The sequence below is a fragment of the Podarcis filfolensis genome, assembly GCF_964270895.1.
Source record: "Podarcis filfolensis genome assembly, chromosome: 13".
NCBI classification, from domain to species: Eukaryota; Metazoa; Chordata; class Lepidosauria; order Squamata; family Lacertidae; genus Podarcis; species Podarcis filfolensis.
Genome location: NC_139615.1, coordinates 28298717 through 28355361, shown reverse-complemented (window position 1 = coordinate 28355361; position 56645 = coordinate 28298717). Strand labels below are relative to the sequence as shown.

Below are 56645 nucleotides of genomic sequence, written 5' to 3'. Positions count from 1 at the left end.
GCCACTGATTTCAGGGTCCGAGTATATACAAGAGGGAAGTGATTCTTCAGGTAACCTGTTTTCAAACTCTTTAGTACACTGGAGACCGAGATCAACACTCTGAATCAGGAGTGGAAGCCAACGCAGATGCTAATGGCCTAATATGATCAAATCACCCAGAGCCCATTAAATAGTCTTGCTATTCTGGACAAACAGCAGCTTTCAAAGGCAGCCTGACAAGTAACACATTGCAGTCAAGTGACCACAGTATGGATAATCCAAGCAGGGCTGTATCCAGCAGGTACAATTCATCAGCGACTCCAATATATCCCGTAGTTAATGGTGAACACCTAAAGCACTGATTAGCTGCCCTTTAACCTCCTTGTCCTACTCACAGGAAGGGTAATAAACGATAAGGCAGCATCTCTCCCTTCTTCCAAATCTCCACGCATGCCTTTGAGTAGGCTGCAGAATCTCATGTAAATTATTGAGTTGGGAGCAAATAATTGGGCGACGGGAATTTATTCTGGATTAAGGCAGAGCAGGAGGGCTTGACCTCTCATGAACAACGCAGCGCACACCAGCAGCAGCTGTAAACCAAGGTAGGTCTTGAAAGACCTACATTGGCTCCCAGTACGTTTCCGAGCACAATTCAAAGTGTTGGTGCTGACCTTTAAAGCCCTAAACGACCTCGGTCCAGTATACCTGAAGGAGCGTCTCCACCCCCATCATTCTGCCCGGACGCTGAGGTCCAGCGCCGAGGGCCTTCTGGCGGTTCCCTCATTGCGAGAAGCAAAGCTACAGGGAACCAGGCAGAGGGCCTTCTCGGTAGTGGCACCCGCCCTGTGGAACGCCCTTCCAGCAGATGTCAAAGCGATAAACAACTACCTGACATTCAGAAGACATCTTAAGGCAGCCCTGTTCAGGGAAGTTTTTAACGTGTGATATTTTATTGTATTTTTGGTTTTTATGGAAGCCGCCCAGAGTGGCTGGGGAGGCCCAGCCAGATGGGCGGGGTATAAATAATAAATTATTATTATTATTATTATTATTATTATTATTATTATTATTGGAGGAATTCAGAGCAACCTCATTTCTGTCCGCTACCTTCCGACAAGGGGGACACGGAGTCGCTCCAAACTTTACACTTGGATTGCCGAGGCTACGGCCAGAGGCATGTCTGAGCCCCGGATTTCTTTTTCGCCGCTTCATTACCGGGAAGACGGGCCTGAGAAGACCAACGGCCCGCTCATTAGAAACTGCTGATGAGGCTGTTCTTGAGGCTGTGTGGGAACCGGCTGAGAGATCAAAGCAAGCTGATGTGATTCAGAACCCAATTAAGGGCTTTGGATGCGGGGAGTGGGGGGGGGGGGGAGAGGAGAGAGAGAGAGAAAGAGAGAGAGAGAGATGAAGATCCCACTTGCTACCTTGTTCCCAGAAAACAAGCAGAAAGTGGACAGAAGCAAAACCAACCCGTCCAGGGTTTGTGGGGAAGACCTGCTTAGGTTTCCACTGCAATTAATTTTCCAGGGAGATTTCTGTCTCTTGATGTGGGCAGACACGCTGCAACAGAGTTGGGAGTTTCAATGTTTTCCATGAAAGCTTAATCATGCAAATGCCTTGAGAGTAAAGAGCCAAGCACAAAAAAAAATTCAGATTCTCCTCTAAGTGACATTTTCCTTTTCCCATATTTATTTGCCTATTTAATTTATATAGCTGCTCCATAGCAGAAGTACTTAGGAAGCCAGTGCGGTATAGTGGCGAGTGTCAGACTAGGACCTGGGAGATCAGGGTTCAAATCCCCACTCAAGTCATGAAGCTCACTGGGTGAGCTTGGGCCAGTCACTGCCTCTTAGCTTAACCTACCTCACAGGGTCATTGTAGGGATTAACTGAGGAGGGTATGTCTGTGTGAACCATGCACTCTTTGGAGAAAAAGGTGGGATATAAATGCAGGGAATAAGCTCCCCTGCTTACCTGCTTAAAAATGCTTAAGAGGCTAGCCAGATGGAGATGTCAGTCGCCAACCTGGCAACCAGAGGCGGTCACAGTTGGACCTGCACCAGTTGCAAAATGAGCCTGGCTAATTTCAAACACTGGCCATGTGTTAAAGTATCTTGCAGAAAAACACCCCCCCCTGCCCCATAGCAAAAACATTTGAACATGTCCTGAGAAGTCATTAGAAAATTAAGTCTCTCCCAGAAAGTGGGCCTTCACTGTACCTATGTGCTCCTCTCCCCTAGCTAACACTCCCTGCTAACATTTATTCAAGTCTGTGGGGGCGCTTTTCATATATCTTTTTCCTATCCACTCCCAACCCCATAGACTGAAAACATGAATTCCAGATGGAGAAAACATCACGTTGTTTATCTGCCGACTCTCCCCACCCCGCTTTCTTTTCACTCAAAATACATACAGCCCTGGGGTGGAGAATAGATGCCCATGCTGTACGAAGCACTGTCTCGCTTTCAAGGTCCTGGTAGCTAGCAAAATATGATTTAAAATGCAGCTGCCCATCTGCTCTCAATCCTTCCCAAAGCCTGCTTTCTATTAGCCGTGAATGCTCTAGGCCTTTAACTCTTTGAAAGCTGGCTTGCCGTGGTGCACAGTCTTGCTTTACTAACAATGTTAGGAGCCCAAAGTCTCGGTGTGGTTCTCTAGGCCCTATGGAGGACAGCACAGCTATTAAAACTGGAGGGGGAAGAAAAATGGGAATCTCGCAGGTTAGCAATACTGAACTTTGGTGGTGATGGGCCTGAGCAGTTTATTCCAGAGGGTATTGCAAAGGGTTAACCACCTAAGGGTTAGACTAGGAGACAGAGCCACAAAATCCCACTCGCCCCCCCCTTTTATTACTGGGCTGGTTTCTCTTAACACTGTCACGGATTTTTAACACCCGATGCCATTGTGGTTTACAGGAGCCAGCCATCAGGGCTGCAGATGGGTCAAGTCAACCCACTCTGCTGTGTTTGAACAAGCAAGTTGCCAAAGCCACTCTGACTTGCCAAAAATTTACAAAAAATGCATGTAGTACGTCCCCCGGCTTCTGCCACTCAGCTGTAAGCAAAGTTCCGCAAACTAGGGTACCAGGCAGCATGGAAACTTAGGGGACAATATGGATAAAATTGGAGGTCCTTCGCAGTTCAACCATACCTGGGCTAACTAGAATATTTGCAAAGAGGTGAATGCTCCTAATATTTTGTCACACACACACAAAGTCAGACAGAACCAACTGCAACAGATGCTGAATGCAATCACAAATCTGAAAGAAGACAAGGGCAGCATACGGAATGCGTAAAAGCACTACTTGCAAGTACATTGTGACGTGACATTCAAGGCGACACATGACAAGAGCCTAGTGAGCACTAAACCACAATCCGCAGGGCTCGTTGCATTTCTAGATGAATGCCAATGTCGAATTACCACCCCCAAACGTGCATCCTTGTGTATAGGAAATCTCGAGCGGTTGCTGCTTGAAGATACTTGAAACATGATTGCAGCCCTGCTCTAATGGACAAGAGATTAACACTGGGTGCTCCCTCACTTAGGAAGCCGCCACTGGGGAAAGCGACGCACTACACGACACTAAGGATGCAACTTAGGGATCCTATGCAAGGGAATCTGTGCCACCTCATTGCCTTAAAGGAACCAACAGACAAAGTTGTGAATCTGAGCCCCAACTAAACAAAATGCACACACCACACATCAAAACTATAATCAGGACTGTTTTAATCTATTAAAACTTTAAAAAGCAATGGGAATATACTCCATCTGTTTTTTTTAAAAAACAAACATCTGGCTGTAAATAGGCATTTCAGTACATCTCAAATACTATAAACTCATGGGGTGGGGTGGGAAAGAGATGTTCTGAAATTTCCCTCACCAGGGCTGCAAGCCACTCAAAGAGGGAGGGGCGCAGTGTGGAAACCCAAGGCAGCATTTCATGTTAACTATAAGAATTTTGAGTTCCACACAAAGGCATCAAACTAAGCAGCCGGCAGTTCGCAGAAGTGGCTCAGAAACGAAACAGACCAGCTCTTTGCCCCAGGCCGCAACCAGTTCCAGCTCTAAGGCTGCATCCACAGTTCATAAACGTTAAGACGCTTGGAGACTTCAGGTTTGTGTGCCTCGCTCTCTCTCGCTAAGCCCCACTGCAGCTCCTGAGATGCTAAGCCTCAGCATGACTGACATCTGCTTCGCGGAAACAGCCTTGACTTCAAAGGAGCCTGCGAGAGAAGCTGCTGCCTCCTTATTTCCTCCTGTGACGTTAATGGTTTTTGTTTCTGGCAAATGGGCTCTCTTGCTGACAGCCTTCATCCTCTTTCATCTTGGGTGCTTAAGACAGGCAGACGCCCCAGGAGTGACACAAGCAGCCCCAGTATGTGTGCAGGTGGAGGGCAGGCGGGCGGGGGGGGGGGGAGATGTTAACACCGTTGGCGTGTGTTTCTCCCTCCGGGATTCATAAAAAGAAAACGGGAAGTGTAGGAAAGGGGAGATACCTAGGCGAAGGGTGGAAGTCCAGCTCCTAAAAATTAACTGAGTCAGCTCCATTCCACCCATTGCTTAGGATACCTTGCAGTTTAAAAAACACCCACTGGAAAAATAGACAGGGCATCTTTATAACACTGATGCTGCTGGGGCCGGGGGTGGGGTGGGGGGAGGAGTAGGGATAATCATAATCATCCACCCACTGATACGCCTCATGAAATGTTTCCGGCAAGAAGTTACGGTCCATTAGTTAGGAACATTCTGTGCAAGAAAGGAGGTGAGAGCAAGAACTCTTAAATCCCCTCGGCCAAGATGCTTCCAACCAAAACTCCATCCTTGAGGGCATGTTCCACGTCCTTCTCTTCTATCTTCAGGAAGACCTGGGAAGAAAAGGATTTGTCAGGCTGGAAGCTGGGAGTCAGCATCCATCGTTGCAAAAAAGCACGGGCTCTACAGGAGGCCACTCCTTGTAGGACGCTGGAAATCACTAGGCCTCCGTAATGGGAAGATGGGGAGAGAGAATACAGGCGCATCTGCTATACACAATGCCATCCAAACAGCTCCGCTTCCACCCAGTGCCCAAAGCCCGCATTGCAACAAGCAGCTATATCGTATGGTGACTCTTGCAGAATTTCACAACCTGTCATGGGATTTCCCCCCTGCCAATTCCCAAGGTTGCAGAATCAAAGGATTTGAAGGGACACCAGAGGGACCATCTAGTCTAACCCCTGCAAGGCAAGAATCTCAACACACAGTCTGCCATCCAATCTGAAAGCATACCAGGCCCTGCTTAGCTTTGCAAATGTGCTAGCAGTTTTATTGCTGCGCTACTAGATGGAAGGTTGGACATTTGCGGGCAGAGGGAGGAGGCCCAAAACCATCAGGTACAATGGGTGTCTTGTATCTTTATACTTCCTCCATCCAGCACTTGCTTTCTTCCTCAAGCTGCAGAACAAACCAATTTTGGCCATCAAACAAAATTCAACCATCACGGCTTCTTCTCTTGACAGCTCCTTGCTCCACAGAAGGATTCCCATTGTTTGCATAGATAAAATGCCATCCTGAGGCAGGTATTCCCCACCTTTTCGAAACTTACTTAGCTCAGGGCTAAGGTCTTGGGGGAACAGGATAGCAGGGGGACCTCCATTATCTCTGTGCAGCAGAGCCAATGGTGCCATGGCGGCCCAAAAGTGCCCTGTGATGCTCCTGAGACATTTCACAGCTGCACTGGTGGTGGCGGCAGATCTTACACAGGCAGATCAACTGATGTCAGGGACTGGTTGGACACAGAGGAGTGGTGGGAGGAACCCATCTGGGGAACCCCCAAGGGAAGAGAACTCAGAGCCCAGGGAGTGATGGTGGGACGATGCTGAGTGGTCAGAGGGAAGAGGAGGTTTCAGGTGAAGAGGCAACAGGTCTTAGTGAGCTGGGAGAGTTGGTAGCAGAAAGCAGTCCAGAATCAGAGGCAGAAGCTGAAGCTGGAGAGGAGGGAGGCCAAGAGGCAGAGGTGGGTCAGGCCTGTGAAGAGGCATGGGTGTCTCTCCCACTTGCTGCAACAAGCTCCCCCCCCCATTGGCCTTCCAGAACCAGGAGAGGCATGAAGTGGGGAGTCACTGACTGCTTGGGAAAAACTGTGGAGAAGAGGAGACACTGCTGGCTGTGGGGAGGCAGAGACCTTTAGTCTTGGCATCTGCTTCATGGGGGCAGCTGTAGTGATCATTAGGCCTGACACTCCTGTGCAGATCCTGTCTTGCTAATAAAGTTATCTCCAGCTTATTCGGTGCAAATTTCTGCTGGCTCGCTCCTGTCAACTGACCTGGCAAGGAACCTCTGGGTTTTGCACTTCTGCTCCCCTTTGGGCACACCTATCTGCAAGAATGCTGACATTTAATTCTCCATTATTTCTACACTTCTCCCTCCTATAAAAGGGTGCAGCCTCTTTCATCAGACTGACAGGAGGGGCTGTGCACTGTGGCTCTCCCACAGAGCTAAAACAAAGGAGAACAAGAAAGATGCGGCAGCTCTCCCACCAACACAGCTAAGGCAGGCCGAGGAGGGAGACAGATGAATCTAAGGAAGCCAGCAGTGAATTTTCAGGCATCAAAGCAGCCTGGCACCCAAAGTTTTCCATAGGAGGCTGGGACCATGAACCACTGGGGCAAATCATCACTGCTCAGCGTTATTTCTTCCACTATACTGGAGTGGTGGAATCAACATGTCTCCAAGTGACTGCGCTGAGGACCAATGAAATAAGGAAACGCTGCACACTGAGTCCTTAGGGAGAGAGTATATTCTTAATCTAAATCGGTGTTTCCGAAACTTGGGTCTCCATCTGTTTTTGGACTACAGTTCCTATCATCCCTGACCACTGGTCTTGCTAGCTAGGGATGATGGGAATTGTAGTCCAAAAACAAGCTGGAGACCCAGGTTTGGGAAACACTGATCTAAATAAATGTAAAACCACTTTAAAAGGCAGGGGGCTAATTCCAATGCTATGCATTTCCACGGCAAAGCACACACCCCTTTCTCAAAGGTTTATTGTAATTTGCTGAGGGACACAAAAAAATTTCGGATCTCAGCACACAGTTTAGTTCTGATGTTTACTAGCAAACTACCCCATCAAATATATTCAGCAGCCCCATATGGAGTGGGACTATTGAGTTCATCTACCATAGTACGGTCCTTTCTGAGTGGTGGCGGCTCTCTCCTTGCATTGGGGTTCTTTTGGTTAGAGATGCTGAGATTGAACATGGGTCCTTCAGCATGCAGAGCACATGTCCCACCACCAGATTATGGCCCCTTCTGAGAGGTGAAGGGGACCTTGGATACTGCCCCCCCCCCCCCGCTGGAGTCCAGGCCATAGCAAAAGTAGGTCTGCATAGTACCTTAGTCAGACGCGCTTCTTTAGTCTTCTTCAAGCCCACAATGCCTCTGGATTCCAGGAGAGCCGAAAGCGACAGGCATTCTGATTGGCCAACAGCTCCTACTTTCTGCTTGCGGCAAACCTTGCTGTAGGCCTCATGCAGCTAGGAGGAAATGCCATTGAAAGAACACAGCGTTTTTGAGTAGAGGAAACAGAAAAGTGTGCATAATGTAACTTGCTCTCTCTATGGCTCCCTCCAAGTGCCCCGGGGCTAGCTACATCCTTCTTTGTGGCTTCTAACTGAATAATAGGTCTCCGGTTCATGTCCCGCACAGCCCAGCCAAAGTTGCTGGCAAAGCAACACGCAAGTGCTGCTCCACACCTCTGGCATATGAGCACTGCTACTACAACCCACACTTCCAGAGCAAGTGGGGGGGGCGGCAGACCATAGAGCTGGAAGGGACCCCCGAGGACCATCTAGTCCAACCCCCTGCAGTGCAGGAATATGCAGCTGTCCCGTACAAGTATCAAACCTGCAACCATGGTGTTATCAGCACCATGCTCTAACCGAGTGAGCTATCCAGACTGACTTGATGGTGGAGAGACACAAAACCCTTCCACCCCACAGTAGTTTAGGATGGGTAGAATAATACTCAAAGACAAGACAGAGGTTTTTAGGGTGTGATGCATGTAGCCTATGCTGCACCAAAAACTACTAAAAGACATTCCAAGCTGTCATCTTCCACTCTGTTCAAACATAAAACTTACTTCTGTAAGCAAACAGTTCTCATTAGCTCCCATGGCCTTAAAAAACAAACAAAAAAAAACAAGGACGGGAAACGTAAGAGGAGAGGAAGAGAGAGGCAGATGGAGCCAATTCCCTTGAAGGTTTTTTTGGGGACTCTAGTTCTTTGTGTACTGCACGTCCCGCATAAACAGCCAAACATTTTTAAGTGGGTCCATGGTAGGACTCAGAGAAACTACTTGTGCACTTCTTCCTTTGTGCTCCCGAGGACTCTGGTTTTAAGAGACAAACTCTTGTGCTGCAAAGCAAAGCCCCCTGCCAAGTAAGAGTGACATAATACACTAGCAGTGGCAATTTGAAGAGGTTGGGGGGGCAGAGAGAATCTGAACACTCACCTTTCCCAGAGTCACCTCTTTGGTTTTCTGTTGCCTGGTTAAGAGCAGCAAAGAACAGACCAAGATTTTCTGCTGCAAGGGAAAGGTATTGGCATCGTCACGGCCTGCACCTAAGGCCAAACGGTCACCGTACACATCAGAAATCACCCGGGATACGTGGGCCAGTCCCACCCGCTGGGGTACTGCTGCGTCTGTGGCTGGCTTAGAAGAGGATTTGCCTGAGGACGGGAGAAGTCAGAAAGAAGACAGTGAGCAGCTGAATGGAGACTAAGGCAGTGCAGGTAGAGCTCAATAAGAGGATCCTGGCATGGGTTGTATCTTCAAAAGGCAAAGCTTCATTCCCATATGATTATTGCACAGTGGTACCTCGGGTTACATACGCTTCAGGTTACAGACTCCACTAACCCAGAAATATTACCTCGGGTTAAGAACTTTGCTTCAGGATGAGAACAGAAATCGTGCTGCGGCAGCGCGACGGCGGCAGCAGGAGGCCCCATTAGCTAAAGTGGTGCTTCAGGTTAAGAACAGTTTCAGGTTAAGAACAGACCTCCGGAACAAATTAAGTACTTAACCCAAGGCACCACTGTAATGAATACATTCTTCTTGTGTTTATATGCTGCCTTTGGGCCAGAGCTCAAAGTGACATAGCTAGAGTTCCCAGGCAGTCTCATACTCAGGAAATGACCAGACCCAGACCAATTTGCCTAGCACAGATTTAAAACAGTCTCTCTGCTCTCCATCCTGCCTATTCTGAAGCAGAAGTAACAGATGTCCACACCATTTATACATTACAGCAAATGAGAAAAAGATGAGGCAAGGTGGACCCAAAGCTATTGCAACACTACACATTCAGAGTACAATGTCCCTAAGCTGCTCACATTTTCAGTTCATTTTGGGAGATGCTTTGAAAACCAAAATCACTTGTTTTCCTGCTCCCTGGACGTAGTAGTAGCTTCACACCTGCATTTGCACTGCTCAAGTTACACTTAAAGCCAGTGCAGGAAAGACAAGGAGCAGGTGTTCGCCTCCCTCTGCAGGGCTGACTGCTGGAAGGGAGAATATTTTCCCCGTACCAGCCAGCTGCACGTTCCTCTCTGTCTCCCTTCACCGCTGCCCCCCACATCCCTCAGCAAGGCCTGAGCAAGTCCCTGGGAAGAAATGCTACCAACTAGGGTCAGGAAAGCATTTAATGAAACATGACAGCACTGCACAGCAGCCTAGGACCTGCTCAGGGGGAAGAGTGGGGAGGAAAGCTACTTACAGGCAGACAGCAGTTTAAGCACAGTTTGACTCTTCACATCTGACTCCACAATTTCAATGGCCCTCCTAAGGACAAGAGTAACATTTCAGACAAAGGCGTTAGTTCCTTGCTAATGCTTTTTCTCAATCCCCAACACAGGGCTACTCCAGATTTTCTCATTAAGTTGTCCACTGAAAGACCAGTTCCATTGGGCTATCCATCCTTCAACTCTCATCTAGTCCCCTGGAATCGATGGATGGAACTTGCAACATAGGAACGGACTGCTTATAGACACAGGTTTGTTTGGACAAATATATTGATATTTGGAACGAGGTTATACAGAATATAGTTGGTACAATATTGAATATATATGATATAGCACTTTTTTCCACTTTATTTTGTACAGCTGAAAAAACCCCACTTTTAAATATTATTAATAATAGTAATAGTAACGATGATAGCAATAGTCATCATCGTCTCCCATGTGGCAGCAGATATTCCAGCAGGCTGCAACAGCGGGAGGCATGGAAAGCAGGGCCCATTCCAGGGGCAGCTTAAGCTGTGGTCCTCCAGAGGTTGCTGAACACTATACCACCCATCATCCCTGACCACTGGCCTGGCTGGCAAGGGTTGCTGTGAGTTTGAGTTCCATGACAGGTGGAGCATATGCCAAGCCAACCTCCCCTGGCCCATTCCAGCAGCTCCGTTAGGCTCCTCCCATTTCCATTCTGGTGGCTCATTTGTAAGAAACTAGCATTTTAAGGACTGGCGTTTGAGTTTCCTTATTTTGTCCTGCTTCCCCATCCCTTTACAGCTATGGAGGTAGGGAGCAAATGGTTCGATTAAGCTTATCTTCAAAAGCAGTTGCTCAAAAAGATTGAGAGAGAGAAGAAGAGACTGTGCCTGGATGTAACCGGTTATGGGTCCTGACCCATCAATGAAAATCAACAGTCCAGAAGGACTGTGTTTCTAGGCTTTTGTCTGTTGTCATAACAAGGTACCTAACCAGCCTGAAATTTTATCATACCATGTGGCTGTTCTGTCTTTCTCACCCCAACCCTGCTCTCAAAGCAGTGTTGAAAAGTCACAAGAGGGAAAACTATGCAAGCAACCCCCCCACCCCACATGGGAGACCTGGAGTGGCACATGCATGGCCCATTAATGGGAGCTCATTACAATCTTGCCTCTTAATGAGACTAACGCTCTATTTGTTGTAGTGGAAGCGATGCTGGAGGCAGTTCTCAACCCGAAGCCCCAGTGCCAAGCACTGTCTAATTTGGGCACCCCACGGGTGGTGCAGAGCACGGCTAAATCTCTGTTTAAGTTGACAAATACCCAAATCAGACTAAGCTAAAACAAAACTTAGCCAAAACTAAACATGTTTGGACATATACCCTAACTAGGGTTGCCATATTCCCAACATTTTTTTTAAGGTCAAAGTTGCTGAACTTTTTTGGGACATCTTTTTGTTGATTTTTTTTTTAAGTGTGCCCGCTTTGCCATAAGTCAAAGGGAAGGGGAGCAAAGGCGATGATACAGACAAATTAAACTATTCGAGTTTTCATTTATTTTAGGGAAAGAGAATATATTTAATGCTCCCATTAAATTCAATGGGCTCTTAACTTTGGCTAAATGCTCCCCTGGATTCTGTTGTTTGATGTTTAATGAATTCATGTATTTTTCCTACTGGTTTTCAGTATTTTACAAAATTATTCAGGGGCAAATTTTATTTTGAATTTTTAAAAAGAAATGTAATTTATTTTAGGAAGTTTGTACATCCAAACTACTATGTGTTGATAGTTATGACCTATGGCCAAGTCAAAATGAAATTAAAATCTGTCAGAGACAAAGCTTTTATGAGAACTCCATCAATGCAAACAACATACCAAATTATAAATGCGTGGAAGGATAATCTGCCTCTTACAAGAATGCAAAGGTGGGGATCTAACAGGCCTAGCTGGAGGGTGTTGGGAGAAAAGCATAATAAACAACAACTTATACCTTGCCCATCTAACTGGGTTGCCCCAGCCACTCTGGGTGGCTTCCAACAGAATATAAAAAACGTAACGAAACATCAGACTTTAAAAACTTCCTGATACAGGGCTACCTTCAGATGTCTTCAGAAAGCTGTATAATTGTTTATCTCCTTGACATCTGATAGGAAGGCATTCCACAGGGTGGGTGCCATTACCGAAAAGACCCTTGGAGCGGGACCTCAGTGACCAGGCTGAACGATGGGGGAGGAGACACTCCCTCAGGTACACAGGACTGAGGCCGTTTAGAGCTTTAAAGGTCAGCAGCACTTTGAATTGTGCTTGGAAATGTACTGGGAGTCATGTACTTCTTTTAGGACTGGTGTTATATGGCCCTGGCAGCCGCTCCCAGTCACTGGTCTGCCAGCCGCGTTCTGGATTAGTTGTAGTTGTCAACAAATGGAAAGAAAGGGGAGCACCATAAAGTGAAACACACACACAGGCAGCCACAAAGCCCCAACCGTGCTCAGGATATAGAAATATTCTATCTTCTGAGCATGGTTCAGGCAAGCAGTGGCATCCCCTTATGTTCCTTGGTTGGTAGTTCTCTCTCTCTCTCTCTCTCTCTCTCTCTCTCTCTCTCTCTCTCACACACACACACACACACACACACACACACACCTACACCTCTGTTTGCTCTGTTGTAGATGCTAAAGAAACTGTTACTTGCAAAATTGACAGGTCCATTTTGATATGACAGAGAGAGCAAGAGCAAGTGGCATATAATGGCTGCCAACTGCGGTCCTGGCCACGATGGTATGTGGTCCCCGACCCTTTTCTTCCAAGAAAATTTGGCACTTGGGGAGGAGGGCTACAACCCAAGAATGGGGAGTCCACTTCCAATTCTTCTATTTCTTAACCGTGGCTTGTAAGTTTCAAGTTGCAAACTTGACGCTTCCTGCACCGGACATCATATATGTTGGGCCCAAGAAAGACGGCCGCGGTTTCCTCCCAAATGGGCTGATGAGCCAACCTCTGAGGTCTGGCAGGGAGGTTCCTACCATGCTCTTGTTTCCTTTCCAAACCTATGAGCAGCTAAACCCTATTTCACACATGAGAGAGAAAGATCTGTGCCAACATCCCTGAAAAGTAACAGCCGTGCCCTTCCTTCTGCCAAGGAGTCACGTCTATCATCAGCCTGTGCTGAAGTACATGTTTTTACCCCCCCCCCAAAAAAATGTTGAGTCAAACAGAGGAAGAGGTGGCCACCAAGCAAATGCCTGGGCAAGGTCAAGGAAGGCAGGAAGCAACTCCCGTAAAGCCAACTTGCAAGGGAAAAGGAAGTACTTCTAAGCACCATAAAGATGTCTGCTTGAGAACTGTTAATGAGAGCCTTTTGCAATCCAAATGTAATTAACCAATCTATAATCGCAGCAGGGAGGACCAATTCCTCTCACCCTTCATAGGTAATGGGCTGTGAACGTTTCCAGACATTAACACAGTCAGGAACAGGAAGCACCCTCCCCTCTCACCACAAAGGCATGAGGGCTCTCCCCCGCTCTCTCTCTCCCTCCACCTCCCAGGCAGGGGGACCAAACAGCATAATGAAGCTTTAAATCACATCCCACATGCGCTGTAATTAGCTCGGGTTTTTAAGAGTGCTATATATTCTTCACCTGCAGATGTCCAGAGCTTTGCGTGCATCCCCAGAGACGGCAGAGACTTTCCGAGCACAGAACTGGATGGCGGCGTGGTCCAGCACCTGCTCCCCTGACACCTAAAGGACAGGGAGAAGAAAACAGGAGTTGCAAGAGAAATCTTGGAAGTTCTGCTGCGTGACATTTTCCTGGATTCAGTAAAAAAAATACCAAAAGGGTTTTGGGGGCATGTGTAAAGGCAGCTCCTTTGTAACAGCCCAAGAACTCTTGTTTTGTCCAACTCACAGTCCTTAATCCCCCCCCCGACTTCCGACCTTATTTGTTGCCACCAGGAAGTGGCATAGATACGTGGAGAGCAAAGGGCTTAGCAAGCAACAAGGCAGGCTAGGACTGATTTATCAGTAAATACAATGTCAGTATGCTGCTGCCAAGGGGGCTGCGTGGAGCTCCTGGATGTGCATGTATTGCACCAAAACTGAGGGAATTTAATTGACTGGCGATCTGCTACCAGGCCACGTTCAAGGTCATCATCCATCAGTTGGTTTCAGATGTCTTGTAAATACATTGTCCCTTTTTGCCCAAGCTTTCCCTGATCCACAGGTTTGGACCCTCTTATTACTGAATTGCCATTTTTATCTTTAAAAAAAACAACAAAAAACAAAACCACACACACCAGTTTCACTCTTTTATATGCTGTAACTCTGTTTGTGGCACAGCAGCACCTCATTTTCCCCAGATTACTAGCATTCTGTGCCTTCCTTCACTTTACAAAGTAGCCACTGCTCCTCGATCTCGTAAGAGGGAGAAAGTGGGCTGGTTCTCAAACGCAGGGAACCTGGAAAGCACCCCTGGGCACAGGAGAGGTATATATTTTGCATGTTAAGATAATAACAAATTTAGCAAGGTTCCAAAGCAGAAGTGATTGTGCCTTCTGCAGGTCATTTAGGTGTATTTTGTATTCTCATTTTGTATTTTTCTGTTGCAAACCGCCCTGGGATCTTTGGATGAAAGGCAGAATACAAATTTTACAACAATAACAACGGCAACAACAGGACAGGAATTTTGGAACTCAGCTTCTGAGATCTTACCTGCTTAAGGCGTTCCTGGAGGATGGAGGCAAGCTGGTCTTTGTTGTACGGGGGGAAGTTTAGGAGCTGTGGCCTGCACTTGGGACGGGCTTGCAGGCGGGGCAGGATGCGGTCTGTGAGGTCCAGAGCATTGGCTATCCCTACCAATGAGAAGAGATACTTAGAGGCCTTGGAGACACCCAATTGCTATCCTTCTATACCTTTCTATCCTTCTTACCCCATAGCTTCCCACTCATATAGCTTGCCTCAGAAATGAAGGGACCACACTCTTAAAATAGGAGACCACACAACAAAAACAAGAATTCACATACAGCTAGAAGTGTTCTCCTAGAATGATGACCTTGCACCTGCTGTCTGAAATACAGCTGGTCAGTGGAAGGCTGGTGGGTCCTGCATTTTGTACAGGGAACTCGCCCAGGTGGCTTTCCTGTCTCCCTTTGGATGTTTTATTTCTGTCAAAGGATGCACTGAACCAATTTAGGAATAACTCATTCCTCCACCAAAGGGAGTGAGGTGGGCAGTGGTGTACAATCCTACTGGAGCAAGTGCCTGATCTGGTTTGGAGAGGCCTTCAGGCCAAATGTCCTCAGCAGGTCCACATGCTCCTCACTGTTGTTCCTCCTCCCTCTGCCTTCACTGGCCTTGTTGCCTTCACCATGCCATATTCATGTAGCAAAGATGGGCCCAGTCTGCATAATATCCTTGCCTCCAACTAGTGGGTTCAGACAGGTGACTAGGAAGGTGGTAGCTTGCTCCTGCTTTCCAGACACTTGTGTCTTCTGGGCCACAGAGAGAGGACAGGTGTACAAGCGGTGAATGGGAAGGACAGCGGCAGGAGCGAGGGCACTGTGGCTGGCAGTGTGTGGGTGCTTGAAGATTTCCAACTGTGCCACCCATCCCACAATGCCAGTCCTGAAGTCATGCTCTCCTCCCCTGAAACATAGGATTGGGTGTCATTAACTCACCAATGAGAACGAGCCGCGAGTTGGGGAGGGAAGGCCACTCAAACATCGTGTACAGCACATCCTGCCCTTTGCTGTCCAGCTGATCCATCTCATCTAACACAACCAAACTGTGAAGATGAAAGACATGAGCATGTGAACACCACCCCAGCAATGTGCTGCAGTAAGAACATCCTTTCTGCCACTGTCGCAGAATTCAAACACCCATCAAATGCAGATAGCCCCATGGCATCCTTGGCACAGGACTGAAACTGCACCTCTCCTGCCAGAAACCCTATGCTATTTAGGCAGGGTAGAATAAAACATTTCAAATTATAATCACTAGCTTCTTTTAAAAAAAGAAAAAGTAGTAAATGTTTCTAGCCCTGCAGAAGACTGATCTCTCAAATTATTAGGTCCAGAATTAAATTTACCATTATCCAAAAGACTAAGTGTCCCAGCCCCCCAGTCTGTTATCAAAATACGGGCTTTTAGATTGACACTGCTAAACTCTCTCTGACAGCAAGGTTTACGGCTCAGCCACATATACTGCACCAAATGCACAGCAAAGAGAAAGTGCCCAGTATAATAGGCTTTAGATATTATAGCTGTTGAAGTACTAGAATGACCTTTCAGACTAAACCCATATTTCTCGAAACCTCATTAAGAGACTTTTATGAAAAGTTTATAGCACAAAATGTGCCTTGCCACTCAAAACACAACAGTGATGTGAGGATGCCTGTCCAATAGAGGTTATGGCTATCCTATGACAGACCTGCTCAAAACTGGCTAGTTTTAAGAATGACCACCCTCCCACCACAAAGGGCTTGTACTTACACCATGGGTGCACTTTCTGATGTCAACCGTTTCACTAGCCTTCTGATCACGTCACCCCTGGCTGCTTTGTCTGCTCCAGCCTGGCCCAATTGTCCAGCCATTGCTGGGAACACAGCCTGGGAGCTTCTCAGGGCCATGCAGTTTAGGACCACGGTCTGACACGCAGCGAGCTCCGTCTGCCAGGGAGACAAAGGAGTGTTTTAGAGTAGATCAAACTTTGCAATAGAGTACAAGTAGTGCAACAAAAAGACAGCAATTCCACAGACCATCACTGAGCAGAAGTACCTGCAAGGAAACTGTGGAGGACAGGAAATTACAGGAGGCAACTTTTTTGTGCCTGGGGACCAATAATCCAGCATGAGGGATGATCAAATATACTCTCTTAGGCAAAACTGCTAAGCTGCCCTCATCAGGCACAAATTATAAGCATACCACCCTGGAAAGGCAGGTCCTTAAAATCCATAGAATAGCCATGTGTTCACATATATCTTGTAGGGGCAACATATTTTCAATTCAGGCAGCACACCAAAGCATGGTCTGTGTCAACCATAGCTTAAAACTCTCATCAGTTTGAGCATCCAAATGTTCAGCTAAGCTACGCTTTAGAATTGTTTGTCTGCTTTCATTTCCCCACTTCTTCAGCACTTCCTAAGTTCACTCCTACTTTTGGAAACAAAGCAATGGTTGTCTCTATGGTTTGTCAATTCAGATACCACATCAAACTTTATTTAGCACAAAACCAAGGTTCCTATACCCATCTTAAACCAGGAATATGATTTGCTGGCCAAATACAAACCACAGTAAAGCTTCCTTAACCTTGTTTTGGGATATTAAAAGTGTAAGATATACAGGCAAAAAGTATTTTATGGGAATTGGAGAGTGACTGCAGGAAAAGGTTCTCACTGGGCTCTGAATTCACATAGTTCTCCCACACCTAATGGCATATGGGAGAATTCTGAAAGAAGAGTAGACCCAAAACTGTACCATATAATGTTAAATGCCATTTGTCAGAGCTGGGCAATGGTTCTTTCAGCATTATGTTTCATAGCAAAAGCCTGAAAGAGGACCAGCGTCCAAATTCAAATCCAGCAGTTTTACCTTTAAGTCAATCAGGGCCCTGTTGAGGCAGGCAGTTTTCCCAGTGCCTGGAGCTCCAGAGATATAAAGGCTTCCTGGGATCTCCCTAGAGACATGCTCTCTCAGGAATCTATGCAGAACACCTGTCTCTTTCTCCCTTGCATGCAGCTGGTCCGGAACAGCCGTGTGCAGGAGACTCTTTGCCTGCTGGTAACAGGTGCCTGTATAAACAAAATGAAGACAGGTTTAGAACAAATAAAACAACTCAATATACCTAACAAAAACTATACAAATACTAATTGTACAATTCTCTTCTAACAGACACAACAGTAGACAAAAAAAAAAAAGCACTGGATTTAGGGAGAGGTCTATTACAATAAATGAAAGATTACTCTTACTGTCTCTTTTTAAAAGTTCCTTTTATTGAGCTGTTCTATCATTGCAACTAGCTGCAGTTGAAAGCAGATTGCTAGACTAAATAGACCCTTGCCTATTCAAACAAGTCTTCTACTGCTCTGTTTTATACTACTGATGTATTGCCTTGCTTTTTTTAACACTGCCTGTAGTTGTTACGATTGTCGACATAAGAATCAAATAAGCATGTTCAAGAAGGGACGCCATTCTAACATTAACGTTGTCAATAAAACTTACTTGCAATATTCTGACCAGCAATAAATGACTAAAGATGAAAGGCAGTATGTCAAGCCCCTCTGTGATCACAGCTAAACCACAAATTTCAATGGTTTTTATTCCTTGGCTTCCCTCAAAGCATCCTAGGAACTGTAATTTTATGAGGTTGCTGAGAATGGTGAGAAATATTCCAACCCCTTCCATGGAACCACAGCGGCTCTTGCCTGCGGGTAATGTAACAATTGAAAAAGTCTGAAAACCATTTTGAATTTATGACACAGCCATGCCTTAAGTTTTCTCATTTTGTGGGAATAACAGTGAACTAGCCTTGGATTCTGAGGTCTTAAGAGACTGAATTCTTTATAAACCCATTTTTTAAAATCCGAGCAACCGCAGAAGATGTAGTACCCAGTTCTTCCACCATACACAATGCTATTACATACCTTCTTGCTTAAAGAGACGAGTACACACCAGTTCTTTCCTTGGGTGGCGATGCTGTGGTGAAGTGTTAGGGGTTTCTTGACCACCACGAAAGGGAGAGGGAACCAAATTGCTTCCCTTAGTTGGAGATTTGGGGGTTGAACGCTTGCTGAAGAGTAAAGCCCGGCCCTTGGGAGAAGTGGGTGGGAAGCTATTCTCTTTTTTACCCTGCTTACTTGGGGAGCAAGGCAGCAACTGGGTGACATTGCAGAGATTGTCATCTCCTATGGGAAACAAAGACACACCATGCCAAGTTTAGAAGAAAGCAAGAGCAGAAGAAAGTGAATGTGAAATACAGACAAGAACCCATATGTAAAAGACAAGTTTGTCTGCCCTCTATTTTACCAGAGTTCATGTCTGCCATACAACATGATGTCTTTTGTTATTTCATTTAAAGTTTCAGAGCTCTTATTATCATAGGCATCATTTAGGAAAAACACAAGCACAGGGCCTGTCAAATGCCTCCTTATTCAGAGAAGTGTTGCTGCGCTCTGCCTGCTCCTTCCCTCTGGACCCTTTGCAATGTACACTTACTGCATCAACCCTGCTTGTTCCGACTTGCTACTGCAAAAACTCCAAATGCTGGGTTTAGAATAAAAATAACCACTTCAATCTTTGTAGATAAGCCTGTCAGTAGGAATACTATTGAGCAGAGCAATTATTTCAAGCACAGATTCTTCAGCAGTACACAAACAGGCCTGCCCATGAATTACTTTTAATCTTTCAAGTTAGCCTTCATGGGAAATAGACCAGATGCTTTGCAAGAAAAAAATAGCCCCAATTCCACTCACTAACTCCAGGTAGGGCCCGTCCAAAACCCTGCAGCCACTACCAGTCAGTGTTGACAATACTGAGATACATGGCCTGAAGCTGTATAAGGCAGCTTTTCCTGTGTTCTTAACTCTGGTGTTCAATCTAAGAAAATCTTGGCATCACTTAGCAAAGTCCCAATTAATAATAATAATAATATTTTATTTATACCCCGCCCTCCCTGGCCAGGGCCGGGCTCAGGGCGACTAACACCAAATATAAATTACAGTAAAACGTAATAGGAAAACAACAACAACAGTTAATTAAAATACGGCTTAAAACACAGCTGGTTAAGTGCCAAGCAGAATGCTGAGCAGGCTTTCTATATAAGAATGTGTTAGGATATTTTGGTTTGATGAAGAGAAAGGCAACTCACCAAGCCGTTTACGGGGGCTGAGAGGCAAGACCTGCTTCTGGGGTGAAAGTGACAGTGGGCTTGTGTTCAGTTTTGAAGCCTCCTCATTCTCTAGAGGTTTGTGACATCTCCTAATCGATTTCCGCTTTGGGAATTTGATGGTGCTCTGGCTTTCAGACTGAGATCTGGTACAAGGCATGATGGACACTGGAGACCAAAGAGAGCAAATGAAACACATTTAAGTTAAGTGTGCATGTGTGTGTGCACGCACATACACACACACTTTTAAATTTCACAAATAGTCTCTAACAGTTACAACTATCCTGTCCCCCAGCGATGCCTTTCCTCCCGCTAGGTGTACAACAAAATAAAGACCTGATTGGAACACAGTATTTTCCCCTCCTTATTCACCAAAAACAGCTTAAGTCTTACATTTGGGCTTAAGGGGCTAGGCTTCCATACAGGTCTATGAACCCACACCTCTCTTTTTAGCAAGTTATTCACTATCCCCAGATGCCCTTGCCCCTAATGATTAATCATGCTCACCTCTGCACAAGCTCTTTATTTCCCATCCTTTGTTCACAACATGCCCCTCTCACCCATTCCTATACCTTGAAGATAAGCTCAAGGTTAAACATTGACGACTGTCAAGGTGATAAACCTACCCACCACCTAACATAAAAATTGTTGGCTGAAATAATTCCAAACCCAAATTCCTGCTGGATTCTCACTCTCTGTTCCAGGAGCAGAGGCGTACTGCGTTAAAAATACTCACCCCAACCTGTCTCGTTTTACTCATTTTGTGGCATCACTGTTGTTTTCTTTTCTTTTTATAGTGATAATTGAAAACAACAACCCCAAGACTTATTTTGCTTTATCTGTTTTAAGTACTGTAGCCTATGTTTTTAAATGGTTATTAATACTGCTACCTAAGCAATTAGAATCTGTACTTTTTTTTTATTATGTGTGAGCCACCTAGTGCTTTATGCCCCCAAATGGTGGCCTGTTAATAATTTTTGAAATATTATTAGTGCCCCTAATGGATTCCCTAAAAATAAAAATCCACAATGGATTAGACCAAAGATCCATCTAGCCTGGAACTCTGCTTCCAGTGACAGCCAGGTAGAAGCTTCTGGACATCATGCAAGCAGTATATAATGCCATTCCTTGTTTGTTTCTGACTTCTGGCATACAAAGATGTTGAACATGGAAGTTCTGTCTGACAGAACAAAAACACAAAACCTAGCAACACAGAACTTTATCCAATTTAGTAGAACTTTCTTATTGCTTTCCAACACAACTCTGGGGACACCCCTCCCCCAAAGGATACCAAGCAGAGTTTTACAGGCTTCCAAGAAATGCTGAGGCTAGAATTACGAAATGGCTACTGGGGGAGAGCTCCACAATGGGGTGAGGGCGGCTACCAAATGGATAGGCTTATACACCACACATTTGTTCTAACTGTTTTAAGCAACCAGTTCTGGAACAAAGTTAGAAGGTGGCAAATAAGAAAAGCCCTTAGTATCCATTCCTTAAAAGGGCCTGGCAGTAAATTATGATGCCAGAGTTGCCTGCTTTTCTCTACACTCGCCTGCCTTCCTTCCAGAATTAGGAAGGCCAGGGGAGGGGGGAGGTTTCCACTTGCTGATTTCAAAGATAAGACTCTGTGTGTGTGTGTGTGTGTGTGTGTGTGTGTGTGTGTGTGTGACGAAGAAAAAAAATGCACTTTCAAACCCCAACCCCGCCATTAAAAAAAACTCTTCAGTAACTTTCGGCCAGTCTCCAAGAGCCACACTGAAGGGCGAGGTGGCCCATGAGATATGTAATCAGATCTCCCAACTTTTTATTACGGTCGGGTGGGGGGGGACAGAGGGCTTTGAGTTTGAATGGGAGTGGATTCAGGGGTGGATTCAGTTTTAATATCCCCACTCGCGCTTTACCGCTCTAAATGACTCTTCCCCAAAGCGGAAAGTGAGCCAGGTGGGTCTCACGCCCCTCAGAAGCACATTGAGCGGATCCTGCTCCTTGGCGAGCGTGTCCTTAGGGCCAAAGCGCCAAAAAAAAGCCTTTGCAGCGGGATGTCTCACAGACGAGACCCCCTTTTTTCCTGCCCGTTCCCTTCTAACAAATTTCTTAATTCATTGATAACAGCAGCAATAACAGCTTCGCCTCCCCTCAGCCCCCCACGAAGCCCCTCTCTACTCCAAGCGCCTCCTTACAGCCAGAGCCTCTTTCGCGCGCCAACATGCGCACCTACCGTCAACCCGAACCTGCGGAGCCAAAGGGGCGCGAAGCTTCTTCCCGCAACCAACCCGCTTGACTAAATGAAGCGACTCCGCCTGCCCGCGCGTGGCCAACCAGCCCCGGTCCGCCCATTGGTTCCCCGGAGCGCGCGCGCCGGACCCGCCGAGCCAATCGCCGCTCTCCGCGCCAAACCTGAAACCTTCCGTCTGCCCAACTACATCCCGCCGCAACCGCGCTGGGCGTTCCAGCCAATCGCCTTCTTTCCCGCATCGCTCGGGCTCCTCCTATAAGGTTATGTGGTGTTGTTTTTCCCCCCTCCCTTCCTCCTTCCAAGGGGCGAAGCAGCGCACAGGGGACCCAGCTTCCGGTTTGATTTTGGAACGTTGATCTCGCGCTCTGGGCGGGGCTTCCATAGCGGCTTCTTCTGATAAAGCCTTTTCTCTCCCCCGTTCTTTCCCCCATCAGTGGACTACAATCCCCAGAAAGCATTGCTGCAAAATCGAAGCGAGATATTGGGAGGAGCACGCTGGGATATGTAGTCCGGAAAATGCGTGAGCGGCGTTTTTTGGTTTTTTGCAGGCTGGGAATGCAGACGAACACTTCCGAGGCTTTCCGTGGCTGCGGCTTTCTTGAATTCCACGGCTTATGGAAGAGCAAAGGAAATAATACTTTTAAAGATAGACTACTAAGCCCTCTTCTGTGGTCGGTGAGGCACATGAAAGGTTTTCTCCAAATGAGGGATAGGAATACATTTCTGTGCGCTGCATAGCACTGACTAAAATACAGTACACTAAAGGTGGGGTAACAGTTGCTTTGTATTTCAATTGCAATAGCATAATTGAGGGCCAGCTAAGAAGCGGAGCAGAAGGAATTAAGACAGGCACCGTCACCCTGGTTCCATCTCCTTACTGAGCTGCTTCAAATCCCTTCTCCCCTCACAGTAGCCCGTTAAAACCAACTGAACAGTCAGGAAAGCAGCTTGGTGAATGAGCCCTAAACAATCTTGCACCGCAGTTTCAATCTGGACTTACTCCTTTCCTCTTAAATAGCTTTTATAGAAACTTTTATAGAAAGAAAGGTGCAGTCCAGATCTTGCAGAGGCACACCTGGGATCCCTTGTGCCCTTAGCAAGGAGTTGTATCGGCAACCCACCCCACAAAAATACCACTATAGCCACATTAGAATTTACTACATTTTATGTGACCCAAGTACACAAAGCTTCCGGAGTGAGGTCAAGAAGGGTGAAAAGTTTGCACAACTTTGGGCCATGGTGTGAGGATGGGAAGCATCTCCTGTGTTTGATCTCCACCACGATAGAGCTGTTGTGTTGCAACACACATAAACATAATAAATTCCAGAGTCTGATAGATCATTTTTACGCCCTCAGCATGGCCGGTTTCACCAACTCCTAGGTACGCTTTTGAGGCCTTGGGGTATTTCTGTTCAGAGTCTCACACTTCAAGCAGGTGTGTGTGTGTGTGTGTGTGTGTGTGTGTGTGTGTGAGAGAGAGAGAGAGAGAGAGAGAGAGAGAGAGAGAGAACGGAACTAGAATGAGGTGTACCGTGTAAGAAATACATGTATTTTTGTTATTTATATCTGCCTTTTCCTCCAGGGAGCTCAAGGTGGTATATAAGGTTCTCATCTCTATTTTATCCTCACAGCAACCCTGTGAGGTAGGATAGCCTGAGAGACTAGGTCACTGAGTGGGAATCAGAACCCTGGCCTGTGGGAGAAAAGGCCTAGGTGGCAGGGAATGGGAAGCAAATGTGTTTGTTTCCCTTCCTTTGCTTCTTTCAAGGCACCCATATCTAACATACTGCTTGGAAATTCTGAAGGGTTTTAGTCAGATATTTGTGAAATTTCAAGTAGCCTTGAGTCCACACAACAGAGAAAGATATCAATATAAAAACACATAAAGCTTCATTGTGCTTACCCATGCTCTACACGTTCAATTGGCAATATGCATCTTGAAGGCAGAGAACAAATTATGCAAACCACTGTTTGTATTTGATTAATTTATTAGATCATGGACACAGACTCAATTCTGCATCAGCAGACGCAGTTACAATTTTAGTAAAGACAGCACCACTTACTGTGGGTCAGGTACAGTGTCTTGCAAAGTATTGAAATAGTAAAAGAGAAGGAGGCACTATCAAACATAGTAGGTTGGGAGCAAGAGTAAAATCCCTCCACCCTCTCTTCAACCGGCCTCTCAAGAGGCTTCAGCAGATACTACCTTCATGTGTTAAACCCTCATCTCTACGGAAATGACGAGGACTAGTCATTTCCCCATTAAAAACAAGGATAGGATTACTGTATGATGAATGATATGGATTTAGGAGGGAGAGGAGCTGGCCTCAAAAACAAACATGCTCTGCAGAGTGGGCAGGATACTGTGCTGTACTGGAAGTCTCAGGGTATGTCTTGTAGCACAGTTATTCACTAACCCTTCTCACAAGCCCTCTACCAGCAATTTTGTGAAACAGGGGCATACAGCTGCTGCTGCTGCTAACTCAAATCTTAAACAACTGCCCTCTGCAAATAAGCCTTAGAGGAAACTGGCAGGAATTGCTCTTTGGAGCTCCCATTAGGAAATAAATTCAGGAAGAGGGATGCTTAGTATAAAAACTGATCACGTACTCCATTCATACGAGAATACCGAAACCGTCTGTGCTTATTGTGATAGCTCACAGTTCATGGAATTTAAGACTCTCTCAAAGCATTCTGACCATTTTAACGGCAAAAAAACAAACACCAAACCGAAGGTTTTAAAAAACACCAAGGGTTTCTCCAAATGCCACATCAAGAACATCTTAAGAGTTCTCACAGTTGCTTATCTTGTAATGGGATAAGCAAATTGTGTAAGAATGTTATAACCCTCACAGAGAAAGATGCCTCACATGATTCTGCTTACAGCAAACGACTCAAGAATCCTGGGATTCTTCACTTGCAGGCAGTCTAGATGAAGCTTTTCGAAACCTTTACAAAAGCAAAGCAAAGGTCATGGGGCAAATGAAAGGGCAGCTTTATCTTAAAGGCAAAGGGTAGACTTGAAACAAAGTAACAGTGCAAGAGACCAAAATTCTAGTTCTTGAAACCACAAGAAGTGGCTCTCAGTAGTGTTTCTTCACTTAACAGTAATGATACTGTTAAACCAAAGCTTAACATAGGATACAGAGTGCATATAAGCTTGCAAGAGACGAAAGATTGACCAATATCCCACACACACAAACCCCCAATGGGAGCCACCTGAGGATAAGGCACAGCGAGTGAAACTCTGAAAACTTGCTATTCAACAATGGGCGTGTTGCACCCTCCACAACAGCCTCTGCCCTGGCACACTCATGCACTTTCACACTTCAGTTACAATGGAAGACTAGTAAGAGAAGGGCTGGGTGTGCACACAAGAACTGAGCCAAGATAACTCAAATCCTATACCAAGAAATGTGGAATTCTACAACCTATTATACAAATTTAGCCAATTTGCATGATTCTGTTTCTGCCCCATTTTCTATTTCTAATGCTGCTAGTCATGCGTTAGTGTCAATGAACCACACAGAACAATGAAGGCTTCTCTTTCCCTTGACCACCAGTAAGCTTATCCAGCTGTTCCACTGGTTAATATTCCACTAGGCACTGCACACACGTTTTCAAGCACCTCTTGTTGGCTACAAAGGACTAGAACCATTTTTGACTCCCCAAAAATGGTCCAGGTCCATTTTCAGAAAACAGAGTTCTGCACCAGGACATGTGAGCATCTCCTGCACTTCCATGGAATAATGGCACACACAGTACTACTGATTCAGAGCTGTAGGCAGCCAGTCCTCTGAATTTGCATCTCCAATATCGTGCAGTTATTCTTGGCAGCATGTGCGTCTTTCACAGCTTCACAACATAGAGGCTCCTGCATGTCTGCATTGTGCTGCTATGTTCTATCAACCCAGCATCCAAATCTGTAAGGCAACCGTTTCAGGAAACCAGGCAGATGAGGCCCAAAAGCTGCAACCTGCATTACACTCTTAAGATTGGTCTTGTCCATATTTTCCATATTAAGCCATAGTTAAAATTACGGTTTAAATTACGGTTTAAACCTTGATTACCAATCATTGGTGGTTTGGAGTAAAATAAATCAAGGTTGTGGGTTTCGACATAATGGTAAGCCATAGCAACACCAGGAGTGCAGGAGCAAACGACCCGCAACTTCAGCAGTGCCTAGTAGCACACTGCATGTTCACATTAAACCACAGTTTATTTTAACTATGGTTTAATATGATGTGCAAATCAGGCCACTATGCATTTTCTTGCAGCTAATCCTGGAAAAAAAACACTTATCAATAGGGACAGCTGTGGAAATGAAATCAAAACTGGTATCTTGATCACCATTCCTGAATCTTTGTTCAGAGAAGGAAATATTTGGAACAATAAAAACTTATCCTGGACTGTTCTTCAAGATGTATACAGAAAGACACATGCTTCAGTCCTCTTTCTGAAAACAAAAACAAACAAACAAAAACCCATGCCAGAAGATGACCAGGCTGAGCATGGTTTTTAACATACATAAACTTTTTCTAGAAGGAATTGTATTCAAATATGAGATTCCTTCATCTGCAGCCTGAAATGATACAGCCCAGGGGAAAGAAACTTCATTGCTTGATTTTGCTAAAAACAAAACTAACTGCTAAGGGTCTCCAGGCATAAAGTATGTCTGCCACCTTCAGCAAAACTCAAATACCTTTTGGCAGAGTCAATGATTTGGGAGAGCAAATTTGAGGTTTTCATCTTGGTAGTGGGTGATGCGAGTTTCACATTTGTGGTTTTTAAAATGCTATATAAACCTGGTCTGAGGTTTTAGGACAGGATGAAATAGGAAAATGTCTCTCTGTGTGCCAGTTTCCCCTTGTACAAACACGCCTGGTCAATAAGGAAATGCAAAGCCCCCCCGTCCCGCCCCCCCCAGGCAATAAAAACAGATCTAACATGGGGAAAAAGGAAGGAGGAAGAAAGCAGTGCTTTGGCCCAGAATGTGCAAGTATAACACAGGTGCCTCATTTAAGAAGTTTTAATTCCACTGCCATTTTGAACTTAGGAACCCCCTTCACAGTTGCTTCACAAAGGGTTTATCTACGGGAAGCTAACATTATAGGGAACATAATCTTTAATAAAAATTAAACACACACATCAAAAATGCACAGTGCATTTAACTTCTCTTCCCAACAAGCTCTGCTGGGTAAGACTTAATTTTCCTCCAGAAGAAAAAAGGAATTCCTCCAACCAAGCATTAGCCCTCAACATGAGGGACTGCCTGGTCATTAACATAAAAGTGGATGAATTTCCATCATCGTTAAAAAAAAAAAAAAAAAAAAGATTAAGTAGAAGGTGAGGGAGCTTTTGTAGTGTATGGCCAGCAAGCCTACCTTGATCCTATATTACAAACTTTTTACAACATACAAAATAGATCAATATTTATGATTATAACACGTATTTCCCAACCCGCAAGTTATTCAAGAGTAAATATACACAATAATTATAACAAATCTGGTACCAATCACATGACAGAAGTACTGTGTAAGGCAAAAAAAAAAAAAAATCAACAAACCAGCTAGCTAGCTAGGTCTGATGTTATAACCATCTGCATCCAGTAAAAACAAGAGCAGGGGCCAAGAAGATGACAGGAGTTCTGCTTCAGTTTCAGGATCAATAGTGTTCAGCACAGAACGGGGTGCATCTACTTCTGGGAAGCAGTGTAGCAGTGATTTCAGAGCAGGCCACCACGCATGGATACAAAGCCACACCAAGAAGAACATGTGCAATCTACAGCTGGAGTGTATTTCTTGCTTACTGGTAAAAAGGCAAATGAGAATGCCACTGCTCTGACCTCAAGCCCCAAAACAAGCACTATGAGATCTCCCTCCAAGGGCAGGCCGGGTTTTCCGTGCTACAACCAAGACACCTAGATTGCACAGGTGACACTTCCACAGGGGGAGCAGCAAGCACCCCAACCGTCACGTGCACAGATGGCAACTCTCCTCCTCCTCCTCGTGTGCAAGAAGCACCGAGAACATGATCATCTGTGTACAAAATATATTGCATGAAGGGGGCTCTCCAGTCACCCCCAACCTTAGCAGCTACTTTGCTGGAATGGATTATTAACCGCCACAACGATAAACTCCAAGTTAGGAGTGATCAATTTACCGTTTAAGCATTTGCACCCACCGGCTGGGGGCTGCTGCTTGGAATAGGACTCATAACCAGAGCTGAAAGCTTCCCTATCTGACTTCCTTCCGGTGCCTCAGGGTGGGCAGGCAGCCGGGACCCACTCAACCCTCAGCACAATGATAAGCCACCAAAACACGCCTGCTGCCAGAGGGCATTAACACATAGGACCACTCCTTCTCAAAGCTACCCACGGCTGGAGGAGACAAGATGGGGCTGTGACTTCATTCGTGGAAACAGTAGGAAGTGATCTTTCTGAAGAGGCAAGACAGTCAATGTCACAGTCTGAACAACTACAACTACAACTTGGGGCCTAAAGTGCACTCTGCCCTGCATGGCCGCGACATTTGCGCCCATGGCAATGCCACACATGTGGCAGTAGCGACTGACAAGATTATAATCGGCATGATTAGGAGTCACAGGGATTTGTACTGGAATGTTAGCAGCCGACACTCAAGGGAAAGATGACAGCTTCAGATCTGCAAGACAAGGAGCGCTGCAGCGATGGAGTGTAAATGTGCACCCTGAATTTCACTTGTGCTACCATGGATGCTGCTACATTTGTATAGCTTTCCCCATTTAGAATTCGCTCCAAGCGATGCTGTTTATACTAATTTTCTCCCCTCCTCTCTTCAAGTTAACCACAATTTTAACGTGTTAGTATGTAGTGTCTGCATTCGAAAACAGAATAGCTATTTCAGTCCTTCTAATGCTCACCTCTTAAAAAGAAAAAACCCAGAATTCCCCACTTCGCAGGCATTTCTCCGCCCTACGCTAGGCAAAGATCAGTTGCTTCAACCTAGGCCAGAGATCCAAAACAGTCCTGTTTGGCTTGCGTTTCTGGAAAATATTCACTGGACCCTTGATCTTGAGCAGTTGTTGTTTATGAACTGGGGTGGCTCTTCCCTCCATGACACAAATGGCAGGGGAAATGAGAAACCCACACAGATCTGCAGAAAAGGGTTCTCACCCAGCTGTGCCAAGAGACGTCCTTTTAAGTCCAGGTGTGAAATGCATAGATGGAAGTGAGTAATGGTAAGTTTGTCCGGGTTCTTGAAACAGTTTGGGGTTTGGGGGAATCAACAGCAGGAATGTATTTTTTCATGCAGGTTTCTGAGGGATGGGAAGGGAAGGGAAAATCTGAGAACACAGGTCCATTTTTTTGGTGCTGTGGAACCATGCCCAGCTGCTGTTTTTCACCTTGGGATGGGAGGCAGAGGAGGGGCCCCACGAGTAGCTGAAAAAGAAATAGACTGTTAATGCCACAGATGCATCACCATAGGAAGTTAGGCTCTACAAAGATGCTGATCACAAAGCAAAAGAGATATTTATCATTATTAATATTAGTAGTAAGTATACCACCCTTCATCCAAAGATCCCAGGATGGTTTACAACATAAAATAAGAACAAGGATAGTTCACAATAGAAAATCAGACACAAAATACAAAACAAAACAAAATCAATAACCTCCCAATAATCAATACGAAGTTTCCACATTGCTACCACTATCCCTAGGTAGTAATTTTGCCAGGGCGAATGAGGTGCAGATCTCATTAGACCCACCAGGCCTCCCTGTTTGGCCCAGGAGGCTATTTTTGCCAAGCTGCATCCACCTGCCCTACACCTGACATCAAGTGCAGGGCTCAGCTGAAGGGGCTTTGCAGGCACTACTGATCAGCTGGGACTGCAAAGCCCCGTACCAAGTGCTCAGCAAGGCCAGGCTATCAGCTGACAGTCAAGTGTTTTGAAATCCCTTGTAAAGTGCCATGCAAGACCTGTTGGGTGAAAAAAGGATGACCTTGCACCACTGTGACACCAGGTGACTTACAGGTGGATGGATCTGTCCATCTATAAAACCTGGTCCACATGGGATGGGGGAAGATAATAATTTGCTGCACTAGCCAAATTCAGTTCCCCACCATTGCAAGATGCAGATTTGAGTTTAGCAAAAAAAACAAAAACAAAAAAACAAAAACAAAAACTGAATCATATTGAATCATAGAACTGTAGAGTTGGAAGGGACCCCAAAGGACATCTAGTCCAACCCCCTGCAGTGAAGGAATCCTGCCCACAGCCATCCCTGGGTGGGCTCAAACCACCAACCTTCTGATTAACAGCCAGACATGCTAACCCGTTGTGCCACTTCAAACTTGCACATCGTTCTCATGTTTTCCAGGTAGCTAGGCTTCTGCATCTTGTTCAGCCCATTCCAGCAAATCCTTTGCCATGAAGAGCAGTGAGTCATCACGTTCCCACCCCCAGGGCTCCCCAGTCGGTCTGCTTCTGCAGCTGCTCCTGTAACTACCTCCTGCATTCCCTCTTCTTCACAAAAGCACAATGAACTTGGACAAGTCTAAATCAGAACCAGTGTTAAATTTATGCAAGACTGCACAGTTTGCATAATTTGAAGGCCCAGAAACAGAATGAAGGAATTGTTGATGTTTTTAAATAAAACCATCTCATTCGTAATGCTGGCAAGCCATATTCTCAGTCCCACGGAATTAAATTGCTTATCACAACTTGCCAAATTTTCAAGCATGGAGCTGAAAATAGTTTGCTTTATGAACTATCAGCCAGATACCTGGGAGACCAATAAGCAGATGTGAGCCAAATCAGTGCTCACCTCTATTCGTTTTGCTGGGATAAATCTTCTGGAAGTGCTTGAACTCTTCTGGGGCTGGGAAATCTTCCACTGGATGAAAGGAGTATTTAGATTCAAAGTCATCTGCAGAAAAGGAGGAAAATAAGGCCTGAAAACCATTTCTGGTCTGAAGGATTCCCACTGCCCGACTTTTCGCATCCATAAAACCCTGAGGCTGGAATGATGGCTAAAATGGCAAAACATGAAGCAGCCCCACCCTGAAAGTAAGGCTAGGGGCCGCTCTCTCCAGGTGCCCAATTTTGGTCACCATTATATGCAGATGACAGACTGAGGGCAGAATCCACCAGGAAATCAGAGTCACCTGGTAATAAGAGCTTTGTGTAGAGTGTCAGAATGGGCATGAGTCAGCATTTCAACATTCCTATAGATATACCTATCTATATATATAGTTTGTGTCACTGCTTCTCCAAGTAGCTGTTTGGGCATTCTGTACAAAATGAAATGTACCTAAAATAACTGGTACAGACTATAAATAAAAGCATCCAGTGGATATATAATTCAAAGCATCAGATGCTTAACAAGCTGTCAACACCAAAAGGGAGAGAGCGACTCCATCTGTACACATGCTAAGCCAAACCCAACGAAGGGTAATAAAGGAGTTCCCAGAGAACTTTGCATCTCCTTTTCCAGGTTGCTAGAAGTGAAGCCACAGTTTGGCTTAGCTTCAGACATTTGGTCTATTTTGCTTCAGACCAACCATGAGATGTTAGCAATGTTTGTTCTGCGGCTGGACACGCTGAGTTTGTCTGGAGCAAGAAAAGCCATGAACCCGAATTTAGACATAGCATTAGGGGAAACCATGGCTTAGCTCACAGCAGTGCAGCATCAGCAGGATGAAAGGAGGAGCAAAACTGCAGCAATCTCCTCTCTGGGAACCCACAGGGTCACTCATTCATGCCAAGCCATAGTATGACTTGGCAGCCTATGCTAACACGTCTATGCCAGTGTCTTTCGTTTTAGAGCTGCTTCCTAAGCTTGCATGAATGAAGTTTCATCCCCAACACACACGCTTCTTCCTGGCTGATCACAGTATTTTTTACAGCCACCGATACCAGCCAATCCAGCAGAAGTATCGTAATTCTGGGCAGGTTGGTTTTCCTTTGAATCCAGCGCATGTCTCAAAGCCAACTTAAATGCACCTGACACCTATAATTTAAGGTAACAGCAGGTTCTTTCTACTCACCTCCTAAGAAAGACCTGACAGTGGAAATAGAGTCCCGGTGTCCATTTCTCATGGGTGGGGGAGGGGGAGGAGGTCCAACTGGCGTCCTGGTGGGTGGGGGTGGGGGTTTCCCACGGCTCGTAGGGTCTGACGTCCCGTGCATTCTGTAGGGTGGGGGAGGCGGAGGCGCATCTCTACCGCCATTTCGGATCATGGGTGGTGGCGGTGGAGGGGCTGAAATGGAAATTTGCCAGGTCAGGATTTCATGAGCTAGCTTAGTAGCCAAAAAAGGAAAAAGCAGAGTTCCCTAGGTAGCCAAGCAAACAGCCCTAGGCCTTTCATCAACATCATTGACTCTGCAGGCCCTTGACAGCCTTGTCTTTTCCTTGCGCCTGCTATATAGGGTTCCGAGTTTCTTTTCCTGACCTCCCAACTCTGTTAAGGAATTTTCTTACTTACTGAAGAGGCTAATTCACCTATGTGACTCGCATGGCGAGTTGTAGGCTACCAAGCCCTTGGCAAGCATTGTGCGCAGGCTGAAGTGACTGATCACGATGTACCTGCACCAACTATCCTCTCTGCTTCTTTTTGGGGGGGTTGCAGCTGCATGGGGAGTCATGATCTGAGCACAAAATAGGCTGATCAGATAATTGTGCTCCACAGTAACAAACACCCCACACTAAACAGGTTGGCTTATTTGTAGGGCAAGAATGTAATACCTGCTTTTTGTTGTCGCTGTTCCGAAAAGCACACACGTCTACTAATTAATGACCAGCTTTTTAATAACTATGAAGCTGTGGGGTGCTTTTTAGCAAATCAGCTGTTAGGAGGGCAAGACATACTCTTCTGCACAACATAGAAAACTAAATTTGATCCCACATGTCTTGGTAGCAAAGACTCTCCCCGTGAAACTTGAATTTATATTCCAGTCTTCCAAGCACCACTAACATGCTATGGTGGCAGTACCCTTTGTGCATGATGCCTGGGATGGGGATGGGAAAGCTGGTCCTTTGGGTGCTGAGTTGGACTCAAAACTCCCATAAGCCGTAGCCAGCATGGCCTACGGTCAAAAATTGGCCACAACTTAAAACGACGGAAACTGTACATCCACACCATCATCCTTGTCTTTGTACAGCTCTTTCAAGCCTTCAAATGTTTCACCTGCAGATTTAGGAGGAGTGACAACTCTTCGCTGGCATCCATCTACCTTGGGAGACAATGGAAGAAGAGTATGCCTTTGGGAACAACTGAGAACTGTGAATTTGTGGCTTGGCCAGGTGACACCTAGCAAGTTTGTGGCAAAGGTATGGTTCAAACGGAAAACTTCCTAAATCACAGCTCACTCGTAGCTGCTATGCTACAGAGCATGAAACCAGGCCATTCCTAACCTTCTTAAACCCACCGCATACACATCCTGGCACCAAGATTGGAGACTACGGACAAAGTGGCATTTTTTCCCCCTTGAGAGATTAATGAGAGGCTGTCAACGCCAAGACCACTTCCAGTTTTTCACAAACAAGGGCTAGGAGATGCTCTTACCTGCGCCCCGGCTTGGAGGGTCACGGGCAGGAGGTGGGGGCCGACCGCTCTGTAAAGAAGGGGAGGCTGAAGGGGGCGGGGGAGGAGCCATACCCCTCCCAGGCCCTGGTGTCTTTCGATGCAAGGAATTGTGTCTCTGCGGAAGCTCGGGAGCGGACTCGTTGGTGGGGCTGGCGGGGCCGTTGGGTACACCGGGGGGTTGGCGGTAAGGTGGAGGAGGGGGTGCCAGAGACTGGCCCTGACTGCTTGGTCCCGTTCGGATATTCACTGGGGAAGGGGGCGGCTTGATAGGGGGAGGAGCCGGCGGTCCATCCCGAGTCCCTGGGTGCCGCTGTCCTGGCGTTGGTGGCAAGGGCTTTTCGCGGTTGTAGGAAGGTGCTTTGCTGCTGTGCATGGGAGGAGGGGCAGGGGGTGCGTTGGCTCGGCGTCCCGGGGGCGGAGGCGGCGGAGCCGATGAGCTGTGTTTCATGCCGGTGCTGCTGGCGGTATTTGGCCGCGAGAGATCTGGCAAGGAAGGTCTCTGCATGCGCGGAAGTTCCGGAGGGGAAGCCCGGCTGTTGTCAGCGTCATCTTGGGGCCAGCTGCTGGTTGCAGACACCGGGGGCCGCGGAGCCGCTGATCTGGACCCAGGGACCTGGAGGCACTGCTTCCCAGAGGGACTTTCTGAAACCAAGGAAAGCCAGCACAGAGTTCCTTATTAGAGAAGCGAAATAGATCAACATCTCCTTCCAATATAAAGCAACTCCTTTTGGCAAAAACCACCATCCAATTAAGTGGAAACTGACAACGTTTGTCCTTGTACTGAGACCACAGCCAGTGATATACTGTTCATGCAGAGCCTATATTCTAAATGACTGGGAGGTTTTCAGATGTCTGGACACAAATGTTTCCCACAGCAGAAGGGATGAACGACGCAAGTCAAATTTTAATTGCTGGACATAGAAAGGACATCAGGGGAAAGAAAAGGGCGACTTCTTGATTGCCAATGTAATCCTGGCAGGCAGCTAAAGCTTTGGACAATTCACTCATTTAGGGGTGCAAAATTCTGTTATTCCGTCCATTAACTTCCTACATCTACAGCTTCCTGAACAAGGGTCCTCTGATTCCCTTGCCTGTTCAACCCACTTGGCCTTCCCGGCATCAACAGCACACCACCCCTCATCTCCAGGCACTGTGAGAGTCCTCACTTGCAGCACTTTAGCCATGGCCAACCCCACGTCCACATGCAGCTCCTTCTGAGCCCACTGCCTCCTACTTTCCAGTGCAACTTTTCCTCACTGGATTCTCAGCTTTCAAGCTCCTTGTTGCCCCTTAACTTCTCTCTCTTCTCCCCCATGTTTCAGCAGCCCGACTGGTTTCAACTACAAGTCAGGTGTTAAGTGTTGATGGTCCCTTGCTGTGGAATGCTCTTCCAGCAGATTCGGCAGGACTCCTTGCTGGTAATTTTCTATCATCTCTCCCAGACCCTACTCACTTGCTTATACTTTTCTCCATTGAGTCAGTCTATATATATGAGAATGACAGCAACTGAATGACAGTGTTCAACCCCAAGGGATTTTCACAGCAGCCAACAACTTAAATAATCAAGTCAAACAATGATCGATATTAAAATTCAGAACAGAAACTTATCAGAGGTAATGTAAACACACACGTCTCTTTGGGGAAGGCATTCCATAGACAGGGTGCGCTTCACCCCTACCCTCAAAAACCCACTCTTGGCCACCACCAGCTTCACCTTAGATGGCCAGAGTATCCAAAGGGGGACCTCAGAAGAAGATCTAGAGGTCCAAGTAAGTTCACGTAGAAGCAAGCAGTCTTGTAATACACCAGTAATACACACAGGCAGATAGGCGGGGGAGGAGACATGGTTTCCACCCTCCCTGACTAGTTTCTACCTTCCAAGCCTGACTAGTCTCAGGTCCACAGGCATTAAGTGCCACTACAAGCCGACATAAATTTTCCTGATCGTTTCAATAAGGAATGGACTTGCTCTCAAAACCAAGTTGCAATCACTCTTCTTCAGGAGCTAGGGTAGTTGATTACTCAAACACAAGGTTCAATGTCTGGTATTTCACAAATCATGATTTAAACCACTTTTATTCAGTCTAGTCCAGTCCACATTCTGTGGTCCTCACCTGAACTGTCCTTTACTCCCACAGGTCGAAGCTTGGGGACACCACCCTGGAAGAGGCCACCCTTTGGTGGCAGAGGGGATGCGCCGGAGTTGTAGCCGCCACCGCCCTTGGATTCTGGAAGGAAAAGGCCCCTGGATTATTTATTTAGTTTCTAAAGACATTTCTTTAAATACCACCTCAGGAACATAGGGAACTACCTTATTCTGAGACAGACCGTAGATCCAAGCCACTCAGTTCTGTCTATGCCGCTGGGCAGTGCTTTTCTCCAGGGTTTCAGGCAGGAATTTCCCCCAGCTCTAACTGGAGGTGCCAGGGATTGACCCTGGGGCTTTCTAATTACAGTGGAACCTCCACTTACCACCATAATTCGTTCTGGTGGCCCGTCCTTTAGGCAAAACGGGTCGCTGGTACCGTTGTGTGCATGTGCAGATGGCAGCAGCTGCTTCTGCGCGTGTGCAAACAGCGGAAGCCATTTCTCCGCGTGCACGAATTGCAGCAAACCCGGTATTTACTTCTGGGTTTGCCGCGGTCGCGACTTGGATCGGGCCCAAGTAGAGGCAGTCGTAAGTAGAGGTTCTACTGTACACGAGAGATGCTCTAAAGAGATGCTCTGCTCTGCTCTGCTCTGCTCTACACTGAGCTATGGCTCTTTTCTTCTGGGCTTTACATAGGCAGCCTCCACCATATTCTTTTACTCAAGATGCTGCTTCTCAGCATGTGGGCAAAGAAAAGACCCAGTGGTATTGGAGTCATCTCCTCCTGAAGTGGCAGTATGAAAGCAGAGAAGGTAGTAACTTTACTGCTCAAGATCACATGGGTGTCAGACAGCGGCTGCTGCTTAAAGAGCTAAGCACAAATACATCGTAGGCTGTGCATTTACCTTCACACCAGGATTTAGAGACACCTGTTTCCGAGGATTTAAGTGTGCAGCTGCCAGTTTTATTTTACTGCTAACTGCAACACTTTATTTCAAGCATTTGCACCACTGGGACCTGTGCAGTTTAGGAGGAAGTTTGCTGCCTTCCTTCAGAGAACAAAGAGAGCATATTTTGCAACTACAAACACAGACAGGAGAGTGCTACTTGTGAGCTTCCCAGAGGCATCTGACTGGCCACGGTGGGAATGTTGGATTAGCTAGACCTTTGGTTTGATCCAGCAAGGCTCTTACTCTGGCATACAGAGGGGGACTGTGCAAAAACTCACGCTGCCAAACAAGGAGGCTCCTATGCTTTACGCTGTCAGAGGGAATGATAGCCTCAGTCACAAAACAAAGGGACTGACTGCTGCAGAGCCTTTCCCCCAACAGATCAAGGGAGAGAGCTATTGACAGCTCAGTCCGTAGAGCCTGAGACTCCATCTCAGGTTCGTGGGTTTGAGTCCCACATGGGGCAAAAGAGTTCTGCATTGCAGGGGGTTGGACTAGATGACTCTCGTGATCATTTCCAATTATATGATTCCACGAAGGTATGCAATCCAGACCACCAAGTTCCACAAGCTATGAGTGAGTTCAACACAGAAGGTACCCGCTAAGAAGTGACCCGAGTAGCGCAGTCAGTAATTGCTACTCCTGCGAGGTTCTGCTCAGGAGTAAAGTGGGGGAATGGGGTGGCAGGTTGAGAATGACTCACGGCGTATGCCAGCAAATGCCTCCAGGTAATTCAAGCGAGTGAGCCCAGCCACATGCTGCAGTGCAAGGGGAAGAAGAGTCCTCCCCTTCCGGCCCTTCTGTCTTTCCCCAACTCCTCATACAGCACAAAGCCAGATCAAGCACACAGCGTATCAAACAGACAAACGTAAGCAAAAGCCTCACCCCAAGGGCAATTTTATGGGCCACAGCCCTCTCCCTCCCTACCTGCCTCACCTGATGCCTCTTGTCATAGAGATTCTAAGCCATTTCCTCCCATACCTGCTACTGAATTCTTTTAAGAGTGAATGCTCAACAGAAGGGCTGAGCACCACCTGGAAATTTTTTGGGGGGCGGGAGAGGAGGCCACCGTGAGCTTTCCCAATTAGATAGCAAAGAACTTATTGCAATTGCCCCAGACCCCATGCTTACTCTCAATGATGGGTGCACTCCGGTCATTGACTTGGGTCACCTTTTTCAACTTGGCCCCTTTACAGATGTCTTGCAGCAAGGCTCCCCTCCCTCGCTGCTCATCCCTGCTCAGTTTTGGAGGGTCTGTGTTAGCCTGAAAGGAGAAGATCGGCAACCAGGTTAAGTGGAGAAAGGTAAGCACAGGAGTAGTTCTTGGGTGCCCCTGTGAATGCTTTTCAGTAGGGCTCTTTGCATGTGGACAGCAAGGGCAGGAAGACTACCTACCTGATTGAAAGTTGGGGGCGGGGGTGGTCCAGGGGGAGGGGGAGGAGGTATTGGCATCGTTGCCCCACTCCTTGCCGACTCAGCGTAAAAAGAACTTTTGGTCACTCATAAACCTGCAATGACAGGGGTGAAAGAGAGAACTGTTACAAAGGAGAAACAACAGCAAATGAAATAGCAGGAGGCAGTGATGGAACCTGGTGGGCATTGCTGCAGTTTCATACCCACTTCACTAGCTGTCATGAGACAATGCCATTGAGGTTAAGTATTTTCATGCAAGCTGACTGTAAGGCAGTTAAGAAAATCAACACAACAGAAGCAGGAGCACCACTACATAATAAGTAACACACCAAGAACAGAACGAAAATGCTTTAAAAACGAGGGAAAACGAAGGTAGCTGCAAGCCAGCTTTGAAGCTGCAGACCCAGGAGACACATGTGCAATATAGACCATATTCAAGACAACATAGGGGCACACCTGGAGGACAACATGTAAATCAAAATTATCTGCCTTAACTGAAAAAGTGAAATGCAATTTAAAAATAAAAATGACAACTCAAGTATTCCACACATCCCCACGGATTATCAACAGAGATTATTATTATCATTATTTATTGAATTTATATACCGCCCTATTAGCGTTGTGAGATAAGAATATTCTCCGGAGAATTTTCTCCACAAACTGCTAATTCTAATGTAAGAACTAGTTTTACAACCCACATTTAAAAAATCTAGTAAAGAATAAGTCAAGCTGTGATATTGCCAGTGTAAGTAGTGTAAGTTAGTGGCAGGCTTAATGATTAACGTGAGTCATTCACGTTGAATTTTCAATTTCAAGTTTGGTGCAAAAATATCAAAGAATGTGAATTCAATGCATTGCCCCACTGAATAAAAGTATCTGTAAAGTTTTTGGTTGCCATCTAAACAAGTTTACCCATGAATAAACATGCATATTAACTAATTATATCATTTTCAATGCATTAAAATGAATGTTCTCCTATTTTAAATGAAAATTCTCTAATATTCTCATTAATCGAGAATATTCTCGAGAACTTAACATCACTACGCCCTATACCCAGAGATCTCAGGGCAGTTCACAAGATAAGATTAAGGAAGGGCCTTTTTATATTGTGCTATCATTTAACAATGCTGGCATTCTGAGCTGCTCTCTACCATCTTTTGCATAAGCCACGGAACTAGCCAACAAAATGGAAGGATAAAGGAAAAGAGTGGCAGGTAGAAGTCAAGTGTGCTCATACCTCTGTACTATATACAGCATTTTAGCTATGGTACCCAGATTTCTAGTTTTCTCGTTTGTTTATTTGTTTATTTATTTTAAAACCCTTTCTCATACGGAGGTACCATACTTTTTCGTGTATAAGACTATTTTTTTCTTGAAAAATCATACTAAAAAATTGGGGACGTCCTATACATGGATAGTGAATAGGGTGGACATTTGATTGGTTGCTGCGTCTATTAGTGGCTATTGTGCGTGTGATTGGTTGCTGCATCGATGGGTGGTGTTGATTGGCTGACACTGTGGCAATTGGGCGGGCAATCAGCAACTTCTGCTGGCGAGGGGAACAGACGGGAGGTGGATGCTGTGACACGTGCGGGTGAGCAATTTATGGCAACCCCCCCCCCCGAAAAAAGCTCAACAACCCTGTGTAATCTCCCCCCATTTTCTGAAATTTGAGTCCCCAAAAATATGGGGCGTCTTATCCATGGGGGCATCTTATAGACGGAAAACTACAGTAAACAGCCTCCTAAGAAGTGACACTCTGAACATAGGTATACCACAAATTTAATCAGGTTTGAAAGAAACTCATTTAACTGCCACGGTTCCCAACCAAGGAACCACCCAGACAACTATAGTCTTGTGAAGAGACCGAAGATCTCTTAACAACATACTCAACACTCTCCCAAATCGACCGTTCCAACAGTTCTCCGAAGGAAGCCGTGACAATTTAAGTGATATAAAACTAGTTTCGATTTGTAGAGCAGATTGACTCATAATGAAAACCGCCCCCTGGTGAATATATTTCATGAACACAACTATAATAAGTGAGCCTGGAAAATTCCCAGGATCAAAAGCACTTGAAGTCTGGTGAGGGAGGGTGGGGATCAAAGAATTTGACATGTTCATATCCCATAACTGGGAATAAGAATGTGCAAGGATGCTTCTGACACTTCTAAGTGCAGGCCAACCTATACCCTGGGAAAGTGAACAGGAGTTCAGTTTTAATACAGCACCGCGTTAGCTGGCAGTGCTATAGCAGGCTCTGCATAACCTGATTGACAGGCAGAAACATCCGCCACCACGTCACCACAGAAACACTTTGGACGAAGCAGATACAGGAAGAAGGGGTGTGATTCACCCTAGATACACAATGCCGATACCTGTCAGAAGCACAAGCCCAATGACATCAAATTACCAGTCGGAACTATTACAGACAAGCCAGTCTAATGCTAGTGGAATGCACCCGGTTTCAGCACCTGCCCATCCAAGGAAGGGAGTTGCAGCAGCTCGAGGCAAAGCAGAAGAATGGAGTTCTGAGGAAGTCCAACCAAGGAGGAGCTGCCAAGAAAGCTCACTCCCCTGAAACCCTCATGCAAGGCAACCCATAATAGTACTTAAGAGACCGGATACCTTTGCCAAACTCCAGCTCTGCCAGAGGAGGTGTGAAGCTTTTTAAAATGCTGGCTAAAAAGCAAGTCCAAAACTGAATGAAAAAAGCTTGTGAGACCGCAACTCCAGGCATCTCCACCACCACCCTAAGAGCAGGCGAAAGTGGGCATTTCCCAGCCGAAAGGCACGATCCACCAAGAAGGTTTCCCATACGTGAAATTAAAAGAAGCTGCAAGAACATACATCTATTCTGGATATGCTCTAGGGCACCTGCAGTTTCCAATGCTGAAAAAAACTTAGTTTTTAAAGAAATGCTTCTGACCTTCGTGGTTACAGAGATGTGAAAGAGGATGCTTGCATCAGCTATTTCCCCTAAAATATAGATTCCCAAAGTGGTGCCCTTCAGGTGTTGCTGGACGACAACTCTCAACATCACTGATCACTGGCCATGCTGGCAGAGGTTGATAGGAGCTGCAGTCCACTAACACATCTGGAGGGACCCAACTTGCCTATCTCTGGTCTCAAATATCCAGGGAACAGAAAATATTAGGTACCTCCAATTTCAACTTTCATGAGAGGCGCGCAAGCTATGTGGCAGGAAGGAGCATTTCCTCCCAAATAATCATTTTGCTGTCCTTTCCCTAAGTACGGCAATGACAAACACAGAACTGTAGAGCAGCCTTTCTCAACCTGTGGGTCCCCAGATGATGGGAGTTGTAGTCCAATAACACCTGGGAACCCACAGGTTGAGAACCGCTGCTGTAGAGGAACAGAGAATTAAATGCACTAGAGGGGAAAGCACAATGCAACATAGCACCTCGCGGCAAGCAATCCAAGTTTGCAAAGATGGTCTCACAGGCTACCCTTAAACAGCTCTTGCAAATAAAGTCATTAAAATCACCAGCCTACTGGATGTTTTGCCCGCCTGTTTGCCTCCACACAACCTTGGCTAGTCACTTGTGGTCCCCCCCAAAAAGAAGGGGGGGGAGGAAGAAGTGTTTCATTCAGGTTTTCCTACTTGGTCTTCTAAGGAAGATTCCTGCTCGCTACAATCTGTCTAGTGGTTACCTGCCAACCTTCCTTAAACTGTGACAGGCTGTCTAGAAGTCATCACTGGAAATCTCAGCTCTGCCTGGTAAGACAGCGGCAGTTGACAAGAGATGGCACAGCCAAGCATCCCAAACTCTGGCAAAGTGACTGAGCCTTCGAAGAGATCAACCTGGAGAAGTGCTGCCACCATGTTTCACACCATTAATGAAATGGAAACACTCTCCCTATTGTTAGGTAAATGCTTCTTGTTTTTTGGACTAGTGATATTTTGTTTGACCTGTAAGTCGGTCTCCCTTAAAGCTGGCTGGACGATACTCAACAAGAATATACACGCTTCTATTCCACTGCTTATTTTCCTTCTTCCCGTCCCCACTTGTTTGCAAATCGGGCGCCTCTACCTTTTATTGTTTAGAACAGGCTAGATATTAGAACTGCAACCCGATTAAACAAATGTCAATTCATTGTCAGACGTCTTTGCCCCAACCAGCTGTTGTTGAAAGTATTTCATGCTACCAGCATCTATGCATCCTCTGCCGCGTTACTTGTGGTCAACGTCTACAAGTTTACGGGTGCCCAAAGGGCAGGCAGTCTAACCTAACCTGCAGCTGTCCTCAGAGAACTTCTTTTCTCTGCCTGGAATATCAGATCCCCTTATTTACTCAGATCTCCAATTTAGGAATAAAAATGCTAAATACTAACATATTCAGTATGAAAGCAATCAAATCAGAGAAATGTACACCCAAGGCTAGATATTTGCCACCACTCAGTCATGCCTTTTTTTAAAAAAAAAAAAAAAGTTCATAGCATTGTACAATGGAAGTACTAAAAGATCCTCACAACTACTTGAAAGGGAATAAAATTGGATGGAAAATAAAACTTACCTAAAATAGGAGCTTTCAATCAAGAAGTCACAGAACACAATTTAGTTTGTTTCATCTACTGAAGCTCTGCCTCTCCGATTCCATTCCTGTTCCGACTCTCATCCCAGTGTGCAGTCACACTTGGGTTTACAAGCATGCAAAGACGCAATGCCCATGATGTGACTACAATGTTATGGGGGCGGTGTGATGGTTTCAAAGCATGGTCACCTGAGGAGGATGGGAAGTGACTGGTCCAAAGGCAGCAAGCACTCAATTAATCACACAGTCTCTGGGAATGCATGTGCTGCAAGACATGTAAGCTGGCAAAGTTAGCCGAAGCTATGCCTAGCATGAAAAACCCTTGATTGACTGATGGGAGTTTGTCCCATTGGTTCACTTGCTGTATATAGTAGAACACTTACTTTTTTTCTAAGCAAAACACTGAATCAAGCACCTGTGGAGCAACTTGCCTGAGTCTCCTCTGCTTTTTGCTCGTGAAAATTTGGTGATTAAACTGTGCACATGATTACTGGGGTGGAGGGGAAGGATCTGAATTTAGAGGGGAAGGATTTAGAATTTACAAAAAGCACCAAGTGAAGTCGCGTATATTTGATACACCATTGAAAAGCTATACAAACACTCCATTCTGCCCCTTTTGTGACATTTTCATGTCACTTCCGCGTTTGGCGTGATGCGCATGTGCGCAATTGCACACATAATGAACATGCGTAAATGCCTGTATCACAATGTGATGGTCAGCCTTGAAGGTGCCAAAGATGACCCCCAAGGTACTATGTCACCATGTTGAAGCTTACTAGTGACTTGTGCTGGAATTTTTATTTTTTATTTTAATTTTGCTGTAGCACTGCTACTGTGGGAATAGAAGTGATTTAATCATAACAGATGCCCTGGCTCATTAACTTCCCAGAAACACAGTGAGCCAGATATAATCACCCTCATTATTGCAAAAACAAGATGCTGTTTTCTCTCTGCCCAGCATTTACGATATTGACAATTACTTTCCTAACAATGGTCGCCTTTTGCGTGCCTCATATGCCCTAAACGGAACCAAGCAAACATGTTTACTCCCACAATGCAACTTTCTGTGAATGGCAGCAGCGAGAGAGTGATAAATGCAGCAAAACTGTACAGTATTGGTGAAACGCCTCCTCTCTCTTCTAGCTATTAATAGCTAGTAGCAACATGGGGACAGTGATCTCTCAGACATGGGGAGCAGGCTTTAACCCAGGGGTCGGCAAGGTTTACCTCGCCTGGGCTGGTTCACTCCAGCAGAGATCCCTCCGTGGGCTGGATCATGTGGGGCCACAATTTTCGCCGTCTGCGTAGACACGATTTTCGGCGTCTGAGCATGCGCAGACGCAATTTCCGGCACCGCAGAAGTGAGTCCCCACGCCACGCTAGTTTAGTGCAGTGCATGGGGACTTGCCGAGCGGGCGGCTCGGTTCAGGGGCGACTCAGGAGCTGGTTAAACGACCCCCGTGGGGCGCTTGTTTGCCCATGGGCCTTAGGTTGCCTACCCCTGCTTTGACCTCTTCCTAGAGCTCACTATTTACCCAAGCACTCCCTATTCTCCAAACTGCTAACACCTGTTAACAATGCTAACTGTGGTCTAAAAGCACAGGGTGAGACTTCCCATAAAGGCACCCGGCTAAGGGACTGGGCCAGCAGATTATGCCTTTCCTATACTTTACCAAGTTCAGCCAAGAGCATCCTCTGAATGTCACTTAAAACAACACATTTGGACAGCAATGACATGCCAAGAGCCAGTCCACTGACAGTCCTCAATTACAGAACTTCCCCCCTCAGGAGCTGGTGTTGCATGGGGACTAAGGGACTGAACTATGTGCCATGATGTCCCCAAACAAAATTCTACATCTACCATGAGCTCACCAAGTCCTTTCTCTCTGCCTCAGTCACCAGGCTGCAAAATGGCAACAGCAACAGAAATTTTGCTTTAACCCCAGCTGCATACCCTCTCGTAGCCTATATTTGAAGTGACTTATGAAATCCAAGTATAAGCATGGAACTGTTACAAATATATTCTACTGTGTCATTTGTGAAACTCATCTCTGTATTCCACAAAGAGACAATAGCTTTGATGGAAGCACCAGTCATAAAACTTACAATATTCAGAAGTTTGGGTAACCAAGAACCTAAAGAAACTATTTCTGGCCAACTTCACCCTGATGGCAGAAAAAAATTAAAAGTGATTTTAGAAGGTGGATCTCCTTTAATCTTTCCATACTGGGAAAAATTGCTTCCATTAAAAAAAAATGTCTTGTCTGCCTAAGTTATTATCTCTTTTCAATTTTTCAGCCCAAATTTGGCCATTGAAATATCAGGATCTAAAAAGGCTTGGGTGAATAAATCCAATCTGTATGAAACAGGCAAAACAGGTGGTTGGGAAACACCAAAAATTAACCTGTATTATGAAGCCAATGAGTTAAGGCAGGCTACATCCCTAATAACTAGCGATACATGGAAGGCATGGGTTCAAATGGAAGAAACACACAATATGGAAATTTCAAGAGATGCTATTCTTTCAATGGGCATGCAAATACAGGATGAAAATGCCCCCCCCCCTTTTAATAAGATCAGGCTTCAGTATTGTTATGGCTGGGGTAGGGGAAAGGTTTATATCATTTAAATGAATTTTACTTGAAACTCTGAGCCACTTGGAGGAAGGGTGTTGCAGGAGAAACTTGGAACCCTGGGATGTAATTGGCTGGTGTTGAAACAAACCACCTCTTTTATATCACAACAAGAAATAAAGGCTCAAGCTGCCCTCACTCTCAAAGATTTTGAACAGCTTGTACTTTCAAGTGTTGTTTGTTAACATGAGAGGATGGACATCTAAACGATACAGAACATTTGTGTCTCGTGACCTAAAAGAGTGTTGGGAAAGTGACCTAGGAGATGCCGCAAATGACTCCGATTGCAGGGGGAATTTGCAATAATTCTGTAAGGGCTGAAAGAGCTATGCTCAAAATAGTATGGGGGGGGGCATTATACCACCGTAAGATTACCTCATATAGTAAAAACATCTTCTGCAAAATGTTGGCAATGTGGTCAGCATAATGGAATGTATTTCTACCTTTGATGAGAATGTCCTCAGGGGAATTTACCAAACTGCTGCTCCACACCAGGTACAAACACAGGTACCCTAGAGAGGAAGACTACATCCTTATGAATCACATGCCACTCCTGAGCCCTCCAGTCTGTCCAGCTTGTCTATCCATGCCTTGGTAATTCATGCCAGGATCAAGTGCTAGATAGAAGCAGGCATGCCCTGGGCTCTGCTCCTGGTCAGGGAACAGGAGCCACTGGAGATTTCATATGCCCCCATCTCCTGGACCAAGCTGATCCCATATATAAACTCCATTGCTTTCTTTTTTTCTTCTGTTCCTTTTTCCTTTAACGTTGAGAAGCTTTGGCCTGGGTCTTATCTTTTTGTCATCTGTACATTGCTTAGAAAATGTTATGTTCTTTATTAGCTGCTGCTGCTCATAATAATAATAATAATAATACAGTTGTATCTTGGAAGTCGAACAGCCTAGTTGTCGAACGTTTTGGCTCCCAAACGATCAAAACCCGGAAGTGACAGTTCTGCTTTGCGAACGTTCTTTTGGAAGCTGAACGTCTGACGGGGCCTCAGTGGTTTCCGATTGGCTGCAGGAACTTCCTGCAGCCAATCAGAAGCCGCGCTTTAGTTTCCGAACTTTTTGGAAGTCGAACGGACTTCCGGAACAGATTCCGTTCAACTTCCAAGGTACGGCTGTAATGATGGGATTTAGCAGCAACATCTGTTGATAGGGTAACTCAAGGGGGTGGGGGAGGTAGTGGAAAGCGGGCAACTTTTATGTCTCTGATCTCCCTTTCCCTGGAATGGCTTGTCTGCCCCCCACTGCCATATCTGCTCCTGCCGTATCTCAAATATTTGAACAGGGTACACATCCCTCCTCCCCAGGTACCAATCCTGTAGTCCAGGCACATGCTAACCATTCTTTGAAGAACACTGCAGCTACAACAAGGCCAGAAAACAGTGGTGGTAATGTAATTAGGGCATATGCAAACCAGTAAAAGGAGCAGCATTAATAAGGTGAAGTACAATTATCAAAATCAACACACATTATAGTACTTTAACATATCACTGACCTTCTCCCCCAAAGCCTGTATTGTGGAGAGTGTTAAGAATGCTATCTGAATGGACAGTTGAGGCAAATTTCTTACAACTGCATAATAAGAGCAGCGAAAACACTTAGAAGACATGAATAGGTCATAGCAGTCTTCCTATTAACCTCCTGCCCAGGGCGAGTAACTGACTGCATCCTTACCTGAAACTGCCTTGTAACATCTAGGGACAAGTGTGGGGGCCATCTGGCATTTCTTAAAAACACACCATTTTACTTTATTTTTTGGAAGGCTGACCTACAGACCTGGAATGCTAGAAACATGTGGGAGATGGGCCTTCCAAGCCGGAAGACAAAACCAGCCCATGATGGAAGTGCTGTAGGAGACAAACTAAGGTGGCAGGGCCCAAGAGAAAGCTCTCACATTGATCTGAACACGCCAAGTAGGGCACCGCCGTGGCTTAAATTGAATCAGCTTGCGACACAAAGGGATGATTGGATTGGCAACATTGCCACGGGCTGGGAGAGGCGCCGCATGAACAGACACGGCTTCTCAAGCATGGCCTGAGAAAGGTTAAATGGGGACTTTGGGATGCAGGTGCCAAAACCCACAGCATCTTGCAAGGAACACCCTAAACCAAATATTGAGGGGAAAGGGGGAACACTTCAAGGAAGTAGCACTTGCTTCCTCCACCCACTCCAAATTTAGTGCTATTTGTTGCCTAGTCTCCTTTTACACAAAATGTTAGGGCAGCAACAAAACGGAGCAAACAAGCTGGCTCGCTCACTTCTAATATTTTTGCTCATTCACACCGTTTCCGTATTTTACATTAAGACTCTTTCCAAGATCTACAAAGAATCTGCAGAATAGGACAGACTTTTCAAACATTAGTTATACACGGCATTTCCCACACTACCTTTGGCAGGAATATAAACGGTGCTAGATACTTCTGCATGGATTACGATGTGCACAGACTTTCTGCTTAAGCATTCTTTATACGCAGGAATGTATTCCTCACAAGGCTGCTTGTGTTCAGTCAAGCAAGGCCTTCCTCCATTTGGTTTTCTGAAGAAGAAGATGCTATCGCTTCTTCTCTATCGTGGACCCTGAAAAGGGGCAGAGCAGACCTATCTTTTTATACTCTGACAACATTTAAATAACTGTTCCAAGGTACAAGGACATGTTCTTCAAACAACAATCCATGCTCCCGCTTCCCTCCTTTATTCATTCAGTAGAATGGACAGCAGTATCTTGTGTGCGGTGTATGGGCGTGCGTCACATTTTTTATGCTCTCCTAAGGGAAAAGATCCCTGAAAATATAAAAACAGAATAGCAAGCAAAGAGCTAGGCTAAAAAATTTGCTTGTTTTCTATTTCCAGGGAGTGGGTGTTGTTTCACACAGGGGGAAGCATTAAAAAAAATGTTATCCCCACCAGCATTCTGAAGTGGAAAAGTTCACCTTACTCTGCCACATTTGTTGACCCAATCTCAGAAAGCGCACTTTGCAGACTGTATATTTCAGAACGTAAGGAGAGGAGAAAAGGTTGAATACTCGGTCATAAAAGCTCCGCACCTGTGAAAAGCCAGCACACGAAGGAGAAGGTGTCCAACCTTAACTGTGAAGGTACATACTTTTTGATGTCAGAGAATAAACATACAGTCCCTAGCAGCATTCCCAAGTCCTAGGAGGAGTATACAGTGGGGTTTTTTTCCTGAAATGAGCAGGAATTAAGCTACATTAGCAGTTGTTAAACTGAAATCATTCAAGTAATGACTCCTTCTCCCACAATTACAGGGAAGAAATGCAATCAGTCAATGCTCTTCATACTCATTATTATAAGAACTAAATCTATCCTTAAAATAAAGGATGCAAGCCAAATGTACACACTTCAGTGGATCAATTTACTCAATTTATTCTGATGTCATCAGTATATAGTCAAACACAGGGGAAAATGCAACATCCACTTCATAATCCTCAAGAAGGAGATTGATTAAAACTTGAGAAAGCGCCAAAGGAATCAAAATGCTCTAAATAACATTAACCTATCAAGCCACACAATTTACTTGAGAAGAGCACTTATACGGCCTTGTGGCCCATCCTTCCGCCTTAAACCTGACATACCATAGGTGTGTGGTGACCTTGAATCACTCTTTCACAACCTGTGAATTCATTTCCCTCACACACAGCTACTCAGTGATCCAAACCCATCAACATAATCCCAGACTAGACTGTTACATAGACTGCCCTCAGTCTCAGGCATTAGCCCAAAATTACCATCGCTCTTAAGGATTTTGTCTACCAATATGAGGCAGAACTATGATTACAACCCCACAAAAAACCCTTTGACACTTTTTGTCTGATACCAAAAATTCATAGGCCAGGGGTTGCGAAAATCAGCGCTATAAAGGAGGGTAACATTCGGAAATTCCTAAGAAGAATCATAACGACCACCATACATACTGAATCATGACATGCCTAGATGGCCATGTGAATGGATTTCAGGCAATCATGATCATTCCACACAGAACAGCTCATCCCACCATGGAACTGTTGTGCTTAATCCTCATGCACAGCCACCATTACCGGTACATTCGTGGATAAATGAGCATACACATCACTACACTATGCAAACTTGTTACAGTTGACATACAACAGTGCTTCCTGAAAAGTTACCATCCGCCTCACCTAATATGCCTCAATATATTAATGACTTATTTCTAATTTAGATTCATGGTAAGGAGCTGCTCAAGAGGTTTCATCAGGATTTTCACCTTCTCCAGCTCCACCGTTTACTTGAGCTTTACCTAACAGCAACATATTATTTTCTAGGCACCACAGCTATTTTAAAAGAAAGCCACCTAGAAATCACCTTACACTCTAAGCCGACTGTTCCCTATGCATACCTTTACATAAATGACTATTATCCACAATGCAAAAAGCCCCTTCTATATCCAATGATGCAGGCTCCAGCGCATGAAACATTATGTAGTAAGAGATGGAAAGTACCACAGGAGTCTTATTTGAGGGCTAGTTTTTTGTTGGTATAATCAGTGCTAGTTCTGGCTCAATGTAGTAGTTAGCAAGCTTTCTACATCTCTGTAAATCACTTCCACACTGCCCTGTCTGCCACCATTCCCCCAAGAAACCTTGCACATTGCAGAGGATTGAAAGCTGTTCAAGGCAGATCCTCAGTCCACGATAGCGCTTCCCAGGCTTGTTGGACTTCATTATAGGAGAGCGCCTGGAACACACCCAATGCTCACCTGCAGATGTTTATTAAGGGATAATCAGCAGTGGTTGGTAAGCTGCCTTTTGGGGAAGCCTGTCTGCTAGTCTTGATTTACTCTTTGAGGAATCTCTGCTATAAGCTTCCAAGGAAACCCAGGGCTCCCCAGAACATAATTTGAAAGTCACTGGTTTAGTGAGAATATTGTTTCGTTGGTTTCACTTGATTTCGTGTCAAGTACCATTATCCGCCCTGAGCCATTACAAGGGGGAAGGTGTACAGCAAGCTGTACAATTTGAAGAGGTGGATTGGTGTAATATTTTACAGGTACCTCATGCAAAGCTAACATCCCTCAGGCATTCATAAGTTACAGTTCTGCTGTATGCACACTTAATACAGCAAACAACACAAGCTTATTTAATGCAGTACTTTGGGGTGGATAATTCCACAGAAACAGCTATATTTTTTTGCAGAATTTCCCCCCCTAAAAATGAACTATTTTATAAATCCAATTAGTAACGTTTTGAATGGATACAGTGAGTTGTATTGAACTAAGTTCTGGGTGAGATTAGCGCCAGTAAAATTAATGAACCAGTCACATACATTAACTTCAATGGGTCTACTCTGAGCAGCACTAGCACTGAATATCATCCAATACCAGTCAAAATGGTATTTAATAAACTTTTTCTCCAGGAAGCACATTTATATGCCTATATAATTTAGCTATCTCCAAGAACATCATCAATATTCCCATATTGCATATAGCGGAAACAGAGACTTATACAGGGGACATGGATGGCGCTGGGGTCTAAACCACTGAGCCTCTTGGGCTTGCTGATCAGAAGGTTGGCAGTTTGAATTCACACAACAGAGTGAGCTCCCGTTGCTCTGTCCCAGCTTTTGCCAACCTACCTAGCAGTTCAAAAGCACGTCAGTGCAAGTAGATAAATAGGTACCGCTGCGACAGGAAGGTAAACAGTGTTTCCGTGTGCTCTGGTTTCTGTCACAGTGTTCCGTTGCACCAGAAGTGGTTTAGTCATGCTGGCTACATGACCCGGAAAGCTGTCTGTGGACAAACGCCGGCTCCCTCAGCATGAAAGCAAGATGAGCACCACAACCCCATAGTCACCTTTGACTGGACTTCACCATCCAGGTGTCCTTTACCTTTACCTTTTATCATAGGGGAAACAGAGACTGTGAGTGGCATGCCAAAAGTCAGGGGTCCTTAAAACCAGGGTGGGGAAACCTTTGGCCTTCCAGATGTTGCTGCACTACAACTCCCATCATCCCTGGTCGCTGGCCATACTATAAGGTGAACAGCATCTAGAAGGCCACAAATTTATTGACCCCTGCTTTAAAAATTACTGGAGTCAATCTGCTTTTCCATAAGTGGCTTCTGCATCAATGAGGTAATGTTGAAATGACCCTATCCAATGGATCCTTCCCACAGTATTTCTTATTATTATTATCCTGCCTTTTCCCCAGGTACCTTACATATAAAACAGAATAAAACATAGAAAATAGGGACATTAAAAGTAATTAAACACTTACAGAATTGAAACACAACAAAAAGATATATTTGAAAATATAGCTAACAAGAAGAAGAAGAGGAAGAAAACAAAACATCACAGCACGAGCGTTTTTTTCCAGTCAGTTCCTAAAGACCTGTTGGAATAATTGGCCTCCCTTCTCAATGTTGTATCAATTACACTGGACAGAACCCCACAATCAAGTTTAATCACCTTGAGGCCTATCTCTTGCTCCACTCTTCTGCCTACTATAATCAGAAACAAGGAGGACTAGCATCTCTATACAACTGCAGATTTTGGAAGATGGGAAATGGAAGGGCCAAGGACAAGACTACAGGCAGAGAAAGCAGCATGTAGTTACTGCTCAGAAAAGAAACACATACATCATTCCAGAACTGGCACCAATATTTATTTTATTTATTGGATTTACATCCCAGGACAGCTGACGCAGTAATGGCAAAACATTTTTAAAATCTAAAAGCAGTTTAAAAACATTCTTTAAAAGTTAAAAACATTCACAATCGGTGATCAGGGTTGTCAGCAACAGTTTCCTTCTGTCATCAAATGCTTTGGTAAACAGAATTTTTTAAAAATTTATCGTGAACATCAATAATGAGAGAGAACACACCTCACTAAGGAGGGCATTCCAGGGTCTGAAAAGGCCCTGTCACCAGTCAGGCCAGCACAAGAACAAAGAGCAATACTCTGGCAGGCAGGTGCTAGAATCAAACCCAAAATTGGGACCAAACTAGATTATCCAGGTGGGCAGAACAGGGAACATGGAGTCTTCCTGATGCTTTTCATAGCTACAGCTCCCATCCTCCCCAACTACAGACCATGTTGACTGGGGCTAATGGGAATTAGAGAGTCCAACAACGTCTAGAAAGCACTGGATTCCCCATCTCTGCAGTAGAGCCTTCTCATGTTTAGAGGGTATCCTGTACCAAAAGTAATCCCTAACAGATAACTGTGCAATCTGTCTTGTTTTATAAAACTTCAAAGAAGGTTCCACACATTTTGGAATGACAGTTACCCATCACAGGCATGCAAATAGCAACACATTTAAGAGGGCAAGACATGCAAACCAGGAGTGCCATGCAATGTTGACCGCAACATGAACAAGTTACATTGCAGTCTTAAAATGCACAATGCTTTGCAAAGCCAAGGACCATATCCAATTTAGAATACAGTGGTACCTCGGGTTACAGACGCTTCAGGTTACAGACTCCGCTAACCCAGAATTAGTACCTCGGGTTAAGAACTTTGCTTCAGGATGAGAACAAAAATCGTGCAGCAGCGGCGCGGCAGCAGCGGGAGGCCCCATTAGCTAAAGTGGTGCTTCAGGTTAAGAAAGGACCTCCAGAACAAATTAAGTACTTAACCCGAGGTACCACTGTATAGGGAAGCTGAAAAATTATAAATTGCCCAAATCCATCATTTTACTCCAGCAGGCCGTCATAGAACCGAAGCAGAACAGATCCCCAGTGAGCAAGGACTGCAATGAAGGAGGAATCTAATGGAAAGAGAAAGCTCTATGGGGAAAAGGTATATGCAAACAAAAACTGAGCATTGAGAAAGATGTATGCCAGCACGCTGTCTTAATACATAATCCCACCCCACTTAACTTGCAGGTATTTCTGCACTCTCCACTTCCAAGTATGTTGAGAGTTTTGAGAACCACACATTTAGCGAACAAATACTACAGTTAGACAAGCACTGATAACATTCTAAGAAAAGCAACTGAGGAAGGGAACTCCACCTGCAGAAAGGTGAGTGCACAGTTCCTTGAACTAAAGTTATTCACTGACAACACATACCTCCGAAGGAGGAACGAAAAGGAGACCACACCCAGCATATGCCCAAAAGGCCATTTACAGCAAAGGGAAAGACAACATATAATCCGGAAGAGGCCATGGTTTGGAAGAGAGCAAAAAGGAATAGAGGACTTTGGGAATTAAGCAGATGCAGTTTGCCTGTAAGCATGTCAGATTCCAAGCGCATTCAGCTCATATTCAGAGGACATACTAAAACTCCCTCAATCTTTGTGTGCATCTAAGTTTCGAGTACCTCATTTGGAGCTTAAGAACAAAATATTATGGGTGACACTCCAAAGAAACTCATATCCCTCCTCGTCACCAGTTCTTGTTGTGTCTGACCCTCAACATCCAGCAACTTAGAAGAATAAGGAAGAAAAAGGGCAGTTTCCTCAGTGCCACACCCTCAATCACCCTCTGAATAACCTAGCCCCCTTCCACAGATACTTCTCCATGCCACCATTTCAGCAGCAAAGTATATCATGTATAGCCCTCACAAAATTCACAGCAGCTTATGTAAACCTCCCTCCCTCCTGACAGTTTGTCACCTGCTCCTATTTTATTTACCCTCAATGTATCACCCAGATACATAAACCACCACATATTTATCTGCTTCACCTGTTCAGCTTAGGTCTAAATCCTCAATCACCCGCAGACAAAAACCTCTGGCGCTGCAACACACCCCTTCCCCGGAAAGCACCTGCTCAACACCAACTACAATATTTCAAACCGGGCTAACCAAGCCCCGCAATGCTCTTGACCCACCTCTCCCATAAATTCTCGCATGCGTAACCCTCCCAATATCCTCAGCCTGTACACACACCAAGGGTCTCTCCCCCCGCCCGAACTCCTCTTTAGCAACCCCTGGCTTGAAATAACCCCAGTACCTAAAGCGGCGACACTGGGGGAAAATAAAATTTAAATACAATTTACCAATCTCTCCTCCTCCTCTTCCTCCTTCCAGGCCCCTTTCTTTATACTAAATTTCTCCTGGTCAACGAATCAAAGTATCCTCTCACCTTTGCTCACCCCAGAAACCCTTCTTCTTCCCCCTCACCTCCCCCAGCGCCCAGGGGCTCCTACCAAATCGCCCACCCCCTTCAACAACAGGCCAATGGGGCCCACCCCTCTTCTCCCCCCTGTTCCCAGTCCCTCCTGCTGGGCTTCCTCCTCCCGCCATCCCTTTGGCCCCTCACCGCCGAGCCCTCTCTCTCCACCCCGCCCCTGCTCGCCCACTCCCCAGCCCCGTGACCTCCGCAGGAACACGGGTCAAATGTCAAAGCGCAGCCCGCCCGCCCGCCCGCCCACCCAACCAAACCAAAGGGTTCTCAAGGAGGCCACGTATCCCACACCCAACCAGCCGCCCCCCGTTGTAGATTTCGCAGCCCTCTTCGCTTACCCACAAGCTCCTCTGCCTCTCTGGTCTTCTCTCTCTCTTTCTCGCTCTGCTCCGGGGCCTGCAACCCGGAAACAGCCGTGTGCCCGCCCGGCGGCCACGCAAAATGGCGTCGAAGAGCACTCCCCGGGGCCAACGCGCACGCGCAACGTGGCCCCGCCTTTTCCCGTTTGGGGTAGGTGGGAGGAAGTGAGGCTGGGTGGGTGGATCGCCATATTAAGAAGGTCCAAGAGGCCTGAGAAGAATCGGTGCCGCGCTCGGCCATGTTGGGAAGGGCACTGGAAACACGAAATCACAAGAGTCGCAACTTTCAGGCTCGTAATTCCAGCGCCCGTGAAGGGGATTTCTCTCCACGCCGCCCCAATATCTCTTCAGGCCGTTTGTTTGCTTCGCCCAGCAAAGGAGGATAGCGGCAGGTTTAGGCTGAGGATAACTTTTGAGTTTGCAAGAGCTGTGCAATGCACGACGTAGCCCACCGTTTTTAACTGTAGAGGGATGGATGTTGGACGGGGTTTTGCGGCAATTCTGGATTGTTTTCCACTTTGCAGGTTGAAAGCCCTTGCAGGATTAGGCAGGGAAGGTAGCTCACGACAACCCTGCAATGTAGTCCGGAGGCGTTGTGTAAATTAGAAACATCTAACCACATCGAAGTAGCCACGCCGCTGTACAACAAGAATCATGAAATCTTAGGGATCTCAAAGATCGCCCGGTCCGACCTGCTGGCAAACGGAGGATAACGTCCCCGAAAAGCGGCTATGCAGCCCCTAAAAGGTGCCTTATATTTTGTATAATACAGCGGGTGTTATACTGCCCATTACTTGGTGCCTAGAGACTTTCTGAAGTCTTCATCTGTAGCCTGTAAATTACAGTAAATCTCGACTGCACATGGGATGTGTGTGTGTTTTGCCGCCCTCCAGTGCATATCTGCAGAATGAAGCCTCCTTTTTTCCACATAGTAGCAGCTGGGCTAGCTCAGTCGGCGAAGCATGAAACTCTTGATCTCAAGGCTTGTGGGTTGGGCAAAAGATTCCTGCATTGCTGGGGGTGGGACTAAATGACCCTCAAGTCCCCACCAACTCCACAATTCTATGCATTTGTCTATGCAATCTGTTGATAACAGATTGTAGAATAAGCATCATCATGATTACTGAAACAATGAAAGACGGGCTGTTGAATGAATGAATGAATGCAGCAGACTGGTCTTGGCATGAGAATAGGGGTGTTGCTAGCATGCCCCGTTTGCATCTGTGAAATGCTGGAGGACAGAGGCCATGATTAAAAGCCCATAGTTGCAAGCAGGAGGAGGATTCCCTGTTGTGCGGGGGTTGTTCTCACACTGAGGGGCTTTGTGCTCTTAGAAGCACAGCAGTGATACCTAGGCATAATTCCTTTTCTGGGTTAAAACCAGAAGCTAGTTTCACTCTCAAATTCAAACAGATTTATATATACGAAAGATGGATGCTCTATTATCAACTCATGGGTTGCTTCCACGTTAGAAGTTTACCTGTCTGAAATTGGCACCCTTTGTTCACTCACATTTCATATGACGAAGTCACAATATTGCTGCCAGCTCACTGCACTCCACTGAATTTTGCATTTTAAACTACTCATTTTTATTGTATCTGCTTTTTTAGATGGTATGCCTTGTGTGCAGAGCCACGTACATTGATGGCACTATATAAAAGAATTTTATATAATCTGTATAAAAGCCGACCACTGATTTTATTTTTCACAATTATTTATTTCCACCATTGGCTTCTCACCCAAGTGATGCAGTACCAAAACAATAACAACAATAATTATTAATAATAATAATATCAACAACAGCCAGACCTCCCCCCCCAAAAAAAACCTAAGCTTCCCCAGAACAACACAATACATCTTACATTCCACCTTGCGGAAGCTTGTAGGGTTATATGTGTAGGCAAGCGATCCCCTCATTCCAACAGTAGAAAATTCACTGTACAATTGCCCAATGATACAAGGCTCTTCTTTAAAAAATAAATGTACAATTCAAGAGTGTCTTGTTAAAAATATATATAAATATATACACATCCTCGCATTAGGACCTGAAGCTCTCACCGGGAGAGAGAAAAAGAAATATAGACAAAAGCGAGAGACCCTGAAATGAAAAGTCCCTGAACAGAAAGCCACTAGA

The 56645-nt window shown here is 45.6% G+C and overlaps 2 protein-coding genes across 7 annotated transcripts; both read right to left on the bottom strand.

The window, feature by feature from the left end:
* Window positions 1-3690: 3690 nt before the first annotated feature.
* On the bottom strand, window positions 3691-21915 carry CDC6 (cell division cycle 6). 2 transcript variants are annotated; one of them, XM_083583081.1, is made up of 12 exons: window positions 21816-21915; window positions 19580-19765; window positions 18357-18617; window positions 17305-17504; window positions 16207-16382; window positions 15394-15500; window positions 14429-14568; window positions 13359-13459; window positions 9731-9795; window positions 8470-8687; window positions 7352-7492; window positions 3691-4846 (listed from the first exon to the last, which is right to left on the bottom strand). In XM_083583081.1, the coding sequence occupies exons 2-12, from the start codon at window positions 19755-19757 to the stop codon at window positions 4760-4762; spliced, it is 1674 nt and encodes a 557-aa protein (XP_083439207.1). In that variant the 5' UTR covers window positions 19758-19765; window positions 21816-21915; the 3' UTR covers window positions 3691-4759. The 2 variants fall into 2 exon arrangements, with proteins under 2 accessions (XP_083439207.1, XP_083439206.1); XM_083583080.1 differs by having other exon boundaries at window positions 21778-21871.
* Window positions 21916-23803: 1888 nt separating this feature from the next.
* WIPF2 (WAS/WASL interacting protein family member 2) lies at window positions 23804-54621 on the bottom strand. Of its 5 annotated transcripts, XM_083583276.1 has the most exons (9): window positions 54491-54608; window positions 47438-47627; window positions 37835-37947; window positions 37571-37703; window positions 35515-35628; window positions 33380-34042; window positions 31862-32074; window positions 30640-30741; window positions 23804-29253 (listed from the first exon to the last, which is right to left on the bottom strand). In XM_083583276.1, exons 3-9 carry the CDS (start codon window positions 37889-37891, stop codon window positions 29213-29215), a joined length of 1323 nt encoding a protein of 440 aa, XP_083439402.1. In that variant the 5' UTR covers window positions 37892-37947; window positions 47438-47627; window positions 54491-54608; the 3' UTR covers window positions 23804-29212. The 5 variants fall into 5 exon arrangements, with proteins under 5 accessions (XP_083439402.1, XP_083439400.1, XP_083439403.1 ...); XM_083583274.1 differs by lacking the exon at window positions 47438-47627 and having other exon boundaries at window positions 54491-54621; XM_083583277.1 differs by lacking the exons at window positions 47438-47627; window positions 54491-54608 and adding an exon at window positions 53095-53878.
* Between the last annotated feature and the right edge of the window lie 2024 nt (window positions 54622-56645).

What these genes read in the sequence shown, in the direction of transcription:
- CDC6 (XM_083583080.1), bottom strand. Translation starts at nt 21,805, where the DNA reads ATGTTGGCGCGCGAAAGAGGCTCTGGCT. An exon ending in CAGCCCCCGTAAACGGCTTG is followed by an intron (nt 18,618 to 19,579) that starts GTGAGTTGCCTT and finishes TGTTTCCCATAG; the next exon opens with GAGATGACAATCTCTGCAAT. An exon ending in TCGTCTCTTTAAGCAAGAAG is followed by an intron (nt 17,505 to 18,356) that starts GTATGTAATAGC and finishes TTGTTTATACAG; the next exon opens with GCACCTGTTACCAGCAGGCA.
- WIPF2 (XM_083583274.1), bottom strand. Translation starts at nt 37,891, where the DNA reads ATGCCAATACCTCCTCCCCCTCCCCCTGGACCACCCCCGCCCCCAACT. An exon ending in TGTCAGGTCTTTCTTAGGAG is followed by an intron (nt 30,742 to 31,861) that starts GTGAGTAGAAAG and finishes CCTTTTCTGCAG; the next exon opens with ATGACTTTGAATCTAAATAC. An exon ending in TCCCAGCAAAACGAATAGAG is followed by an intron (nt 29,254 to 30,639) that starts GTGAGCACTGAT and finishes TTTCTTTTTCAG; the next exon opens with CTACTCGTGGGGCCCCTCCT.